This window comes from Coffea eugenioides, chromosome 6, assembly GCF_003713205.1.
Source record: "Coffea eugenioides isolate CCC68of chromosome 6, Ceug_1.0, whole genome shotgun sequence".
Lineage (NCBI taxonomy): Eukaryota > Viridiplantae > Streptophyta > Magnoliopsida > Gentianales > Rubiaceae > Coffea > Coffea eugenioides.
Window position 1 is genome coordinate 842,091 of NC_040040.1, and position 64,801 is coordinate 906,891.

Sequence of the window (64,801 nt, forward strand, 5' to 3'; positions counted from 1 at the left end):
AATGATGAGGAGATGCGGCTTAATTTGGACCTGGTCGAGCACCAAAGGGAAGAGGCGGCTATATGGATGGCTAAGTACAAGGGCCAGGTCGCACGCTACTACAATGCTAGGGTAAGGCGCATTTCTTTCAAGCCAGGAGACCTGGTGTTACGCAAAAACTCCGTTAGCCGAGTTGTGGGCACCGGTAAGTTGGATCCGAACTGGGAAGGTCCCTACGTGGTAAAAGAGGCTGACCGAGCGGGTTATTGTAGGCTGGCCCGCCAGGATGGAAGCGAAGTTCCACGTACCTGGCACAACTCAAATCTGAAGCTTTTCCTTTAGGGGCTTGCCCGAGCTGAAGTGCTCAGCTGGACAGGTCGGCTCTATGTTTTATTAGTTCAATTTATTGGTTCACTTTATCTAGTTGGGCCTATCTTGGCACCACTCAGTTTTGAGGTTTTTTCTTGATAGTTTGTCCGAGCTGAGGTAATCAGCTGGACAGGTCTGATCTTCACTTCATTAGTTAGCTCGGCCCGTATTAGAACGGTTTCAATGCCCGAGCTGAGATATTTTTATGTACCCAAAGACTTTGAATAAAGGAAAATTTTTACAAGTGTTGGACGAGAAAGGCCATCAGAGGCTATTTATTTCATTTCAAAAAGAGGAAAAACATCGAGGGGGCCATACAAAAAGTGAGCTGGCCGAGCTCGCCCTAGTCTAATAGACTTATCTAAGTCACTATCTCTAGTTCTCCCCTTGCTGTTCTTGCTCTTGCTCAGGGGAGGTCGCAGGCAGGGCAGGGTTGGCGACCAAGGCAGCCAGGTCGCGCCCATTGGAGTAGCCCGTGACGAGTCTGTCAATCTGGTCAGCAGCCTGGGGATTATAATCAGGCCATTTGCTCAGGTCAAAGCCCGGCAAATTCAAAGACTGAACATCCGCCATGGCCTTGGTGTAGCCCAGCTGCAGGACGGGGCCATTCAAGATGGCCAAATCATCCATAAAGGCCTCGGACTTCTTAAAATCTCGAACGCCTAGCTGGCGCCCTTCCGTCCTGGCCGCCTCCACTAGCTCGACTGATTTTTTCTGCTCACTCTCTAGCTGGGAAGTCAGCTCGGCGGACTTTTCCTTCTCAAGCTCGCAGGCGGCCTGGGAGTCGGCAAGCTGCTTTTTCGTTGCCTCCAGCTCTGCCTCGGTCGCTTCGAGCTGACTGGACAGCTTGTTCTTGGCCGCATCAGCCTGGGAGAGATTCTCTCCCATGTTTTCATATCGCTGAGCCAGCTCGGCACCAGCGACGTTGAGCTGCAGGTCCAACTATGAGAAGACTATGGATTAAGGATATTAATAAAGTACCAAGTGAAGAAGCTACCTGGGCTGCGCTCAGGTAGTAGTGCGACAGCAACTCGGAGTTGGATGCGAGCTGGATAAAGTGATGGTCGCGTGGGAGCACCGAACCTTTGACGAGCTCTCGAGCAGCCTCTGGAAACTGAGCTCGGTCATTCATCGACAACCCCCACTTCGGGCAGAAATGGAGTGGGTGGGGATGTGTGCTCAGCTCGGTTGGGGGCTTGAGAGGAATGATGTTCCTCGTCCGCCACATCGAAGGGGGCGACTCAGATGGTTGGGGCGTAGGTGTAGCCGAGGTGGTCACCTCGGTCCTGGCTTTCTTGGCAGTGGTCTTCCTCCTCTTCTTTTTGGGTTCCTCCAAGGGGGTAGACTGAGCTGCGGGAATAGGCTCTGGTGGGGGAGGAGCCACGTCACCAGGAGCTGAGGAGGGTACCGAGGTAGCCGCGCGCGAGCTGCCTGTCCCTCCTATGTTCAGAAGCTGGGAGAACCTCTTCACTGAGAGCAAAGAAAGGGGTCAGTTCGTGCGACAAAGGAAAAGAAAGGAAAGCAAGGAAAAGAAGATCAAAGGGATTACAAGCTGTAAGCTCCTCGGGTGTGAGAGGTCGGAGGTCAGGCGCAGGGTCGTTCACCTCTGCTCGAATCAGCCCCGCCGACCGGAGCTGGGCATTGCTAAATTCCTTCACCGATAATCGAGCATCCGAGCTGACCAGGAGGTCCAGTTCGGCCGCAGGAAGAGGTGAAGGAATGGGGTCGGACACCTGGGTCTCCTCCCTCCAGGTCAGGGAGGGAAACCCGTGTTCTTCACATAGAAGAACTGAGCTTTCCAGCCCTTAATGGAAGAGGGGGTGTGCGTGAACAGCTCGCGGGTTGGGAGTTCTCCCCCGCTCCTGCGAGCAAAATAGAACCAGCCATGAACTGGCCCGCTCACTTTCATCTGAAAGAATGACCTGAAAAGGTCTAGAGAGTATGGAATTTCGAGGACTCGGCACATAATAAAAAAGCCGAGGATCGATCTGATGGCGTTTGGAACGAGTTGGGTTATACGAATTCCCCAGAAGGTTAGAATTTGGTAAAGGAATTGGGGAATGGGAAGACGGAGACCAGCTATGAGCTGATCCCTGTAGATAGCCACAAACTCAGAAGGAGGTCGGCAAGCGTACTCCCCTGGTCGGGCAGCCCTGGCCTCGAACTGAAGGGGAATATCATACCTCCCCACCAGCTCGTCGACACTTCCCTGGTCTAGGATAGGGGGAATAAGCTCGACTTCCCCGAAGTCGATGTCCGGCCCCCTGGAAGGTCCCGCCCTGGTCCGAGCTGGAGTTACCTCTAGGGGAATCCCTAGGTCGGCAGCTCCAGCGTCAGGCCGGACAGGTTGGGTGGGTTGGTCCATCTCTAAAGCAGGAGAATGAAGGGGGGAAGGTAGATACTCTGACGAGCTGGAAGAAGAAGAGCTAGAGGAGGAAGAGATTATTTCTATAGGTGCAGGTCGGACTACTCTACGCCTAGGTGCCGAGCTGGTGATGTCTGAGTGCGTGGAGGAAGAAGACATAAAAGGGAAAAGAAGACTTACTAGTGGATGAAGAGCTGATATGTGCTTAAGGGAAGGCGCTACTCTGGAACTCTCTAGACAGGGAGCGAGCTGGTAAAATTTGTGAAGGAGGAGAAATGAGAAAGGAAGCATGAAAGTGACGTCTGGTAGGGCCTATTTATAGGCCACCAGGGCGGGAAGATGAAGAGTCCCGAATTGAAATCTCAAAATTTATTGCTGAGAAACCGTCACCTTGGAAAACGTTTGAGCTGACAACTACCGTCATGGGCGGACGTGACCCCTGACGTGACGGTTATGACAGCATGCGTGGCGGTTATCCGTACAAGGTGCACGGTCGTGGGATCGTGGGTCCCATCCCTGGCAGACCTGACGCCTCGAGATTTGGTCTAAATTCACGCGACCCCTCGGTGACTCTAGACTCAAGGGGGGCTAGTGTAGTGGGGCAAATCCGCGCATGACATGTGTCAGGTCGGTAGACCACACGCGGCAGGTCGGCAGTAGGTACCTCGAGGCTGGCATGGGCCAGCTCGGCCTAAGAAAGCCAGCTCGGCATGTCGAAGGTCTCCTATGAGGGGCTTAATGGGCCGCCGTCTCCGAACATTTAGGGGCCGCCGCGGGAAACCCTAGGAAGACTCCGAACCCTAAGGGAACTTTGACTCCCATAAGGAAACTACAACTCGAACGGTCCTATATATACTCCGCTATCAAGACTACGCAAGGTACGCTCACAAGTATTCTCTTCTATTACTATATCCTTCTACGGCCAAACTAACTTGACCGTCGGAGTTATCCCAGGGACATCAGTCCCACCTCCGTTCTTTCTTCTCAGGTCACCTAGCACGATCCCAGCTCGATTGTTCCAATCAGGTCGGCCCCATCAGCTCGGACACGGTTTTTGGCAGTCGCATCAATCCAATTTGTAGAAAATACAAAATGACATGTAACCGTCCCTTCCCCTTTTTTTCTTTTGGTTTCTTTGTGTGTTCTAATTCTCAATTACAAATAATAAGCATGACGCATACACAAGCTGATTTGAGGCAATTCTTGTGATTTTAGCATTATTTAATTTTTGGTAAGTATTAATAATTTCCATCCTTATATATATATATATATATATATATATATATTTACCAAATAAGGGCTTTTTCCATAGGAGACACACCTTTTTTTGTTGGCTTCGAAATAACACATCAAAGAGGAGAAAAAAGATGTACCTATTATGAAATAATTATGTGTGTTTGTCACACTTATGTCAATAAAACTATCGCTCTATCTTCGAGGTAGTAATAAAGTTATCACGATTTTGGAGGTCATAAACTCGACTTTCTAAAAGATTTTATCACCATCTTGATAGGAATTATAGCTAGTTAATGTATTTTGAACTCCTTTGTACTCCCCTGCAAATAGGATCATATTCGTTTGTATACACAACTCAAGATCATTTAAATAAATAAAAGAATTATTATTTTTTTTTGAATTCATCAATTTTCTTGATATTTTTAAGCATAAACGCCCACTATATAAACAACACAAAACCTAAATCATATTAGCATTAATTTTATAATAAAGCATGGATACACGCAAATCTACGTCATAATAATATTAGTTTTATAACACTACGAGCATCATATTAATATTAGTTTTATAACAATATAAACAGAGAATACATGGAAAATAGCCCACTGTCTTTAACAAAAAACAATGGATAGAGACTGGACTCTGAACCATATTTTAGACGTGCAACCAATTCCGCCCAATGCCTTCCACATTAGGCCCATTTCAAGGATTGGCCTTCTGGTCTGTCTGATAATCTGTCGGGTTTAGCAATTGTCTTCTTTCAAACACAAATAACTGATTCAACTGAAGAAGAGAGCAGGAATCTCCTTTGAAATTAGTTTATACTTTGTAGAAGTCATTTTATGTAAAAGACAAATAATAAATCTGTACTTTGACGCAAAAACGGTCCAATTTCAATCAACACTTGAAAGCCCAATGGAAGGTGACGGGGACGGTGAAGCCCATATCCAACATATATATGTGAAGAAGGCCCGCAAGGCCGTTGAACGGAAATGGACAAATCATAATTAAATTAATGGGTGGCATAATACGATTTAATTTATTGATTCCTGTTTCTGAATGAAACCGAGAGGGGTAAAATTAGTTTATAAAATTTGATAGTTGAATTATCCATGTAATTCACCGGGTTCATATTGTATGCATCCACTCCTTCTATTTCTTCGACTCTAGTATATAGTAGTATAATATATATATATATATATATATATATATATATAGTATGGAGTTTTATCAGAAGGGGACAATAAAATGAAGGAAAAAAAATGAACGCCAGCAAGAATTGCCACTTGGAATAAAATGGTAGATGCAAAAACGGTATGGGGGACCTGCTAAATGAACGGTCCATTGTGATCTTACAATCCTGTCTTTTGTCCGGCAATGGAGTTGGGGACATGTGGTGGATTGATTTGTTCATGTTGTTGTGCTGGTGATATAATTTTTACTTCTATTTACCACAATTTTTACCTCCACATGATAAACTGTCAGTCTTGTTTTCCCCTCCCGGTGGTACTGGCATTAGATAACCTCTTTGATTATGGGTAAATTTTTTTTATATATATATTATCAGTGTATAATTTTATTTTTTTATACTAAAATACTCTGTCATAGATCATATGTCATTTAACATGAAATCAAATTTAAAATTTAAATTATACACATGTAATATACGTCCGTAACTGTTAACTTTGATTACTACTGTCAAATTGAGGAACCTAGTTCAAAAATTTTTTTTTTTTTTCAAATGCTAGGATTGAAAGGAGGACAAAAAATATCAATGAAGTAAGGACGACAAAAGCCATTCGGGCGCAGGTCGGCTGGTTGTGGGATGACCTCGTTAGGCTCCAGGCCGTGTGGTTGATTCTGGCTCTCCTACCATCTCAGATCTCTTGGGGGGCAGGGACCCGGGAGCAGTAAAATTAGTCGGGCCGAAGGTTTGGATACCCACTTTCAATTAAAAAAAAAAAAAACGAAGTAAGGACGACAAAACCCGGTAATAGAGTAGCTCATATTTTAGCCCAGCAAGTTCTTTGCCATTCCAATGTTTTGGTCAGCTATTCCTAATTGTATGTCAGCAGTTCTGTCGCATGATTCAATCATGTATGGAAGTATTTGATCGTTTTTTTATTTATTAAAAAAAGTGAGGACGACAAATATTCCGTATATTCCTTTCGCTGGAATATTCTACGAGTCTAAAACAAAATCATCGTCGCCGTCATCGAGGCGGTGTTGTCTTCCGTCGGGCCCATGCTTGGCCGCCCCCCATCAAAAATACTTCGCTACTTGTGATTTGTGAACATGTCAATCACCAAGAGCACGCGTGGGGCAGGAAAGGAAGGAACATGGACGGCCACCACAAATCCTGGTGCACGCATTTTTCTCCAAAGTTTTCATTTTCCACACCACAAATCATCTGTTTGAATTCAAGAGTTTTTTAAAAATTAGTTTTTTAAATACTATTAAAATTTTTAAAAAATATTTTTAAAAAAACTCTAAAAAGTAGTCTAGTTTTTTTAATATTTTAAAAATATCTCAAAATATATTCTAAAAACTATTCTACTCTTAAATATTCCAAAATATTTTCTAAAATATACTATAAAAATTCTGTTACTGTAAAATTTTTCAAAAATACCCACAAAAAAATAGTATTTTTTGTAATATGATGTATGTGAAATAAAAAAATAATTAAGTATATAAAAGTGTAGATTAAGAAATGCGTTTATGATACAAGTAAAATATTATTTGAGATAATTTGTAATCCAAACACACTAAATTTTGCTAAAAATGCAAATTTAAGGTAAAGGGAACGAATTAAACTCCTTCCTTTTGGCTTTAGATGATCAAAACAAGTAATGAAATTCGTCATCAAAAATAGTTTTTATTTGGATAGAGTATTATTTGAAATATTATTAACAATAATTATTGTAATATTTTTTGTAATGTAATATATGCGAGATAAAAATGTGAGTTGAAAAATATGTTTATGATGTAATTTGAAAAAATTTGATATCAAAACAAAGCGTATGTGGTAACGACAGTAAGTAGCTGATCAATAAAGTTTGTAATAGATAACAGGTGAGTTTCTTATTCTGACTCTCGAAATTTTTTTTGATCCTTTCCCTTGTAAAGTTTAGATCCTTAGCTTAAAAAAATATTATTACATGTGATACAATTTAATGCAATTAGCTTTTTTTTTTGGTAATAGTTCATGGATAGTAACTAAACTGTATCCTAACAGGAAAATGTTTTGTCTCTCAGCGGAGAAAGAGATTAGCACATTCAAACTTGCAATTTTCGACCGATAATCGTGATGTGATGATTAAATAAGAGCAATTTGTTGACTACGTTGTCGTCCCACGTGAAATTAGCCACGTCGTTCCAACCCATACCTCCACCTCACCCCAACAGAATCTGATCACACCCGGCTCATCGTACGTGTCTCTCCACTGTTCCGTTGATCCCCAATGACGACATAGTACTGCTACTAGCCTTCCACTAACTACAAAAACCCATAAGTAAAACGAAAGAGTAAAAGTTTAATTACAAAACCCCCACAAAATCTTGGCCGTTCCTTTGCTCATTTAACTCTGGTCTCTCTCACAAGTCACAAGTCATAAGCACCTCAATCCTGCAATTCTCTGTAAACCCCCAGGTGGGGAAAAAAAAAAAAAAATCAAATTGTGCATTAAATTCCCAAATTCCAGATGATGCTTAATATGAAAGCCTCCCCGGAGGCCCGAACGACGTCGTCTTCATCATCATCGCCGTCCCGCTCAATCGTTACAGCGGAGAAGGCTTTCTCGTTCATCTCCAAAGGATGGAGCGAGGTCCGCTCCTCCGCAGGTGCCGACCTCCAATTGATTAAGAACCGGGCGAATTCCTTTAAAAACCGCGCCGACAGGGAGCTGGAGAATTTTCTGAATTCGGCCTCCAGATCGCCCTTCGCTGTCCCTACAATTACGGCCTCTGCTACTACCACGCCTGCGGAGATCGACTTTGTCAAGAAGCTTCGGCCAAAATTGACGGAAATTCGGAGGGCCTATTCCTCGCCGGACTTTAAGTGGAGCCAGTGGAGCCCTAAGCCCAAGATTAGGATTGACTTGTCTGCAATTAAGAATGCAATTGTCTCCGAGGTTGAAGACGAGGAGGAGGATGAGAGGCAGAGGTTTAGGAGGTGGAGGACGGTAAGGTTTAAGGAGACGGCTGCCAGAGACGAATGGCAGTTTGGGGAACTTTGGGAGCCAATAAGGGCGTTGAAGGCTAGGCTTAGAGAGTTTGAGCACAAGAGCTCCAGCTCCAGCTCCTTGCCCTCTGATATTTTCGAGGGGATTAAGAATAGCGAGTTTGTGGAGAAGTTAAAGTCGAGTCTGGTAGTGATTCCTATCTTTTTCTTACCATCTCAGAAATGCTTTCACGGAACTGAATACTTTGCATTAAACTCATTTGATAATGTTCCATTGTACTTATTGTCTCGTTCTTTATGCTACTAGAGGTTCTGGAGATGATAATTCTGATAGCTAGTTCTTTTTGGAAGTGAAATTGGATTGAATGACTGAATTGGTTTAATTTGGATGTCATCATTCAAAAAAGTATTGCTTTTTCAACAGAAAGGCAAATATTGGGTGCAAAAGGAATCATTTTGATAATTATCTTTTTGTACTTTTTTTGCCGGTCAATGGAATTCTGAATTGTCCGTGTTTAATTGTTCATCACTCTGTTAATAGTCTGAAGTTTGAGACATCTCAATGTTTTTCTCGGGTTGTATTATGCCAAAAGCTTCTGTAGAAGCGTTTCTAGAATGTTGATACTTAGCTTAGGGTACCTTGATGCTAATACTGTATTGGTAGTTAAAAACTGGTTACAGATGTCTTTTGTTTGAAATTATTTGGACAAAATGGAAAACAAGATTGAGGAGTGAGGACTGAGGCCGGCAGTAATAAGAACACTGACAAAAAAGTGGAAAACAGTGAAGATAGGGATATGGTAAGAATGCTTTTGGGATTATGAAACTGGAGGACCAGACAGGTTTCTTGATTAGTTGTTAGATTTGACATAAACGAGTGATGTCTCTTGGGGTTCTTGGTTTAGCTTTGGATTATGGTTTGACTACTGTTTTGGTGGCTCTTAGTTATGAGGTTTGGTTAGTGATGTGCAGTCCAAGGGCTTTTTTTTAATTATTTTTTTCCTGTACTTTATGTTGCTGGAGACTGGTTTTTATTCTTTTTATTTTTATTTTTTTGCATCCAGAATAGATCATAGAAAAACAGAGTTAGATTGCTATACATTTTAGTTGTCCAAGTCATGAAATGGCATGTCTGAATGATTCTTTCAAGTATGTGGGATTGCTTTCTGGCCCCTAATGGTGTCAGTATGTTCATGGTTTGTTACTTTACAATATAAAATTGTTTGCTACTATGCCTACATATGACATTTGGGATGTATTAGTGTTGCTCATTGGTTCTGTATTCATCAGTGTTGGTTCTCTTTCCCTCCTAGTTGATTGTTTTGACCCTGAGAATACCTATATTGCTGCAGTTCAGTTCCTTAATGAACTCTGAACATATAACAGCAACTCTAGCACACTTACTTCTAAAATTAGGTCATGCAGTTTTGTACTGTTCACAGTTCTTTGGTTGATTGTCGTCAAACCTTTAAATCTTAAATTTCATTTGAGTCTTGACCTTTCCTTTTTGGGATTTTGCAGAGATCTATAGGCAAGGAGTCAAATGGTGCCAAGGTTGGTTTCCCTTTTGTGAGTGATACTTTCTATTTTACTGTAGGTATATCCTGATTAAAGATGAGTAATTTTGCCATGGGTTCTTTTTACAGTTTACAAATAACTCGCTCAAGAGGAGTGATTATTTATTCCATATTCCTATAGAGGCTTGCTTTAGACATTGTTGATTATTTCTCAACTTCTCACACTTACCAAAAAATGTTCGTTCCTTTTTTTTTTTTGGTTGAAGATGCCCACTAGAGTTTTCCCAATAACATAGAATTCCAGTCTCCTCTTTCTTGCTAGAAATTAATATTCAGAGACTTGTTTTTATGTAATCGTGAGGGCAATTTGTTTGTGACTTTGTATCATTCTGTACTTGAATAGTTGGCCAGCTCGGGAATTCTGCTTTTATTAATTTTGTTAGGGGTCCTCTGTTGGATTGCATTTCTTTTGTTTGATCTTTTTGGAAACTGCACTTTTACTTGGATTTAGGTACTGGTTCTGGAGAGGTTAAAATATTAATGCCATATGACTATAGATATCATTGCTCCAACTTGATTTGCTGCTAATTATTTACTAATTCTTTTTTCCATTTCAGATGCAGGAAGTTCCACCATTTGATGTGCCAGAACTGTTGGCATATTTAGTTAGGCAATCCAGTCCATTCTTGGATCAACTTGGTATTAAACGAGGTATAGATTCCAAGTCCAATCTTTTATCCCTTTCAGTCTTTGGCAGCACTTGAGCAATTTAATACTGCCTTTTCTTGGTTGTCTTGTACTTTGTCTTCTGTTGGTTATTGAGTTGATAATACCTTGAAGTGTAGAAGTTCTTCTTTAGGACTACATGTAATCACTTTACTTAGAGAACCCCCCCCCCCCCCAAAAGCAATTAAAAAGATCTAACCTAGAATATAGAAAATTAGAAAGCCGTAATTCACCTTCAGCTTCCTTTTGGGAAGGTCTGGAGTACTTTCACGGACTATCTGCAATCACTGAAAGAGAGAGAATAGGAAGTTAAATGAAGATTCTATCATACTTATATAGTGTTGGGGATTTTTTTTCCTTTTACATTTCTCTAGTGCTTTTTGGTTGGTGAGTGCGATTGGGCTAAGGGTATGGGCAAAGCAACCCAAGAAACTGAGGAGGCTAAATCCTCGTTATCATATTCCTAATGGAAATGAAGACCATACTAGGATGCTATCTGGTAATATTTTGTTTAATATCACAAAAAAAGAAAAGAATAATCAGCTGTACTGAAACCTAGTATGAAATTTCATCTGTTGTCATCAACTAAACAGTGTTTCAGTTTCTTGTGAGGAATGCTTTGCTGCAGATTGGAAGTTACTACGAGATTTATTTCTGAACCATTTTTCCCTGGTTTTTTGGCAGATATCTCTGATAAAATTGTGGAGAACTTGTGCAGTAAACGCAAAAACCAACTGTTACTACGTTCATTGCCTGCAGGAGAGTCATCCATTATAGAAGCTGATAATGTAACTGATGAGTTGGATATAAGGATAGCTAGTGTTCTTCAAAGTACAGGTCACTGTTATGAAGGTGGATTTTGGAGTGATTCTACGAAGCAGGAGTTTGCAGATGGTAAAAGGCATGTAGCAATTGTCACAACAGCTAGCCTTCCATGGATGACTGGAACTGCTGTAAATCCACTCTTTCGAGCAGCATATTTAGCCAAGTCTGCCAAGCAAAATGTCACATTGTTGGTTCCTTGGCTTTGTAGATCAGACCAAGAACTAGTTTATCCAAACAGCTTGACATTCAACTCCCCAGAAGAGCAGGAGCTATATATGCGTAACTGGCTTGAGGAAAGGGTTGGTTTCAAGGCCGATTTTAATATTTCTTTTTACCCTGGAAAGGTAGGTCTCTGATAATTTTGTATCAGCTTGTATATTTTATGCATGTGTACGTAAGGTGGCAATGTCTGACACATTTAATTTCCTTTATTTAGTTCTCAAAAGCTAGACGAAGTATAATACCAGCTGGGGATACTTCGCAGTTTATTTCTTCAAAGGAAGCTGATATTGCTATTTTGGAAGAACCAGAACATCTCAATTGGTACCACCATGGTAAACGGTGGACAGATAAATTTAACCATGTTGTGGGCATAGTTCACACCAATTACTTGGAGTATATCAAACGGGAAAAGAATGGGGCTCTCCAAGCTTTTCTTGTAAAACATATAAACAATTGGGTAACACGAGCATACTGCCACAAGGTAGCTGTGATTTTTTTGATCTTTGAGAATTATTTTGCAATGTAACTGTCAGGTTGTTTGGTGAATTTATTGGTCATGAAGCATATGCTTGAATTCAAGCTAAAGTCTTTCAACAGTTAGAATATGTTCGTAAATGTTACTTTGATTGTTTTGTCAGGTACTTCGACTTTCTGCCGCTACACAGGATTTACCCAAGTCTGTAATTTGCAATGTACATGGTGTAAACCCAAAGTTTTTGAGAATTGGAGAAAAAGTAGCTGAAGAGAGGGAGCGTGGGCAGCAAGCCTTTTCAAAAGGAGCATATTTCTTGGGCAAGATGGTTTGGGCGAAAGGTTACAAGGAGTTGATAGATTTGTTAGCAAAGTACAAAAATGATCTTGATGGGTTCAAACTGGATGTTTTTGGTAACGGAGAGGACGCTTATGAAGTTAAGAGTATGGCTCAAAGGCTAAACCTAAATGTCAGTTTCATGAAAGGAAGAGATCATGCAGATGATTCTCTCCATGGGTAAGAATCCTATTTGTTTTTAGGATCTTTAAGCACTTTCTGAATATTGATCCACAAAGTTTCTTGGCATTGTGAAACCCTTTGCTAATGGTTTGTCCTCTGTGGCATTCCTAGTGGCGTAGGTTTTCCCGTATAGAATTCAAGCATTGCTTATGTCACTTTTTATGCCAAACAAAATTCCATTGGACTTTCTTTGCTTTCTTTCTAACAATCAGTATGCTGTCTCTTGCAGTTACAAGGTCTTCATAAATCCCAGCATTAGTGATGTTCTCTGCACGGCAACAGCTGAGGCCCTTGCAATGGGCAAATTTGTTATTTGTGCTGACCATCCATCAAATGAATTCTTCAGTGCATTCCCCAACTGTTTAACTTATAAGACACCTGAAGATTTTGTTGCTAAAGTGAAAGAAGCTATGGCCAATGAGCCTCAGCCTCTGACTCCTGAACAGATGTATAGGCTTTCATGGGAGGCAGCTACTCAGAGATTTATGGAATACTCTGACCTCGACAAGGTTTTGACAAGTAATGCACATTCAGGAAGAATTGATGGGAAGGCTCTCAAAAAGTCGATTTCATTGCCCAATTTGATGGATATGGTTGATGGAGGGTTAGCTTTTGGCCACTACTGTCTTACTGGCAATGAGTTCCTTAGATTGTGCAGTGGAGCGATACCTGGCACGCGAGACTATGACAAGGAGCATTGTAGGGATCTTCATCTGTTACCCCCACAGGTGGAGAACCCCATATATGGATGGTAAATAACAACTAACCTGTATATGATTATTTGCACAATGTATGGTAAACGGAGGAGTTGTGGAAAATTTTGCATCTTACTTATTGCATAGATCCAGGTAGTCATTTTTCCCCTTTTCAGTGTGCGCGTAACCTGTAGTGTCTTAGTAACAGTTTATGATGTACGAGATGAGAATTGAGGCATGTACAGTTGCAAACTTGTAAATAAAAAAAAGGAAAAGAGAGTAACAAATGGTTATTCTAGCGATGCAATGGTTATTCTTTTCGATACAATCTGAATTCCCTGGTGGCAGAAATATTAGGTGAATTGGTGAACCGCCTGGAACTGAGGTCTGCTTTAGAGCAACAAATAACAAATTCCTTTCGTGTTTTTTTTTTGGTGTTCTTTTTGGTCATCAGAAGATTTTCGAGTTCAAATTTTCTTCTTCTTTGTTCGTTAGCTAGCATTTTATGTGAAAGTCTTGCTTCCGCTGATTTGCCCATTGCCCCGTCCCTAGACAGATCTACGGCTTTCTCATCTTTTTACGACGGTGATATAGGACCGGTACGACATAACTGCTTTTAGGATCTTCTTTTTGATGCATGCATGTTTCATCATGAACAGTCTATTTCCTGAACCTCGTACATCCTAATGCCCTATGATACAACAGTGTCGGAACTTGGAGAGTGACGCTGCCTAACAATATGCGGACATGTCATGTATATATATATATCTTATGCATGTTCTTTCGTGTCTGATTCTTACTATATTTGGAGCCATATTGTGCCCCTTGTCCACTTCATATGCATGCATGCCGTATAGTCGGAGAACAGATAAATATCGATGAATGTCGGTGGCAGTGCGAGCGGGGGAGAGATATAAAAGGGCTGGCATTTTGCGGGGCGGACGCAGTCGGAGCCACTGCTGCTTTTGACTCTACTTTCCAGTTATGAATATTGAATGGAAAAATAACAGGATGACCGGCGCATGATTACTGGTACTTGGATTCTGCATGCATCGAGAAGCTCCTTTTCCATGGAATCGTGCGGGAAAGTGGTGGTCTTGAATCTCTTAGTCAATGCGCACCTGCCATGTGTCCGTCCATGCAGGAGTACGGAACCTTAAAACCTTTCAAAAGCATTTTTCTCGTATTGTTTCCAAGGTTTCCTTCACAAAAAAAGGGGGAAAAAAAGAAAAAGAAAAAGAAAAAGAAAAAAAAAGAAAAAGAGCTGAGAGGTTTCATACCTTATTAGCCAGAGAATGTCGGTAATAACTTACATTTGACTACGCATTTTCTTTTCCTCCCAAATATAGATCGAACAAAAATATAGCATTGCATTATGTTTAATTTGAATCTGGCTGCTAGTTTTGTGTTTGCCAGCAAGTCTACATCTAATAGATTTTTTTGTGGAACTGGGTCTACAACATAGGTATGATAAATCAACATCCTGCAATGCAGTTCACTCGTTTGTAGAATTTTACGCTTCTGTTCTGACCGTATACAAAATAATGAAAATTTTTTTCTTCGGAGACAGGTTAATTGTTGAGTGGCAACAGCTTATTTAGTATCATCAATACGTGGTAGTATTTCCCATATTACTAATATTCACTCTCCGGTTGTGACTTGCGTGTTACTGTGAGACGTGCCACGTACCACAATGACGATCTGTTGTTCATCGTCGACTTGTTTTTTTCGCCTTTCCTCCATGGCCGCCGTCCTGCTCATCATTCTCGGGCGTCGGACAACACTTGAAATCTACTTGTTTTGAGAGCTCAAGAACCGATTCCCACATTCTCTCGACGCATTTGATGATTTCAACTGATATGGAAGCTATTGCAGCCGCTTGCATAATTTCCGTGAATATTCCGTCCCTTTTCTCCAACGACAAAGCTCCTAACACACTTGTGAACTCTTCCACGGCTGATTTCGAGTTTTGCAGATGAGTTTGTACGGCAGATGATGATGGATGTCTCATTGCTTTGACTGACCCTCCTGATAATTCTTTCAATGCTTTCCAGACTTCTGAGCTCATCCTTGTGCATGGCTTCCTAATTTCGCTTCGGATTTCTTTCCGTGCCTGCACCTGCAGGAGTTCCATGACATTTTCAGTCAGTAGTAGTATACTATTTTTGCAGGAAGAATGTTTGCTCTTCTTCTTCCTTTTTTTTTTATTTTTTATTTTAACCTTGTTTTTAATTTCATCCAGTACTTACCTCAGGCTCAGGCTGGGATATTCTGCAGCCACTAAGAGCTTCAAGTTGATATGCGCATTCTCGAGTGAGTACTGAGTACTCCAATCGTCAAGTACTGTTTCCAAGGATGAGAAAACCTGAAAGTACCATGACCTGGCTCCCACCATGCAAAATTTGCCTGCGTGCGTATGATGGAAGCAAATTATTACTCCCCTAATGAACAAAAGAGCCTCTGAATTAGAGATGTGCTCCTCCATGCGTGAGCCTTGATTAACTAGTACTAACGTACCATTCAAAAGCATCCATCTAAGATTATTAATACTCCTCCGTCCTCCATTTAGTGTAAGGGTATCTTAGAAAGATAGTAAACTAGATTTATTATTTCAATAAAAGTAATTAGTATTTTTTTTTAAAGCTCATAAAAAAATTTAGAACCATCAAAATGGGACGGAAAGAATACGAAACAGTCCTATGCACTATCAAATGACAATGAATGATGTCCTCTCCTCTCTAGAGAGGGAGAGAAAGAAAAAGGAGCAAGCACATATTAACGTTACTATAAGATTTCCGGTGCATTTTTAAATTGCATATATGTTTTTACCCTTACCAAGGATTCTTCTGCAGCTTTTGTGTTCAAAACAGAACACTTCTATAGCTCTGTGGAATTAACTTCTCATCCTGGCATACAAGCGAAGAATTTTCACACCCGAGACCTGTAGCAGTCATTGCTCTTTGTTAGTTTCAAGCTCGTGTCCACCAATTGAAAATTCATCAATTAACCATTAATTTCTATCCTATCAAACATGAAACAGGTAACTGATACGGTTAAGTGTCACAGAAATTACACGTACTAGCGTGTCCAAGATAGTGCATGCCTTGATTAAGAGTAAAATTACGTGCCAGTTATTTTCCCTTTTTTGGGTGGATGACTATAGGGTAGTACTTTTTTTTTTTTTTGTTCTTGTAATTGGACTTGTGAATTATACAGTGGAAGTTTTGAGTTCAAATTCTTCTTGAATCCCTGTTAAAAAGAAGAAAAAAGAAAAAATAAGATGAGCATCGTAAGAAAACAAAAAGGCATAGATGAGAAGCTGAACCCCCCCTCTCCCCGGACCCTCTCTCGGTAAAACTGACATTTTTGTTAATTGGACATCTATGTTGAGCACTATCCGTCTGACTTTTCAAGGCCCACGTATAAATCGCTAATACAAATCACCAATTACGTGATCCAGCATCCAAATTCTTGTTTAGGCCGAATCAACGTAGTCCATTTGTTTATGGGTGTTTTAGAAATTAACTAGTGATAATCTTTCAGGGCTAAGGATACGAACGACCAGAGCCCTCCTTTGACTTTGAGGGGACAAAAAAGAAAAGAAAAGAAAAGCGCAAAGCCCTTAAGCATACGCGTCCAACCCAAGAAAAAACACACTATCCAGTCCGTCTGTTTGCGGGCTTTGGTCCCAAAATATAAACACTGCAATTGCTCCTAATGCCATTCCCATACTTCCAATACCGCGGTCCATTGTATCTTTCCTTATTCCTCTTGACGTTATATGCAATTTGGCTCCCGTTGGATCGAGGAATTTAATAAAAGATTTGAATCCACCTAAAATTGTTTTAGTTAGTTATTTGGATATTTTTAAGCAGGTATTAATTGATGATTTATGAATCTTTTTAAATAATCTAAACGATTAGAGAGATTTAAAAAGATTTCAAGTCCCGTTGATGATGGATGGATCGATGGGTGCAATTAATACTACTACTAATACATCATTGGACAGAGTTAAGACAAGTCGTGCAGGATAGATAACATCATGCCCCCGAGAAACAGTGAGAAAGACATCATAGCCCATGAACGGACCACCTCCATCTAATACTTGATGCTCATTTAGAAACACCACATGGTCTTAATTAAGCATGGGATGGTACTGAAAACAAACATGTAGGACACCACACTTTGAGGCCGAAAATGGGAATGCCATCATCATTAGGAGGACTTAGATGCCCAAAACGATGTTCAAGAAACCGCTTCAGGGTCGGTCCCTGAGCCTTCATTGTTACCAATACTCAAAACCGCTTCATCCATGGGCCAAATGCATGCATTCCAGTTAATAGCTCGCATTCACCCCTATTGCTCTGGTCAGCTTTAATGATGGAAGGGAGGTCTAAACGTGACTAAATCAACACGTGCAACTATTTCGCATTGCAATAATATGTAGTGTTTTTTTTTTTTTTTTTTCTGACTGGGAGGTATTCTGATCTGACCAGAATCATCTGAGCGGGCCAGACTACTCCTCTTAGGCTGTGAGAGCCCGCTCCAAGGATCACAGTACGGTAACTTCTGGGAGTCGAACCTGAGACCTGCTCCTAAAGAGGTGGCTATGGAAATCGTCTGAGCAGCCCGGAGGGCATGTAGTGTTGTTCACTGGGGACTTTTTTTTTCGTTCAAGGGAAATTCCAAGCATTGTTGCATTACGTTACATGAAATGAACTCAAAAGTGAAATATGCCACCTGTTCCCAAGATTTTTTTTTTCTTTTTTTGGGGTGCTAGAAAAGATGAGATTTGATACGCTTAGGATCTGCAAATGTCCTTACTTTCTCGAGCACAAAAGCCTCCAAATTCCAAGCATCCATTCAGGGGAAAAGAAAAGCCACGTACGTACCCACGAATTTGTTGATGATAAATATATATTAGTTTTTTAAGTAGCACGATCCATAAAAAAAGAGAAAGCCAGCCAATATAAAAATAGGACGATCGAGTAGTTTTACACTGCAACTCTGAGCCAAATCCAAACGTACGATGACAGAGTCTCCAATTCTGGATTAAGCGGCAATCTTGTTTGATCATACGAGTTAAGATTCCACTGCAGAATCAGAGGGTTCATTTCATAGTGATGATGTATACTGTGGGGAGCAACTTCACCTCATAAAATAAAAAAAATGGTCACCATTATTGTCTGAAAATCTAGGGTTAGTGCTTCCGCTCTTTTTATTGGATAATAATTTCTCTTGGAAACTTTCATGATCTTTGGATAACACCTTTAAAGTCACGATCCATTGCTTTTAGGAATAGAAAGATAGTGCAATGCTTAATAAATGCCAAATTGCCAAACCATCATCCCTTTTCATCTTCTCTCTTTAAAATCATTATACATGATTGCCTATAGTCTCAAAAGTATAATTAAATAAAAAGACCCCCCCCCCCCCCCTCCTTCACGGGAGAAAAATCCATATATATGCCAAGTAGCAGCATTGACAGAAACTATATACTTATAAAGTATTTCTAGCTCTTTTCTAACATTTTGGGATGGCTTGTAATTGACGGGTGTTTTATTTAATTATGTGAGCTTCTTTGTCTCTCAATTGTGGAAATTTCGAACCCCTTTTTTTTTTTTTTTAAAGAGCAATCAATGGGCACAAAAACTGGGTGAGAGTGAGACTTTTTTTTTTTTCTTTCTCAGAACTCGTCAAACCCTCATTAATTGAGATTGGCATCCATTGGATAAATAAATATTGGGGTCAAGACAAGGAAAGGGTCACGAGCGTCGCCCGCTCGACATAGTACCTTACCTAACTGACCAATTCTTAGAATTCTTTTGGACGTAGAAAGGCCACGTCCCCCCACTCCCCAACTATTTTCAATTACCTTTTGCTTTTGGTTAGCTGCGCAAGCTACTACAACAGGCAACAGCAGTATTTATTTATTTATTTATTTTTAACAACAACGACGACAACAAAATTTCCAGTATACTTTCGTTGATTTGGTGAGGAGGTATGTGTTTGAAGTTACACAGTGCCACGTTGGTTTGCACATAAGTCCACATTATGAAGCTTCTAAAACATAATTTAATTGCGTAATTAGTATATTATTAATATTGTAGCAGTTGGGTAGAATTTTCTTCTCCTCATCCTGATATAGACTGAATGATCATTGAGCATGCAGTTCAGAATTCAGTTCAATCAAGATCATTGGCCTCCTTTAATGCCACAAAGGAAGAAACGAAAAACGGAAAAAGAAAAAAATGAAGAAGAAAAATCAAAAGCGGGTATAAATAAAAGTGGTGATGATGATGGTACATTTGTTCTTCATTCATGACCACCCATGTCATGTCATGTCATGATGATGATGATGATGGAGCTTCAACCTTACCATGGATCCCAATCTTCATTTCCGCTTCTGAATTAGTGTTCTTGAAATATACTCATAAAGCAAAGCATGTTGTGTTCGCTGAATCTGTTGTCATTTTCAATTTATGGGTTAGTTAAATGGACAAGAAGCTTTTTTGACTACTAAGTAAAGTGGTATTTTGTAAGGACTGGAGTTGTATCATTCTGGTTGCAGTTAATGGAGGCGGCATCTTTTACAATAGATGGAACGATTTAAGGCTCTTGTCATGACAAGAAGCATTGCTGCTGAGTAGTCAGTTCTTTATGAATGCAAAACCGGCCTCTGACAGCTCTGCGCATTTGTGATCCAAAAACCTAGTACCATATAAATACTATACTAAGTAGTAGTAACACACTAGATAGCTAGCTAGCTAGCTAGTAGAATTTGTGGTGAAATTCTTCAATGATTTTTCCCCAGGACCAAGAAGATAGATAAATAAATATAATGCATGTACCAACCAAGGATGTAATTTTGGCTGACACCTTGATCAACAACACAAGTTCCCGCGTGAATGGTCCAGCGGTAGCCTCCTTCCACAGGGACCGAAAGGTTCCGAGTTCGAGTCTCAACTCTGCTGGATTCCTCCGCGTACTTAATGTGCTAGGGTCGGATTGGAGCGCCAGGCCCGGGCCCCAGAGAATTAGTTGGACCCCTTAAGAATTGATCCGGACACCCCTGTACCGACAAAAAAAAAAAAAAAACACAACACAATAGTAGGATTTAGTATTTGAATATACAAGTGTGTTGTAGGTGGAGGACTAGTAGTCTAGTACTAGTACTAGTCAACGAGGATAGGCAGCAAGTAGCGGTAGCAAAGTCGCAAAAATCAAAGCAATCCCTGCTCCAACGACTTTGCAGCTGGATTACATTAATTGGAGGGACAATAGACAGACGCCAACTAAATGCTTTTGCTTCCGTGGATCCATTCCATTCATCCCAATTAAACTAGTCCTCTCCACCTGGTCCACTTCTACACTGGTCGAAGCTCGCGTGGATCATGAGCTCCATTCATGGCGGCTTTCTGAATGCTGCCACTCCATCTGCTACTGTACATTTTATTGCCTTTCCTTTATTGAAACCATTCACTTTTGTTGTTGGTGGTTTTAGTAGGGTTTGTTTTCTATGGATTGTGACTTATTTTCACAAGATTTTTTTTACTTGTAGCTACTTGTTTATCCCACGTATATTACATTAAAAAATGTTAGTATAATATATACATTCTTTTTAAACATTTATCCCATATAGTCTGCTGTTCAAACGCAGTTTATGTTCGTTCATTCCGTAAAAGAAGGTAGCTAGATAGATGAGTCACTTAATAATCACTTGAACAACTGTTTTGACTGGGGGGGGGGGGGGGACTCACCGAGGCCTTTGAAGATCCCGAAGGATGTGCCATTCCACGAGTAGAGGACTCTTTTGAGTCATCAGCAGAAGTCTATACCAATACTACTACTACTACCTCTTCTTGTCCTAGTCTCCGGCACCAAACTGACAAAAATATCCACAGCACGTCCAATTAGCCTCAGGCATTAGCTCCAGCAGTTTCCCTTTCGAGGAATTTAATAATCCGTGTCTCTCATCATCAATCATATGAACCGACGGAGTTATTTAAATCAACCAGAAAAAATGATACCAATAATTACAGATGCTCAGCAATTTTATCTGTTCATTAAGGATGATGTACTATGATGTTGATCGTGAAGACTAATACAGATTCCGCTAGTCGGACTACTACTCTTCCTCTGTTGGATGGTTGGAAGTTCAGAATCGGTGAGACGCACTATTTGGAGTATAGTATTTTGTCTCAGGCGAGGAAGGAAAAGATGGAAAATCAATAGGTTCATCAATTCCTTCCAGTATTTAATTAAAGATAAACCTTTTTTTTTTTTTTTTTTCCTTCCATTTCTTTCCACTTTTCGACATAACCCACGTTGAAATGATATGATAGATCATAACAAGATGTGAACTGTCTTTTAAGTTTGGATGGCGAGATTGAACTGAGTGTACGTTTGCCATATATAGATTCAGCCCTCAGCATAAAAAATATCGATCCGAATTAATTATATATGTTTCATTGGTGGCGAAACCCAAAAAATTGACCCTCACTTATTTTTTTAATCACATTGTCCAGAACTTTTGGCAAGGTTCGAATAATCTGCCAGGATTACCAAAACTGGAAGGATGCAACTGAAAAGATGAGAATTCTCACTACTGCATTCATTCGTCCTAGCACAAACTTGCCTCTTAAATCTACAAAATCATTATGGGGCCAAATTGATGGTTGTTATATGTTCTGGATCAGATCAGACCAACCTTGACAGCCTTGCATTTCCTTGAACAACCTGAATACTTGAAAGGTTTCTCTCCATCCATGTTGCCTTCAACAGATGGGAACACAGACGTGAGATTCAGGAGCCTGATAATGAACATTGAGCCTGCATGCCTTGCGTAGGGAGTTCTTCATCTTTTTGTTGCTTTCTGGTGACACACCAAAATTGATTAGACTTAAAATCGTGTTCTTCCTCTTCACATGTTATTGTAGTACATTTTCGACACACACACACGACCTCTCTGCGGCTTTAGTTCAAACCAATTCACGCTCATCAACCAACGCAACTGATCTTCAACAATTCTTCTTGACACAAAAATATAGCACTTCAATTACTGTGATCTACAAATTCTGAATAATATTATTGAAACGTAAAATCCATTTTATGATAATACACAGTTGAATTACTCAACAAAAAAAGGGAAAAAAAATTTATGTGTTTACACAAGACAGTTGAAAGTTTTTAACTTTATTTTTTTTGAGCCTTTAAAAATTTGAATAATTTATTAGCTTTCAGTCATCACCATAGGTTAGGTTGACCTCAGAGAGAGATCACAGGTGCAAGATCCGAATAAATAAATTTTTATAAGGAATTGATCCGTCCAAATCAACTGAGCAGCCTGTGTTGGTTTTAACTTTTGAAATTAATAGCATTTGTGCAATTCCACTTACACAAAAATGGGTAAAAAGAAGAAGGAATAATTATTATTAGAGTAGTACTCCCTCCGTCCCACTTTAATAGTCTTGTTTTCCTTTTTCGTCTGTTCCAAATTGTAGTCCACTTTCCCATTAAGAAATGTAGTAATCTTTCAAATTGTCTAAAATACCCTTATTAAATATCTTGTTATTAATACATTGTTATTAAATACTAACCCACTACATTGAATACATTGAACTTTTCCAATACTAACCCATTAGCTGTAACTGATATTAATTGGCACTCTTCGTGATTAGCATAAGGGTATTTTAGGAAATTATTAATCTAAATTTATGTTTCCAACCAAATTAATTACACTTTCTTAATCTGTGTGAAAAAAAAATCAAGACTAACAAAACGGGACGGAGGGAGTAATAAGTTTGTGGAGGCTGGGGAGGAACAGTTACTAGGGTTCTAGTTTTAAAATGAGAAAATGACGCCGCTGGGTGAGGTGGCAAGGGAGCAAGCACGACAGGAAAAGCGGGGCGGTCCAAGAACGCTGCTCGGACCAGGCGACACGTGTCCTGCCGACAGCGACGTTGCTCGAGGATATATTGGAAAAAAAAGCAGTTGCTAGGGGACACACGGCTTGACGCTGATTGGATAGTCTCTTGACTTTTGTGGTCCGTGCCACGTGGGACCCAACTATTCGTGGAATTTCACACCCACACTACACGGCTCTCTCTCTCAAAACTCAAAAGGAGCAAACAAAAAAGAAAAAAATCCAAAAAGCTTGATTGGACAAGTGGGTCCTACCTAGGCCGGCGAATCTTCTCGCTCGTGGGGTTAGGGGTCTGTAAAGTTGACGCGTGTACAGTTCCCTGGGACCCAACTTTATGTGGGGACCATTTAATTGATGCAAAAGTCCAAACCAAACTTGAAATTTTTGTAGAGAAAAAAGATGCGACCGGAAGTCTTTAACGAAAGCATCAGATGGCACGTGGAACAGACGCGTCTCTGGCGGGGTCGGCCCTGGCGTCTAACCTAACCAATTGTTACTTACGCCGTACTACATGATATGTGGCTTTTTTTTTTTTTTTTTAAATTGTTTTTTTCCCTTAAATTTTCTCAACGCATCTTCCTCTCATCCATCGTCTTCTCTGTCTCCTTTTGCACTCAGTGCTTGCATCCTTTTACCCGTGCCAAATAATAATAATAATAATTTCTTTGCCAGATTTTACGGATCCGCCTTCTGAATACGTTTCTAGGTGCCAAATCATCGATTGCAATTAGTTTCCTATATACATATATATATATATATATTGCGATCATGAACGCTCAAAATCTAACTACTCTATCATATATGAACAAAAAAGATTTGATAAAGGGGACACAAAAAGAAAGAGATGCTAGATAATTTGGAATGCTAGTCATACATTCGTTACAATTATAAAAAAGTTTTTTTTTAACCGGTGTCCAATGAACAGTCATTAACACACCGAACCTATAACGTTAAGGCTTACGTTAATCATTATTGCCTACCATTCGTTGCATTTACATACTTTTTCTAATTAATTTTATTCTTTTAAAAATTTAACATCTAAACTACATTTTAATGAGTTTCCATAAATAACACATTGAGCAATGTTCTTTATTTTAGCTTGTTATTTACCCTTTTTTCTGTTTAGAGCATGTTAATTAGTGTATTTCAAAATTACAACTACCATATGAGAACTTGAGAGCGCATGTGCTTAGATTTTGAGAATAAGTTTGTTCTTCAAAACGTTTATGGGGTGAATGATGCACATTTACTTGAAGGACAAGGTGTAAGGTACTAATTATGTGTCTGCTATAAGGAACTACTTCATTGATCAAGAAAGTTTAGGGACTAAATTGAATGAATACTCAAAAAAAAAAAAAAAAATCAAGCCAACAAAAAGTTGAGTGGCTAAATAGGACTTTCACTAAAAGCTTGAGAACTTCTAACGTGAGTTGCCCTCAATGGTTCAAAACAATTTTAAAGATGCAAGCAGCCAGAGAGACTTAATTATGAGATTCTTAACATTTGCTATATAATGAGAAATGCCGCTTTCCGACGGATTAATTTGAAATCGTCAAGGTAATGTTATAGTGAGTTAGTGACTAAGATGAAATTTGTTTGATAGAGCCAAGATCGAAATTTTGGGGGTTTTCACAAAGAGGGATCTATCTATATCTATATTATTATCTTGTGGAATGCGAAACTGCCAGAAAAGAGAAGGAACAATTTGAGTTGATCGAGTTCCTCTAATCAAGTCGTAGCAGTACTTTGCTGATAGCAGTGCATCGATCATTTCCCGAGTTCTTTTTGAACGAGATGGAAATAAATGTAGTTGGTGGGTTACCTCATTAAGGTTGTCAAGCTACAATTGGATGTTGTTAAGGTTAATTGGTAAAAAAAAGAAAAAAAAAAGAAGAGATAATTTTGGTATGGCGATTTTGGCTTATTTTCTTCAACATTTTGTTCCTTAAGAACACTTCCTTAAGGATTTGTGTATAAACGTACGTAGTCTTACTTGGTTTTTGTCAAAAGTTGCGATTGTGGGTTCTTTTAAGTAAAGTTTAGTTGGACGATCTGGAAAAATCAAGATTCAAAAAAGCATGTGGTACCGTACCGTCTGGACTTCAAATATGCCGTGATCTCACGGTAACATTTCCGCACTTGACATCTAGCATTCATTTGCGAAAAAACGCGTACTACCATATATATAGTAGTATCTACTACTAAAGTTTATTAAATAAAACCTTTACCTAAATAAATTCTAGAACAAAAGTAAATATTAAACAGTTGAAATAATTAATGAGAGTCGAACCTTGCCTTAAGAAGAAAGCAAACAAATTAAACAGTTGAATTCTCACGCTACAATATGTACAAGCAATTATGTTTGTAGTGCCTTTATGTGCTTATATGTCTTCATGAGCCCTAAAATACGATGAAACAACTTATCCTATTATATAATCCTAGTTTGGAGAGGTGTCGTCATGCTATTCCTGTCTCACCCACGTCATTGCCTTCCCTGAAATTTCTTGTTAATTTCAACTCGCAAAATCCAAACTCATGAAGGTTTAAAAAAGGAAAAAAAAAAAAAAAATCTGCTGCTTTTAACTTTTTGGTGGTGTTATTTGTAATCAGGTCATTGAGAACGATGTTGTTTTCAATCCATGCGCTCAAATATGTGCATCGACATAGCTACGAAAGATTTTAGCATATATATATATTTAAAAAAAAAAAAATTCCGTTATTTGTGATATTGGGAGTGGCACCGCGGCCACAGGACGTTCCGGCAGTATGCCATATTGATTGCCGGTGGTCCAAACCACCCACATGTTACGTTATGTTATGGCTGATTTTCTGTCTAAGATCGACTGCTGCATATATCTTTCCCCAGCTCGGAGGCCAAAGACAGCTTCATCAATCGGGACGAGCAAAGTGTCTCAATATTCTTGCTGATTCGTATCGTTTCCATGTGTTACACGATGCATGACTGACCCCCAAATCCATTTGTTAATTTCTTGTGTGTTCTTTTTAGCTCACTTAGAGTCAAGTGAAGTGGACGACGTAGCATAAAGATGTCTTTTTTTACACACAGTTTTTTTTTTTTTTTTAATTAACAAGTACCTCGTGAGACAAATGTGTGGCGAGTGTTGTTTTACTTTTGTACAAGTGTATGTATGTGTCTCAACATAACATTTAATGAGATGTGTGTTTAAAGGTAGAGTGTTTGCTATTCAGGTTAAAGAAAAATCATTCAGAAAAGATAGTGTAGTGTGATTCAAAGTCTCACGAAATCAATGTCGTGACCAAGGGTACGTAATAAAACACTACTACCATCACCAAGGCGCAACAATAATGGTTTCTTTCCTATATATATCTACTGTCATTATGATCACTACTAATATTAAGTTGGGACCTTTAAATGAGACTCGATCTGCACCACTAACTGTGTTATAACGTCAATTCATCCCTCTCCATTACCTCATTCTTTGTTTTCAATGATAAAAAGAACGGTTCATGATTTTGTCCCAACTTTAGCTCCATCTTTCCCACATAAAGAAAGTGTTCCACTTAATCGGATGGCAAAGCTGTCTATTGAGTGCTAACAACGCAGCGATTCTTCCGACGTATCCTGTTTTGCTTAAAAAAGTATGACATGATTTTTCTTTTTCTTTTTTTTTTTAAAAAAAAAAGACTCAAAAGGAATAATACTAGATATATAGTTGCCAACCAGCTATCATTTTAGGTAGACCATTTTTTTGTACAGTTTCAGAAAACCCCATTTTTTACTTACTATATTTTGATAATTTTAGGGCACTGACAAGAAAATAACTCACGAAATGCCATCAACCGAATTAATGAGTCCTTTTGGTAAATCAGTTCTTTAGCCAAACTTGCGGGGGCCGATTAATTGGTTCCTCTCAGAATTAGTTTGAGCGTGCGATGTAATAATCGGTTCACAGCTAAAAGAGGGCCGGGATGTAAGATACCTATAATTACAACGCTCGACACTTTAGGTCCTCTTTGCAGGATAAATTCCACTTTTTAGAGATAAGCTGCAGGATGGAAAACCTACTTGTAGTGTAGGCCTAAGATTAAACTTTGTATGTGTGTGCGCGCGGGCGCGTGCATGCGCGTGTAGCTAACAGAAATCAGAATGGCGGATGGAAATGTTGGAAGCTGGGAGTGGTGGGAGTCCACGAAGGGAAAGATAAGTCTCAAGTAATTTGGTTTCATTAATAGGTTTTGGTTGGGTTTGAGACTTTGGGACGAGTCTTCGAGAAAGGGTTTACCTACCGGCCAAATGGTCTGCATGAGATATTTTCCAGCATCAAAAGGAAAGACGGTTCTTGGTTTCCTCACGAACAATTAATGCTTCAAAATCCCATGTCATTTTGCGCTAGCCAAGTGATCGAGAACACTACAGAGGTTGAATTCGAGCCTATTAATAAGTTCGAAAGTGCGTGAATCTATTTTCCTTGTCTGCGAGATTGGTTCGGAATCAAGAATGCGCAAGCAATAGCGCAATAGAGAGTCTATTGCGTCCAAGGAAGTGCTTGCAACGAAGAAAGGATCACTCAATCTAGGGGAAGAACCAACCAACCCTGGTTGTGGCCAATTAAAGACATGGACCCATCAGTGAAAGCCAAAAAATCTTATCACCGTCCCTGTGTGTGGATGTGGTACAAATAATAACTCAGTCTCACAAATTATTGACACACCCAACTGCGTCTCAAACCCGTCGCGGATCAACTTTTGTCGCCAGTTCAACTTTTGACTTTTGATGGGAGAAAATGAATTTCTTTTTTGGGGGGTTATGATATGAAAGTTTTTGCTGTGAAATGGCGCTTTGATCATAGTAGTATCAGTCTCCTTTTTCTTCCCTTTTTTTTTCGCCTCTCTCTGTTTTAGCAAATGTCGCCTTCTAACTTAACTTGAGTTTTGGTCAAAATCAGCGCAACTTGGAACCTTTTTCTGACTTTGTCTACTTTCTCAACTACTACTACTTGTGCTTGTCTCTGGTCCAAAAATTTTTAACTTTAGTTATCTAAGTTCTGCAATCAAACTGGAGAGATGAGATAAAATTAGTCAAGTAGTAATTAACATCGCTGTTAAAAAGGGAAAAAGCGCAATGTAGCTTTGCACTCTTTAAGATTGGTCAAACGATTCCCAAGATACTTGCGGCTTCTTTATCTCGGGTTTCCTAGTAAACTGACGAACTGGACTACAAATGACTAACGAGGTAAATCTAGGCTGCAGGTATATTCGTTTTTTCGTTATTTGGATGACGGACGTAAAATACTATATTTTGATATTTAATACAGAAAAATTAAGTGAAACGAGGGTAAAGGACACGAAAGATCAAAGTACATTTGAAAAAGCGATGACGTAGAATTTAACCCAAAAAAAAAAAAAGAAAGAACAAAAAAGCTCATAATTCTTACACTATATCTTAGTGTACAGCTTAGGATAGAATGAATTTTGCTTCTGCTGTGTTGTGCTCATAAAGATGACTTAAAATTGTCTAGATTTAATCTTAATTCCAAACAGTCATCACGAAATAAACAGTGCTTTCAGAAAATATTTTATGAGTTGGAAGATCCAATCGTTCTCCATATGGCGTCGATTTCGTAGTCCGACACACTTTTTGCAACTAGATTTTTAATTTCTTGTCCATCATATTCCTACGTTAGAACAATAAATTTTAAAAAAAAAATAGCTTGAATGTTGAGCTAGACATAGTTCTCTATTTTCGTTATTGGATACGTATTCTTTTGCCACACATGATTTTTCATTGGCTAAAACCCCAAAAAAAGAAAAAGAAAAAGAAAATTGAAACATTCATTTTGACATGGTCGTAAAATGCTGGATGATATAACTCAAGACAGACATTCAAAGTAGTTCTCGAGATTCTCCATCCATCGCTCTTTTTTGTGGAGAGAAATAGTGAGGGAAGAAAGCGCGACCAAGCCTTGTACGTGTATGTATGTGTTTTCTTCTAAAAGGAAAAAAAAAAATTGGTTCACCACTTTGAGGACATGATTTGCCAGCAATTGTTGTATGGTATATATGCTGGTTGATGCACATAATGCTCTTTTTTTTTTTTTTTAAGAAGAAGAAGAAGAAGTCAGCTTCGGCATTGAAATCCCCTATTATTTGTTATTGGCATCATGTCAAGTTCTCGAGTCAAACTCTTTTGTTGACGTTTTTACGAGGTGCTTGTGTTGCGTGGAAGTGATTAATGCACCCAAAAAGGGGAATAGCTCAAGTTCATACAACGAAATGGCTCGGTGTGGCTTGGTCACTTTCTATGTATAAAGTTTCTATGCTTGTGCAGATTCGGCCCAGAAGGCACCATCCTGTATATGCAGTTCTCACTGGTTGTTATTTCACGAACGAATGTTTTGACTTTGAATCAGTAAAATTTGATGCTCGAGTCAGCCATCTAGTTCTAGTGCGGTAAAAACAGTAAATTAATTTCTACCCCAATGGACTCCATCCAATTTCCCTCCCCACAAATTTTCTGATTTTTTTTTTTTTTTGGTGTTTTACTCGTATATGTGACGGCGCATACCTAAATCATATATATATGTGTGTGACACTATCTATGACTATCTTAGGTGGGATAGGAAAAATTTAAATATTTTGTTGAGACAAAAAGTGGGCCCCAAAATATTCTTCTGTAGCTGCCTACTATCGTAAGCTGCTGGCGATCAAAACTTGGGAGCAGTTAGCAAGTAGCAGTAGTAGTTACTATGTAGCACGTTTTCAAGATATTCTATGTTGAACAGTTTGCTTCTTGATCTCAAAGAAAGTGATGATCCATATATCAAGAAGCGGATGACGCGAGCGGGGTATAGTTATGGTTTTGAGGATTGGCAGACGTCAGCATTGGCCATTTTTCAAAGAGGAAAAATAAAATAAAAACTTGTATCAGCCTCATGCTCATGCAGTCATATTCCTTGAAGAGGCAGTCATGAATGTGTGAAATTGGAATGTAAGTGCTATCCCTCACGTCGTATTACTCGTAGTCATTTTCCGATGAAAGGGATGGAGGGAATTTCATTCCCAAAAGCTGCCCCAAAAGCTAACGGATGCTATATTGAGAAAACGCTAAAAGGGACCGGTCACTTGTGTTCTTGAAAGACTTGAGATTTACTTTCTTCAGTTTTCTCTCATATCACAAACAACGATTACACCACCACCACCCCACACACACACACACACACACACAAAAACCCAAAACAAAAAATGATCTTTCTATTTATTTCATGCATGCATTCGCTCATTGCAAAACCTCGACTACTTCTCTTCCAAAATCTAATTACAATTTCTCTAACGACTGTTTTATATATAGACATACGTTAACATACATTTTAAGTGTTATATTTTTGAAAATATGAGATTAATTAGAAAAAGTACATAAATGCAAGAAAGGATAATAATTATTAATATATGTATATATATAATAAGTTAGGTGAATACTAGGTGGTGTGCTAACGAGTTTAAAAAAAAAAACCCCATCTAAATATGCAGCCGCCATGCTCACATTCCTTGTCAAATACATGGTAAAATAGTCTTTTTGATGTGACATAATTATTTAAGGACATCAATCACATTCCTGGTCTGCATAACAAGATATTTAGGATTGAAAAGAGGAAAAAGGACTAATTAATTGGCAATAATTTTTTTTTTTTAAAAAATCAAGTAAAGAAGTGAAGCAATTAAAATACTATCAAGTAAAGGATTGAACATCAAATTGTAGTTGAAGGTAGGAGGAATGTGATGTTGATCCGTATTATTCCTCTTGTTATTACTACTATTAATTACCCATTAGTCTATTATTACTTTGTGATACATGTCTGCTACCTAGTCATAGAGAGAACGAGAAAGACTATATAGCATCTGTTTAGTATTGAATGAGACATTGGTGTAGCAGTTTTGTATTGTTTAGATCCATGTGATAAGTACCTCACGCTTTCGGAAACATTATGGAATAGTAATACTGCACTAGAGAGACACATTGGTACGGGCATGTACAAATAGAGTAACTAATTAAAACTAGCAATGTCATGAGTAGTTAATTAATTGAGGGTGTGCTGTGTTTATTCACGGTTTAGTGGGTTACATCTACAACTAATTAATGGATTCACAATCATAACTGTTTGAAAACTTTCTTCTCCAAATATATTATAGCAGTAATTAATTAAGAATCTCAGATCATTTCTCACACGAGAGACATCAAAGTCAAATGGTCGCTTCGTTTTTGCTTGAACAAAATGATACTAATATGTACTTGTATGATAAATTACAAATTCTAGTTCGCTCAACAATTTCATGCGCCATACTAGCAATAAGCTTCAATCAATATAGCCAAAATATCCATCCTAAAAAAAAAAAGATTATTATTTCCTAAACTGACAGTGTATACACTATCAGCGTTGAATGAATGATAACTATACAAATTTTGATTTTGAAATTTAATTTTTACACATGTGTCATAGATCCAACGGTGATAGTGTATTTACTCTCAGTGTATATAAGATCTACTCAAAAAAAAAAAGAAAGAAAAAACCTCCACTGTACTCTCATTCTCTCCTGTGATTCAATCTAATGTTCTAAACACTTCATTGCTGTTTTTCAATGTTCCTTGACTTGACTTCAGATTGAGATTGAAAAAGGTCGATAAAACTTTTTGAAAGGTAAATAAATATTCCATGGTTTATCCTTCTTCTATATTTTTAGCACTGTCAAAAGCCAATACTCATTAGGTCGATAGTAACAATTGATATACCGACAATCAGTTGTATATTGTAAATGTGACGAAAGATGCTCACATCCAACGACATCAGGGCTTCGCAGAATTCTTGTTTTCTTTTCTTTCTTTGGGTGAGGTGAGGGGGTGTTTTTCACTCCACTTTGTTTACCCAGAAGCCTAAAGAACCCTAACTTGTTACTGTGGTCAAGGCAAATCTCCATGCATATAAAACATTATCATAAACACTTTAGGAAAAGCTACAGCTGTTCACAAAAGTATCGATCATATATACCGACCTACCTAATTTTTTTAAAAATATATATATATATATAGTCAGGAGCTGCAAGTACTGACATGTCCAACATGATTAGAAAAAGAGCATCGAAATTTACCTAAAATGGTGCTGATTTTTTTATTAGGAAAAATTAATTAAGCATATCTAATCTAATGCATGATATGAATTGGCGAGAAGCTGTCCAGGGAATGCGACTGCAAGACCTCCTCAAGAAACCTTGGCATGGACACCGTCCCTGTCTGCTTCAGACACAGAGAAGAGAATAGTTCCAGGGCTGATGGATAAATATTCATATGTGCTGCCAAAAGTTTTGTAAAGAATCATGTTAATGCGGGTAATTAAGAAGATCCTAATTTATCTGTAGCTATTGGTACGCGAGTCACCACAGCCATCATCATCACTCATCACTCATCACTCATCGGGGGACAAAAATGAAAAGCATGCATTAACAAATACTATAAAAATACTGTGCAGTCCTTTAGGGGAGAATCTTAGGAAGTTAGGGGTTCTTGGGAAATTAAATACTCTTGGAGACATGACAGTTGATGACAAGAGCTGATGAGCCAAGAGATAGATTACTTGTACCTTCTGGAACGGAATTTTGTTTAGCCTGTTAATTAATGAACAAACAATTTTAGATGGAATACATCTAATTCCCGGAATTTGGCTTGATGTTTTCCACGGTCTTCGTATTGTTCAAGAATATGGTTCTACAACTAGAATATATATATATATATTTTTTTTTCACAACTCAAGGAGATAGAGTAGAATGAAAGAACATGAGTAAATTGGCAACGAATCCCCTCCCTGGCACTAGCTAGTAGTGTTTGTTATTTGCACTTCAATTTGAACTAGAACGCTCGGCCTTCGCAAAGAATAATGGAGCCCTGCTGTTGAGAACCGAAGCACTGTTATCAATCCTAACGTTTTACCACACCACCTCCTTTGTTTGCTAAATTGCATCATCAACACTTTTTTTAACCACCTTTTTATTTCACATACATTATATCAAAAAAATTTACAGCATTTGTTTCCGAAAATTAACCTAAATAATCCACTATCCAAACTCATATATTTCTTGGGGCAAATGCAGTTAAGTAATAAATACGGGATTGTAGGTAAAAAGTTCTCAAGTCTTTGGGAGCTCATGAAAACTCTAAATTTGTAGGGGAGTCGTTTCAAACTGAAGAAAGCGTTCAGCTGTGGGGAGGGGGAAGTAATAAAATAAAACGAGTTGAGTGTCATCCCTGGAAACTTCAACATTGTGTAATTTGTCAGCACTAATATCAAATCCATTATATATATATATATATAAGAAAAATAGTATGAATTTGCTCGGTGGCCAGCATTCAGCAAGGACAATATCAATGGATACTAGAAGAAGATTATATATGCTGGGTAGTTACGATGCTATGCTATCATTTTAATTTTCTTTTTTTGCGGTAGGTAATGACTAATTAAACAATTGAAGGTTGAAATTTTCAAATTTCAAATACAGATGGCCAAGCTGAAATCAAGAGCATATAAACAGAGGCAATATAGTATGATATTAGTAGGAATTAGATTTTCTTGATTGAAGCCCACTTTATTGATTAAAAAAAAAAGTAGATGCAATGTTATTATAACTTTTTTGGGCATTAAGTAGGTGTCATGGTGGTTGGCCATATGTGCTACTTGGCCTTTTAATTGCTTTATCTTCAAACTCTATCATCCAGCCACAAAAAATACCAATTCAAGATATTGGAAAGAAAAAAAAGGAAATGAGAAAGAAGAAAGACAAAAGAGCAATCAATAATGAAAGAGGGGACCCTCTCTCTATCCCTTCCCCCCTAATGCTACTCCATAGTAGATCACCATCATCATCATCATCATCATCATCTTCTTCTCCTCCTCCGAGATTTCTACCCGTTTGTATTTAAAAAATTTATTATTATTAATTTCTGATGATATTATATTAACAATCTGCATAATCTTTAGTGGAGGGGGACATTTCCTCGTTTTTCAGCTGTTTGTATCTTCTGACACACTTTGATGATAGCATTGATTTTACATATATGTAACGAAACAAAGACACACACACACACACACATAGTCGCACACATAAACCCATCTACATCTATATCTTTCTCACTCTGAAAAGTTCTTTGTAGCTCATCAAACAACGCAGGTGCCTGGCCTGCCTGCATCAAATGATTTGCAAAACAAGGTCAAATCACTCCCCTTCTTTGATCAATTCGCAGGTACTTCACCCCTCCAAGTCTCCAACTAGCCAATAGAAAGTAAAAATAAAAAAAAAAGAAACGAAAAATCCCACAACAAGAAAGAAAGAAAGAAAGAAAGAATGAATGAAAGAAAAAGGGAGGATGACATCAAGAAATGGGTAAATCTTTAGCATACATGAGGCAAGAGTTCATAGTAATATCATGTGGGACTGGACTTCCTTTCTTTCCTTGCTTCTTAATTTGAAGGGAGTGGAATTTTCCTCCTCCGTCCTATCGTAACAATACTAAGAAAAAGAAATGGTACCTAGCTACTCAAGTGTGTGGATAAATGAGTGAATAAAGATGAGCATCTTTTTCTCTACCTTTTTAGCCCCATCTCTCTTTGATCTCTCTCTCTCTCTCTCTCTCTCTCCCCCCACCCCCACCTCGCCCTCCAAAACACAGCCCACCTTCACTTCCGTTTTTTCCCTGTCAAGTTGGGAGGGATAGGAAGAGTTATTGATTTGAGTCCGACAGCAGAGAAGTAAAGGGACTACTGAGTGAGTGAGAGATATATACATATACATATACATATATATATCATCCCATCTCAGCTGCTACAACAATCTATAGATAGATATATAAAGATCGCCTAGGTAAGCTTGGTATAGACTATAGACATAAAGGTATGGCCTCTCTATGGTCTTCAACTTGATGCATCTTTTCTCATGTAATTTAGCCATAAAACTGCATGCTCTTTTTAACCCCCTCCCTTTCTCTTTCTCTCTCTCTCTCACTCGCAATCTGATATGGTTTTTTTTCTGTCACTGTATCTCAAAATTCTTCTTACTTTGTTGCAGCAGATGATGTTAATGACGGAACACGTGCCATACGAGAGTTTCGAACCACAGGGTACGTACCAATTAATTTATGATATATTAACTATGTATACATCATTCCAGATATCTGTCTTTTCTGATTTTCTCCTCCTCTCCTCTCCCTATATGTATTGTTTCCGACTTTTCTCTCTTCTTCCCAAATCCCGTGCTCCTTTTCAATATCTAAAGGAACCCTGAGTAGAAATTATTAGAATAGAAACTGAAACTGATGATCCCAAATCCCAAGTTATCATGTTCAAGATTAATCCTGCAGTTTGTTCCACTGATTGATCGACCAGCCTGGCGGCTTAGGTATGGGGACTGTTTATGTTAATCATTGGTTTATCCTCCTCTGCAATTTTCAGGCCTTATCTGATCAGAAGACTAGCTTCAAGCCTTCCGAGTCTCCACGGTCAATTTAAGAGCTTTTTAACCTCTTTCGGAACAGTAGTCCCTGCAGCTGGAGGACCAACCGAATGGGTTGAATACTATGTCGACCAACTAGGTTGTTTAAGAGCTTCATATGACCAACAGGTACATACGCGCGTGTGTGTGTATATATGTGAGTACTGAGTAGCAGCAAGCTAACTCGTAGTAGTATTATATTTCTATATAAGATGTGTGGGATGTGATGATGGAAATTTTTTTTTTTTTGGTTATGGGGGTGGGTGTGTATTCGGGGGTATTTAACTATTTATTGGGATTGGATGTGAAATGAAGTGAAGGCTAACGTAGTCTCTTTCCATTGATGTAGTACTAGTTTGTAGGAACAGGAAAAAGAAGGTAATTCAGCAAAAAAAGATAAAAGAGAGTCCGATCACGATGGCGACGTACTTTCATGGGAATTCGGAAATCCAAGGAGGCGGCGGGGATCATGGCTTGCAAACTCTGATTCTCATGAACCATGCTGGCTACGTCGGTGGATACTCTGACACACATCAACCGCCGCCTCACGTCCAAGTCCAAGTCCAACCACCCAGCAACTTCGTTTTCCTCAACTCCTCCAACACTCCTGGACCTTCAGCAGCACCTGGAGCCAACTCTCTGAACGTTCCCCACGCGCCACCTCCTCCTTCCCCCACGCAACAGTTTGTCGGCATCCCTCTCACCGCCACCGCAGCTACCTCATCCCATGACCACCAACCTCACGCTGCGTCTGTGCAAGACATCTCAGCCCTTCACGCCTTCCTCCCTCGCCTCCAGTACAACCTGTACAGCCCAGCCATGGACCTTGGGGCGGCGCGTGAAGTGTCACGCGCCCAGCAAGGACTCTCCTTGAGCCTCTCTTCTCAACAGCCTGCGTACGGGTCCTTTAGGCCTGAACGTGAAATCCCATCACAGCCTCTGGTTACGGCCATATCTCCAACTGGCGGGGATGACGTGAGGGTTTCTGGGGGATCATCCTCCTCGGCCTCGGGGATTTCCAACGGAGTGAACGGCATGCAAAGTGTGCTATTGAGTTCTAAGTACTTGAAGGCAGCTCAAGAGCTCCTTGATGAAGTTGTCAATGTTGGCAAGGGAGTAAAAAGTGGTGCGGCAACTGCTAAAGGTGCTAATGGGCAGGCCAAGGAGATAGGAGAGTCATCCGAGATGACGGCCACTGCCGGAGAAGGTCAGAATGGAAGAGAGAACAGTGCCAAGCGCAGTGCCGAGCTTACCACCGCCGAGAGACAGGAAATACAGATGAAGAAAGCAAAGCTGGTTAACATGCTTGATGAGGTAAGGCTATTTTTCGGTCTGTTGATGTTGTGCTCTATGGTGTAGAGAAGCCAAGATTTGATTTTGAAAGCATGCAAGCATAGTACTATAAACGATAAACTGAAAGTGATTTTCAACTTTGAAGCAACTACGTTAAGGCTTCAACTGTGGTTTATTTTCTTTTGTTGTGAAAACGGCCCCAAGGGTACGGAAGGCTGAGTCAGGTCTCCATCACTTTGAGTGGGATATCAGATCTTTGCAGGAGTAGCTATCAAATAATCATGATCTCATGAAAATTTCCCTTCAATAATTCCTTTCTCGAAAATCTAACTGGAGTTCTCTACCTTACTTTTAAAAATTTTTTTTTTTTTAACACTACTATTACTCCGTACTACTGGTTGAATTTTCCGTATAAAAAATGATTTCCGCATTCAATTTGTGCAATTCTCTTGAGATCCTGAACTTGTCGTCCCCTTGTGTTCTCATAATTCAATTTGAAGAAGTAGGTTAGCGTTCATTTACGGGGCTATCATGAGAATTGTCAGTTCTTCTGTTGCCTTAATGAATGCGGATGCTCTGTATATACATTTATAACTTAGTGTTTTCTTTCTTCCAATGCGTGGGTATGAAAGGTGGAGCAGAGGTACAGACAGTATCACAATCAAATGCAGATTGTCATTTCTTGGTTCGAACAAGCAGCAGGAATTGGTTCTGCGAAGACATACACAGCCCTGGCTTTGCAAACGATTTCGAAGCAATTTCGATGCCTTAAAGACGCAATATTAGGCCAAATACGAGCTGCAAGCAAGAGCTTAGGCGAAGAAGACAGTTTCGGTGGGAAAATAGAGGGATCAAGGCTTAAATTCGTTGATAATCAACTTCGACAACAAAGAGCTCTCCAACAATTGGGAATGATCCAGCACAATGCTTGGAGACCCCAAAGAGGGCTGCCCGAGCGATCTGTTTCTGTTCTTCGTGCTTGGCTCTTCGAACACTTCCTCCACCCGTATGTGTTGTCATATCTAACCTACTACTCTGTCGAAATTCAATTTAGACTGTTGAATTGGAAGAAAGATTTTGATTAAACTGACGCGATTCAATTCGTGATTGATGAATGCAGTTATCCCAAGGACTCAGACAAGCTCATGCTTGCCAAACAGACGGGGCTTACTAGGAGTCAGGTAATTGATAATATTCACGTTCCCAGACATTGCTTACCTATCGCCAACGGGGCCTAAACTCTACCGATATACAGGTGTCAAATTGGTTCATTAATGCCCGAGTTCGACTTTGGAAGCCAATGGTTGAGGAAATGTACACGGAGGAGATGAAGGAACATGAAAAGAATGGCTCCGAGGAGAAAACGAGCAAAAGTGAGCAAAACGAAGATTCAGGATCCAAATCCAATGCTCTGCAGGAGAAAAGCTCGAGCTTGGAGATTCAAAACAAAGGTTTTATCTCAAAACAGGACCATCTTGCAAACCAGAACGTCACTAGTCCAATTTCAATGTCTCCTACAGCATCTCCACCTGGAATACACATCCAGAATCAGTCCGGTTTCAACCTAATCGGTTCACCAGAAATGGACAGCATAACCCAAGGAAGCCCTAAGAAACTGCGAAGCGCAGACATGTTACACTCTCCAAGCAGCGTTCCATCAGTGAGTATCGATGCAAAGCCCAATGAGTCAAACAATGAGCAACTGTCGATGAAGTTCGTCAATGAGAGGCAGAACAGAGAAGGATTTTCGTTACTTGGGGCACCAACAAATTTCATTGGAGGATTTGGTTCATACCCAATTGCTGAAATTGGCAGGTTTAGCAGCGATCAATTTCCAGGGCCATATTCAGGTAATGGAGTCTCCCTCACTCTGGGGCTCCCGCATTGCGAAAATCTCTCCATTTCAGGACACCATCAAAACTTTCTGCCGAACCAAAATATACAATTGGGTAGAGGAGTAGAAATTGGCGAAGCAAATGATTATGGCGGTTTAGGTACCCCGACATCTAGTCACTCGACTAGTGTATATGAGAACATCAACATTCAGAACCGCAAGAGGTTCGCTGCACAGTTGTTGCCAGACTTTGTAGCTTGAAGATTCAGTAGAGCAAGGGTAAGGGCAGGCATAGGTGAATGCTGATCAGGGATCACCGCTGTTTTCTACTATTTTCTTCAACTCCCTTTATTTACTAGGAAAAAGGGGATGCCATAGTAGTGTAAAGAACATCAATATTTCCTCATAGTACAGGTCTATACTTGCAGGTTCGACTTTTTGATATATTTAGATAGTTTAGGCTTTATTTAGTAGATATGGCTGAGGATTGTATATTAATTTTGTTGCTTCAGATAAAATAGAACGACTGTAATAGTGTAATGGAGACTAGTTATTTTTGGGTGGTATAGAAAATAAACACTACACATTATAAATGCTGTCTCCTTTTCATACTTGTCTCAATTACGAATTTGTTTGGTGACATTGACTGGGTATACAATTAACCGCTTAACAGGTTTTGCGGAAGAATTTATTAGACATTCTGGCACCATTCTATCTACTTGTCGAATTGATGAAAGAATACAATTCACACATTGTCGGACACAAGAAAGAAGAATTCTAACTCCTGACTTTCTAACTACATGAAACAGCCCTGCATGATTCTTTGATCGTTTCAAGTCACGAAGGCCTATACAGGAGTAGCGAAAATGTAGACAATTAGAGAGTGGGTTCTGCAGGAAAATTGACTTGCATATCTTTGAGACCATGAAAACTGCTCCGACTGAAGTGTGAACTGATCGGCGGCCTCTCCCTCACAGCACATATAAATCAGCCATCACATTTTCTAATGTTTTTTTCTATTTCGAGACAAAATAACATAAAGGATCCAGGATAATCCAATATCAGCTGCGCAAATCTTTTCCAAAGATGACAAACTTTAGCGGATAATGTGTCTGCATAGGAATAATCTGTTTCTAAAAGAAAAGGAAAACTCGGTAGGTCGCAAAAAAGAAGCACGAGGACAATAGTCAAATGGGAGGAGAACCTGATTTCTTGTTGCACGATCATCCATCAATTGAAAAGGTAATGTGCCAAAAGTGGCAATTACCTCTGCTTATGAACTACATCCGATAATAATTTGCAGCTGAAATTGATGTTTGTTTAGAACATTGCTTGCCTGAGTAGAAGACTGCACTAGCTTTTAAAGTTTGATGTCAAAAAAGTTTTTGATGGCATAGGACCACTTTACATTTAGACCTTATCCCGGACAAGCCATTCACTGCTTTGGAAGCTACGGGTCGATGTGACCCTACCGACGGTGATAGTGTCTCCTTTGGCATTTACCCTCTGGTCTGGTGCAAAGCATTGAAAGACCCCTTCTTCGCACGCCTCTCCTCCTAAAGTTATCCTCTTAAAGCAGATCTACGATTTGAAGGAAAAACATCTGAAAAAGAAAAAATGAATGTGCAAACTTCCATCAAGAAAAAAAAAAATAAAATTGGGATGTTCATTTGTTCCTGAAATGGACCTGACATTAGGTACCTAATGAGGCAATATCTACGTATTCACAGGCTACATAGTCCTTTTTTGTTTTTTTTTTTTTTTTGATAAAATGGGGAAAACCAATAATCTTGTAATCCTAGGCTACAAAATGACATTGAGGTTCCTGAAGGGAGGTGGGGGAAAGAAGGGGAAGGGTGGGGGGCTGGTGGTGTTGGGGGTTTGAAAGCAGAAAGATTGTTAATCTTGATATGCTGAAAGCTGAAATTCTGTGTCTATTACTGAATGTCACAGAAAAAAATGAAAAATCCCATGTCGAGCCTTGTAAGAAGGTGAAATACATAACTGCTGCTAAGCATGCTTTCTTTGCTCGTGACTATGCACAGGAAGTTTGGAGGAACTCAGGAGTTCATCAAATTTATGATAGATCACTGCTTCAAACTTCAAAGACTGGTTTGATTGCTAAATGCAGGCAGAAGGCAAACTTGCGGCAGAACTTATAGCAACAACTATGTGGATGACTTGGAAGTGCAGGAATCAGAGGATTTTTGAAGGTAAAGACAGAGATGCATCGCAACTAAGTGAATATGCTATGGCCTTTTTACAACAGTACAGGAACTTGCACCCCAAAAATGAAAAGAGTAGAATTGTAGAAAGGAGTATATGGAGAACACCTGAGGAGCACCTTTTAAAAATAAATGTTGATGGGGCTTTTTCTGAAGACAAAGCTGCTGTAGGACTGACTGTAAGAAACCACTTGGGTCAGGTTGAAGCCACAATGGCTGAAAGAATCATAGGAGGCTTTAGTGCTGAACAAGTGGAATGTATAGCTTTTCTCAGAGCTTTGCAGATCACCATGAAGTATAGAATCACTCACTTTGAATTGGAAGGGGATGCTTTATCTATTGTTCAGAAGATAAACAACAATGAGCCTGATTTGCCCTTGATTGGCAACCTTATTCATGGCATCAGAATCATGTTGAATGAGTTTGATATTGTTAAAGAGTCGATCATGCTAAAAGAGTTAACAATAATGTTCAAGCACATATTCTGTCAAAACTGTCATTGTCCTTTGCGACAAGTAGAGTTTGGTTTGTTAACTTCCCCATTCAATGCTGTATTCTGCAGATTTAGTTTGAATGAATGACGCATTTTTCAAGTCCAAAAAAAACAAAAGGATATGGCGAACAGAGTAAATAGCTGACAATCTGAAATTTGCTGCTATAAATTTTTACCATTAACTACATTCCAAAGCGAAAAAATACATCATCTTTCTTTAAAGAAAACGAAAAGAATACATCAGTGATCAAAGTAAGCAGTAAGTTCAAAAGAGACAAACCACCTGAAAACAAGCGTTTTAAGGCATAATTCTTGGCAAAGCACATACCACATCAGGAACTAAAGCCAGATACATCAGAAGATATATCAGAACAGATAATTCTTTCACAATAATCGTAACTCAGATGACAGGAACAGAATAGCTGGAATGCATCTGACTAGGTCATGTTATAGCAATGCCTGGGAGAGATAAATTACCAAGTTGTAATTAGTTGTTTGGCGCAAGAGATGAATTAGACAGGATTTTCAAAAAATTGAACCATCGACCATTCTTTACTCCAATCTGAATATGTTTTAGCTTTCAAGTCGCACTCTGGTTCAGGCATTAAAGAAATTCTCTTGTTTTCTATTTGAATGGCCTACTAAAACTATCACAAAATAAAACCAAAATTTAAGTAAGATATGTTATTATTCTATGTTAGTCAAACCATTTTTTCCACCAAGCAATGCCAGCCTTCGCTTGGCAACCTTGGACCTGTAACACCACACTTCAAATGCCTCAGTCAGGTCAGGATACTGAATATGTTTACAAGCCAACCATTCCGTCAAAATCTCTGCCTGATCACTAGATGGCAATGTAAGAATTAGTGAAACAAAAGCTGATTCCAACGACTGCCAGAGCTCACCATCAATTTTTATTGCCAGATCATTCTCATCATCCCCACTGATAGTATCCATCAATGATTTCACAACCCTAGCAAATGGAAGCCAAACCTTCACCATGTGAAAGCGTTTTGTAGCAGGCAAGACAACAGTGCCATACCCTATGGCTTCTATAACTTTTGCTGTTACTTCAAGAACCTTTAACTTTGTCTCCATCAATGGAATTGCTAAATTAAGAACATTGATGATACTTTCTGACAGTTCCATCCAGCAGCAAACAAAATCCTTGACACATTCCAGCTTGGCCAATATTTGGTAAGCCCATGACAAGTCTATCAAACATGAATGGAAAAACTGAATTTCACCTGTCTTGGACACTGAATCTTGGCGACCACAATACAAAGACTCTACAAGATACCTAAATTTCTTGAACATTCTCTTGACACATTGTAGTACCTCAAACTTTATCCCCTCATCAGCTGGTAATAAAGGAGCATCATCATCCTCAGTTAGCATGTACTCGAGCTGTTCCTGAGCCGAGGTTTTCAGATCATTCATTTGTGAAGGGGGTGATGAGGTGGCAATTTGAAGAGTAGAGAGAAAAATCTTGACTATAGAAGTGTGATTGACTGGCTGGAGTCGGGCAAGAATTGGTTCCACTTGTGATCCCATGCCAGGTATGATTTTCAAAATCTCCTCCTCCTCTGATTCTTCCCATGGGACAGCTTCCAAATATTCAACACATGCCGTAATGATTTGTGGGCACCCCAGGTTCACGGCCACTTGCAGTATGCCTATAGCATTTCTTACGCCATTCCACATGTCGCTTAATGAACCATCTCTCCTGACATAGAAGAGTCGGAGGGCATTGACATGGTAGTCAAAGTCAGATTCTTCACAATATACCTCAACGCAGTTGCGTGAGTCAAGAATCTGGCATGTTGGCCAATTGTCAGATAATCGGTCAGCAAAATACTTGCTCTTGTCAACTAAGATCTCTGAATGACAATATACCCAATCGTCCCGACCTTCTTCTGTCCTAAGCCTTACGACAACATCACTCGTTAAGCGATCACCAATCTCATGTGGGGAATTTGATTTATTGTGCTGAGACAACAAGAGCAAAGAAAGAACATTAAAGTAGTAGAATTTCGAACTTCAACTTGGCATCCCAACGAAGACGAACTAAATAAGAAATGATGATTTGAACCAAAAAATGAATTTTTAGAATGTCAGATTTACAGAAATTCAATAACAGCTTATCCATTGTAAATAGTTCCCAAGAAAAAATGAGGGAAAAAAACCTTTTGTTTGCCCAAATGCTTAAAATGATAATGTAACCTATATGACCCAAAAATCTTTAGGCAACAAAGTAACTTACCGGTGACTCCATTAGGTACTCATGAATGCTGGTCAAGATTGAACATATGATAGCACCTGTTTTTAGAAGATGAATTATGCAATATGATATAAGCTTGATAGCATCATTAGAGATAAATATTAAAATAAATTCAAGAGTATAATAACCGCAGATTGTGAAGTCAAAATCTTTAGAATACACAGTTGTACCAGCAAATGTGGAGAAGCTACTTCGGGTTTGTTCAACTACTAAACCCCCATGGGCACCCTTATTGCTGCACCAAGATTAACCATCAGCACATGCAATCACTCATTCAATAAATCTCCTCTTCTACACCCTAACGAGACCGGAGGTGAAAATGCCGTACCAATGTTTTACCTGATGATTAACAACATGACACAAAATCCTCAGTTTAAGAATATGATACATGCTCTATTGATTCATGACAAACAATTTAAAGAAAAAATGACTAAAAAGAATACAGCATAAAAGATCCTATGGCACACCTCCTCAATTGGCCACCAAGAAAGAATACCAAAAGACCATAAGCTTGTTCACACATGCTAAAATCCCACAAAACCAGACAAAATGAATTGATTAATAATGAGAAGGAAGAATTAGTTTGTCATTATACTATACTGAAAAAGTCAATTATGATGTCCAAGATAAGAATAAGTAAAGTGATTTCTTTATACCAACTTAGGATCGCACAAACCAATATAACAAAATGTAGCAAATTTATCCACACTAATTAATATGCTTTACCATAAATCAAATGCCACTGAGAAGATTTTCTACCGAAGAAAAAAGGAACATGAAACTAGATGTCCATTTGAAGGTTTTTAAGGTGGTAAATTCTGCAATGCTGAAAATTATGACCAGAAAGAAATGTAACTACAATTTTTGGAACTCAAGGCTAAATTGAATGAAAACTAGTATGCCGAAAGGTAAGCTGTTTCTGAATTACAGAACGGCCACATTAAACCAAAAAAAATGTTCATATAATTATCAGGCAATAGTCCCACAAAACGAAGTTGAAAACATATAACTAGGAACTACGAACAAAATTCCAGGTAGATTCTGTACATAAGGACTACTCCCCAAGTATGACTGCTGAAATTTAAGCCAAAAAGAGGAGAAAGTAAAAGGGGGAAAAGGGAATAAAGAAAAAAAGACCAAGCATTTCCCTTTTTTTTTTTTGTTTGGTCAGGTTTTCTTTAACGAATCATACGAGGTAGTATCTAACGAAGATTGAGTTTTCCTATTACATAAAACCCGCAAAAGTAAAAAATAGAACACATAATGGGGGATGAAACACTAGTGAAAGAAGTCCACTAAATAAAATCAAGACAAATTGAACAAGAGGGCAAACGGGAACTGAAGCAACATTTGAACACCCCCCCCCCCAATAAAAAAACAAAAAAAAAAAAAAACAGCCCCAGGGCTAAGTTCGTCGTTGTAAAGAATGAAAGGGGCCAGCATATCTTGAATTACTTCAAAATTACAAAATAACTGCATAGAAAGTATAATACTACAAGCAGTTTAGAAGAAGAAGTTTGGATGAGGATTAACATGAAGACACGGACAGCATACCTTCCCATCCTCTGCAGCTGCACGACAGAACGAGTTTCTCTCTCCTTTACCTGTCTTCCATTGTCTAGCTCTTCTTACCCTTAGCTCATGTCTCCAAACTGAGCAAGCAGTGGGCCTTAGGCCCATTTTTAAGAAGATTGTTTGTGAGCAAGTAGTGGACCTTAGGCCCAATTTTTAGAAGATTTTGAGTTGGTCTAAAAGAAGATTGTTGCCTATTCGAAAACTAATTGGGCCAACGGATTGTATTGAAATCGAATCTAGTTTGCCTCTTCTACACGTGACATGTTCCGTGTCTTTCCGTGGTGAAATTGTAATATATATATATATATATATATATATATATATATGTAATAAAAATAATGTGATAGCGGACGTAACTCTAAAAATAACATGTCACTTCTAGTCGCTAATTTTCTAAAATCCATCGTAATTCGATCTCCTCATCTCTAAATTTTAGCTATTTCCAACCTAATATGTGAGAACTTTCTCGACAATTTAAAATCGCAAATGATAGAAGTAGAGTCATATACATGTTTGTGACTTTTAAAGTTATAGCTTACCACTAGAAATCGTGTGAAAATATAAAAATATTTTATATTAAACTAATTAAACAGACCCTAATATATAAATTCCTCGCAGAAGTAAGTTTCCAATTGACGAACGCAGTTGACTATTAATTCCCGTACAAAATATTTTCAGACCCTGCACCCCTAGGGGTAGACGTAGAACCTAAGTGTGATCATGCTCTCATTTTCCATACGAAATACACTACTATTGGGTATGACCAAAGTATGAAAACAGGAAAGTTAAAAAGTAAGTACAATCATTTTTCAAGCTTTGCAAAGTGACGTTGCTAGAAGCAATTCGTTCGATCATTCATTCGTGAGAATATATTCTATGTCAAATCATGTAAGGATAATTTTTTTATACACTATTACTCAATATATAATTCCTTTTTATATTAACAAATATGCATCATACTATATAATATGAATTCAAATATGAAATTCTCATGCACATACGACATACATCTAAAAGTGTTAATATTAAAAAAATTATTAAATTATCAATATATAAAAAATTAATCCATGGCAGAATTGAATGGTTGAGTCCAATTACGATTGCAGTTGGTCATACTTCTTCCCTTACGCGTTTTCGTCGTTACCCTACGAGTATAGGACAAACAGTCAAACCGACTGCGAGATTAAGCCATTCGTCTCGCGGGATACTTTTGCAGAACAAGAGTATAAAATGTCCTTGAGCAGCTACATAAATCGAAATGGATGGATGAACACTTCATTCTCCCCCAACCCACAAATCCTCGAGGCACGTATGATGCACACCTCGCTGCTCCAAAAGTTGAAAATTTTTTCTTTTATTTTTTTTCTTCACAAGAGAGGAGGGTGGGTTTTTTTTTTTTTTATTTTATCTGAGGGGTGGGATTTTAGAAATGAAGAGAAAGAATGAAAATTAGAGTCAGAATCTCTAAATTTTGAAATTTCAATCTTACCCACCATATCAAAGATTGAAAACTTGTTGTTAGACCCCTATGAAATATCATGCGATTGTAAATATGTAATTAAGAAAAACACGCAAAGCTTCTCAAGATCATCTCTTCATTAATGTCGTTTTACATCTAATGGATTCGTTGTTTGTGTATCCCTAGAGTTTTGGTATTACATTTTTTCTGTTATACTGTGCATTTTGATGACTGGTGTCCTGCATGATCCTCTCCAGCCACTGGAATGGAGTTCGTTTTAGTTTTTTGACGCAACAAAAGGGAGTATCATTTATGTTGTTTCTTGTTCTTTTTTATAAGAACAAAAAAGTTAGCATATACAGAAAACTTCATCTCGTTTCTCAATCATGCAATACCTCCATTTTACTTTTGTACGTAGCCAGGAAAAAAAAAACATATTTCATTCATTAAATGGAAATACTACTCGGCCCGTTTGAAGGCAGTTTGGATCCTCTCAATATGTTGGAACAACTAAATCAAGTTATTTAGAAATTTAGTAGTAGTTTTATAATTGAATTTATTATTCGATAGCTAAATTAGAATTCATATGAAAGTTAGTTTAGAAAAATAAAGTTGGACTGTATTCAGGTATGAAATTTGAAATAGATTTTATAATTTTATTGGCATATTTAAGGATTTGAAGTCCGGGAATATTTCCCCAATTAAAACACAATCCAAACAAACCTAATTAGGTTTGTTTGGATTGTGTTTTATTTGGAATTGTAATATTGTTGGGGAGAGCATCCGCAAGTTTGCAGTTTGGACTATGTGATTGATTAAAGGCTTGATTGCCTCCCGTACCAGCCCACTCGTGTTTCTTGGTTGCCTTTGTTGTTATTCTTGAGTTTGGCCTACCAATCTAGTCACAACTATCAAAAAAAAAAAAATAATTATATTTTTCGTGCTAACGCAATATCTTGTGATTGGTCTACAAAATTAATTATTTTGCACTGCATAATTGTTCGTGCTAACACGGTATCTGAGTTTTCAGATACAAGATTATATTTCAATATATATATATATATATATATATATATACACACACACATACGATGTGTTTAAAAAAAATTAGAAGCAAATTTCACAACTTAAAATAAACGCAGGTGACCCCGACCCAATTAAAATTTCAGCTATGAGATATCAATCTTAATATCAACAGATTGTTCCGTTCACATCTCACTTGCTGAAAAAAATATTTTCACTGGAATCGTTCCTGCCCTGAAATTGGAAAAATTAGACTTTTCAAGAACTGAAAAATTTTCAGCTATGAGAGATTGTTATTCGTAGCTTGATACCGCCGCGACCTTTCAAGAACTGTGAAAATTTGAAAAATGATACCACTGTGAACGTCAAGCAATTCACTTGGACCGTTGACTTGGATATTTGACTGGCTTAAGGACGGACAAAATTAAATCATTAATGTGGCCTAAGATTTTCTACTGATTGGACTATGATACACGCCATGGCCATGCAAAATCATTTCCTTCTTAACTGGTTCTGCTTTTGCATTTTCATACGAATCCCTTTTTTTTTTTGTCCAAAACTTGGACTATCACTTGCTACGAATCCCCCTCGCCCAAACTTAGATTTTTAAATATCAAATCATATGGGCGCTAATACAGATAGAAATTTACTCGTTTTCAAATTCCAAATATCCTTCTGGTTTTATATATGGATTTAGATTATGTATAGAATCCCATTTTTGGAGTTCGAAGGGGTACCTTTGGCTTTCTGGAGAAAATAATTAACGGTGTTTTAGAAGCCCAAACAGGACATAATATTTCGTCCAGATGAGCAATATCGATCTCAACTACTTTCATTAGCAGTAAAAGTAATAATTTTCCTGTACAATTATCCTTATTTTTAAACAGAAGAGGAATGAGATTTAAGAAGCAGGGAAGCTGGGCGATACAGCTATTAGTCTTTCTCATTAATTGCTTCATTACGCATTGGTGAAAGGGGTGAGGATAGAGAACAGTAGAGAGGGAAAAAAAAAAAAAAAACGGTTAGAAGTCAAGAAACTCGATCGGCTGCTGGAGGACAGAAGACCCACACATGAATATTTTTTCTCTCTGTTTTTAACCTCCCTCTTCTATTTCCCCCCCCCCCCCCCCTGTACTGGGCTAAATAAAATTAAACGATCAGAAAGGCCGAAGTAATTCTCTGTTTTTTTTTTTTCTAATACTTTGTGATGTAGAATACCCAGACCAAAGCTGAGATTAGAGTGCTTTATTAAGACAATGAGAGGGCTTTCCTCGGTTGTATAGTAAATAGCGAACTCATGTGACCAAGTTACGAGAACAGATGGATGCAGAATTGAACGAGTCTAGAATTCAAAGAAATCGACAGAAAGATTGGGAAGATCACTTAAACTCCCAAAGGCCGCCATTCAAATATAGGAGGGTGTCCAGGGACAGTTAATCTTTACGTGACTGAATTCTCAAGGAAGAGATGGGATCTTTTTCTTTGTCTACAAACTTCAATGATGACACAAGAAAAACAAGAAAAGCCCACCACTAATCAATATACATCAGTTCATTTTTTTTTGTGGTGAATTAAGAAAAGGTTCCCTTGCTCTACTTACTTGCTACTACGTACTCTCTAAAACACAATTTAATGATCTTACTCTAGTCATTGGAAAGATGATCAGAACTGGATCAGAAAGACACAGAAGATTCAACGATTATATCCTTGGAACGTTGGAGCCTAACTGTATGTGTAACTAGTCAGGCCTAGTTCGCTGCCTGTTTGGCAAAGGAGTTTAAGTCTTTTCAATACATAACAAAGCACCAATTATTAGGGTCCCAAATGCATAAAGGTTAATGCGTGTACTATGTACACATTAATATTATTGGCAGAAGAATAACATACAACAGTAGTTATCTTACGAATTGAAGAGATAGATGTATGGTATGGAGTGTGTTGTTGACTGTTGAACATCAGCCAATAGCAGTTTAGGATGGAAAGTCCTAGTCCTTCATTACTCCATTTGGCTAAAAATTCGAGAATAGAGGACTTTGACCGGAGGATGCCCCCCGTGAGAATAGACGACCTACCAGATTTTTTGTTAAGATAAAAGAGCGTGGTAGGGACTGGGGAGTACTAGTGTGCTCCAGAGACGACCTGCCTCCTTTAGTAGTATTAGTCCACTCTTCGACCGCATCCAGAAATTCTCATTGCTCTCTTGAATAATACTTGCACTCACTCTCAGTCTCACCTCATCTTACACGCAAATAAATATATGTTAATAAATTAGCCGCATTCTCTTACCACCGAAATTTTAAGGGGAAAAGAAAACCTTATTTTATCCATCCACATTCGTTCCACACCCCTACCATTTTTGAGACTATTTCTTAGTCTTCCTCCTCTTTCTCTGTATTCTTCTTCTGCATCAGTACGTAGCCTAGTATTACATGCCACATGAACGTCTGCACCGCTAAATTTGTCTTGATCAGATTATTTCCTACTACGACTACTATTATATGTAGACACACACACATATATATATAGTCTAGTTTCTTGACCACTAGAGAACTGGAAAACACTTGATCACTCGTGTATTTGGTGTAAGGAATCATTGATGGATGACGTTGAAATCCCAGAGTACTTCATCTGTCCAATTTCACTTCACATAATGAAAGATCCGGTGACAGCCGTAACCGGGATCACCTATGATCGGGAAAGCATTGAGCAATGGTTGTTGAAGAGGCACAACGCCACATGCCCGGTCAGCAAGCAGCCTTTGCCCAGAGACTCCGAATTAACCCCAAACAACACCCTCCGCCGCTTGATTCGGGCCTGGTGCACTGCCAACTCCGCCCCTGATATGGATCAGGTCCCCACCCCGAAGCCTCCTATGAGCAAGTTTCATTTCGCCAACCTCATCAGAGGCCTTTGGCTTCCAAACTCACAACTGGAGGCGCTGCAGAAACTTGAAGCACTGGCAAGGGAGAACGAAAGCAATAGAAAGCAAATGGTGGAAGCTGGGGTAACTAAACCCGTCACATCTTTTGTCGTGGCATGCCACCGAAAAGAAGTAACAACAGGTTTAGCTGAAGCTCTTAGTATTTTCTTCCTTATACGCTCTTCACTGAATCAAGCAAAGTTAGTCCTGATCGAAAATGATGAAATCATCGATGCACTTACGTGGGTCTTAGTTTGTGATCTTGATCATTTGGATCACTCTTTGACCATCAAAACGCATGCAATATCTGCGCTCAAAATGTTGGTTCAAACGGCAAATTCATCTACTTTGGGGAGGCTAAAGCCGGATTTTTTCAATAGAATTATACGCTACATAAAGGAAAGCAACTCTCAACAAGGAATTAATGCTGCTCTGCAAGTCATGTTGGACTCTTGTCCGTCGGGAAGAAACCGCATAATGATGGTGGAAGCCGGAGCAGTGTCTGAATTAATCGAGCTCGAGTTTAGTTCAGCAGAAAAGAAAACCACTGAGCTTATTTTTGGAATATTATATCACCTGTGTTCGTGCGCGGATGGGAGAGCACAGTTTCTCAGCCACGCTGCGGGTGTGGCCATAGTGACAAAGAGGATTCTCAAGGTTTCGCCGGCAGCGGACAGCCGAGCCATGCTCATTCTCTCGTTGATTTCAAAATTCTCGGGTACCGTTGGGGTAGTTCAGGAGATGTTGAGAGTTGGAGCTGTAGCAAAGCTGTGCATGGTGATTCAAGCCGATTGTGAATCGCACCTCAAGGATAAGGCAAGAGAGATCCTAAGAACCCACTCTAATGTGTGGAAGGACTCTCCTTGCATAGATGTTCCTAACCTCACCAGTGACAAGATAAGTCGATTAACTTTGTAATTCACATTAGTTACATCTTTAAGTTGTTAAGTATACCAGACAAGAATATATTAAGTTAATGAGTATATTGAATCAAGCACGCAACATATGTATACATCATATTACCCCAAAAAAAAATAAAATTGTAGAGTACTACACTACATGGCTTGTTTGACTGAAACAGTGAACTGTACAAGTTGTAGTTAGAGCAAGCCTTGAAAAGTATCAATTCTTTGCTTGATAGTATTTTGTTTCCTCCAAGTTTTTATCCTCCACAATATAGCCGAAAAATTCAGCACGAGCAATAATATACACTACTGAATTTTTTTTTGGGTTGGGGTTGGGGTTTTATGGGTGGTGAAAGGGGAGGGGGGTGGCGGAGGGGCATCGAAATGGGTAACTGAAAGCTTGAACAGTCAAGCGTTAACGGTGGAACATCTCCGAAGCAATTGGTTTTGGGGTCTCATGATCATGGATCTTTAGTTATAGCTAGCTGGCAGGTGATTCTCCCGTAGTGGATATGCTACTCACAGTCTTGTTAGATCCGGATGGATCGACGGGTCTAATCATGAACCGATTTTCTTTTCGAATTAGTTTGTAGTATAAAATCGTTTTGGTCAAAAATCAGTCAAAATCATTAAAAACCAGCTAAATTAGTGACCGAATTCGATTGATTGATTCGATTCTCAAATTTTTCTTTTTTTTTTCCCAAACATAATTTGGCTTACCTAAATTTTAACACTTTCATTTATTAATCGAAATAAGAAAATGTCACCTATTTAGTGTAAATATCAAAATCACTTGTTTTTCTAAATGATCTCTAAATCAAGATGTTTTCATTCCTATAATCTCATTAATTTAGTATCAGTGATTCTAATTTGCATTAATTTGTTTTAATTTAAGCTCTGTTTGGATTGACCTATTTTTCAAAAACAAGTTTTTCAAATACAATGTTACAGTAATATACAAACAAAAATAATTTAAAAAATATCTTACCCATATAATATATCAAAAATAACTCACAAGTATACACAAAAAAAAAATTTTAAAATAAATTCTATAACATTTTCTACCTAGCTATCACCACCATCCACCACCATCGCTACCATCCCCACCCATTACCGCCACTACCCCTCCCCATCCCTACCCACAATTGCCACTTACCCCTCCCTTATCCCCACCAACCAATGCCACCACCCCCTCCATCCTTCTTTCTCCCCCCTTCCTCCCTTTCTTCCCCTTCCCTCTTCCTCCTCTCCTTTCCTTGCCCTCCAACCCTAGAAGGTCGCAATCTTTTGGTCGCAATTTGGCTATGACCAGATCAAGGGGGAGAGGGAGGGCCGATGGGTAGCAGGGAGGAGAAAGAGGGAATGAGAGGAGGAGGAGGAGGAGGGAGGGGTGGTGGCGATGGTGGGTGGGGGTGGGGGTAGTGTTGGTGGTGGTTATGGGTAGGGGTGGCAAACGGGTCGGGTTCGGGTTGGCGGGTCGGGTTGAGGCCTAAGTATAACAAAGAACCTGTTGACCCGAACCCGACCCGCCAACCCGAAACGGGTCAGGGTACCTGACACGAACCCGAAAATTTCGGGTTGGCGGGTCGACCCGAAATGACCCGAAACTTAATTTTAATTTATTAATTTATCACTGTAATTTCTAATAAAATCAATTTTTCACAAAATTAATTACATCATCAAGTAATAAAAATTTAAATAAATAATTTCAAACCAAATCTAAAATAAATTAAACACCATAAAAGTGTTTTATCCCAAACCAAATATAAAATAAATTAAAACAACATAAAAGTAAAAAATAACATAATATATTATTTGTCCAAATATAATAATTTTAACTTCACACAAGTTAAATAAATTCATTTAGGATCAAGTAATTAATGCCTTTGGAAAAAAAGAATGATTTAGTTTAGTTAGATAAAATAATTTTTATGTTTATTAAATTAGTTTTAATTCATAAACGGGTCACATCGGGTCATATCAGGTCACCACGGGTTGACCCGAAATTGACCTGTTTTTTTTTTCGGGTTCATCGGGTTCGACCCGATTCTGACCCGAACTCCCAAAACCTCAACCCAAACCCATTAATTTCGTGTTAGGTTCGTGTCGTGTTTTCGGGTCGTGTCAGGAATTGCCACCCCTAGTTATGGGTGGTAGTTTAATTTTTAAAAAGTATCTTAAAATTATTTTAATTTTAAAAAGTACCTCAAAATATATTTCAAAAATCCCTCCAAAAAATCACCAAAAAAATCTATAATAAAAGTTTTTCACAAACACTACTACAGTAAAATATTTCAAAAATATCTCAAAAAACAACTAATCCAAACGGAGCCTCTTTTCAAGTAATTTTGGAGAATTGACATATTTTAACCTTGAACTTACATTTTTATATATAATCATTAGATGTATATTTGATTGCAAGTCTAATATTTTTAAAACATTTTTCATGATTGGCCAAATATAACCAATAATTTAATTTTAATATTTTTGAAAGTTATAAAATATAAAATAATTATAACATCATGCTGACGTTAGTGAATTTTTGAGAACTATCCGATCGATCCGATCAGTTGATCGCTGATCCAATAGTTTAACCGAATCATTATCCCGTCCAAATTTAATAGCATTGGCTCCTCAGAGTTACTTACAGCTGGGAATAACTCTACTTCAACCGGAAGTTTAAATGAGCTCATGCACTAGAGCTGCATCTTTTTGCAGGTTCGCGAGAAGCTACCCATATTAGAGATGTTGTTAATCGGCAATCTTTTGTTTTTACTCCAATTAAGCAAAGAATGAAATCTTACTTATACCCTTTTAAATCTCTTTGCTCTCAATCAACTGTTAGTCATGCTAATTTATCTCACTTCCACCTTTGGCAAGTTCTCGTAGAACTTTACTGAGGACACTAAATCGATTGGTAATGACGACAAACTTGAGCTGAAATTCGATTCCTTGAGTCCTTGCTGGTTAGCTAACAACCAATTGCTTTTAAATGGAGAGATCGAGGACACATTTATATCAAATCAACCTTTATTTTTGGCTTTTTTTGTCCAAAAAAAAAAACCCTTGCTCAATTCATTAGGGTTTTTTTCCGCTCTTTTGAAAACTGTTACTTGTAAGAATAAAACTTTTCAAAATGAAAAAAAAAGTAATTATTCAAAAATTTTCTCAAAATCTAAGATAGAGGTAAAATAATCAAACAAGAACAGCAACTTAATAGTAATGCTTTTGAGCCAATAGTGCAGCTGAATGTATATCCCTCTCTAGCTTACGCTATGGTTAGTAATGGTTAAATTCAGTTGGAATCTTTTGAGTTACTATTTGGTATCGAACTTAATATCAATCCCAATTATCACGTTACGGTAAAAAAAAAACTTAAATAAACAACACATAGCAAATTAAATAAACGAGACACTTAACATAAATATAAAAGTAACGCTGAGTTGTCACAGGAAAAGTGGCATTGAACATCCCAAGTGATCAAATTAGCCTGTTGCTACTTTCCAGGAAACCATACTCCAACTTTGCAATTTGCATGGTTGTATAGCCAGTTTAATTCTCTAAAATCAAGGCGGTTAAAAATAGAGTAGGTTAAACATCAATTTGCTTTATAGGAGCTCCAATTATGCTACACCTTACCACGAGGGTCGACATATTAGGTTGAAGCGGCTGGTGATAGAATGGCTAGGCGTGCTTACACTCGCGAATATTGGAAATGGAGTCAGCATCTGCAAATTGGCACTTTAAAATTCGATACTTGTAACAAGGAGGTTTCATTTTTTATTAATAATGGATTCAGAACCTTGACACATAAAATCTTGTCTTCCCCAGTTTTTACTTTTTAGTCACTTTCACAATTTTGGGACCCTAGAATCGTGTCCTCATTTGATATATTTATTGTCCTTGCCATTTGTAAATAAACTTGGACATGCCTTCAGAATTCCAATTCCCAAAAGTAAATTTTTTAAAATTCAATTGTAGACCAGTTCTTTATAAAGAAGGCGTAGACCAGTTGAATGGTGAGTCCGGTCCAATTGAGACACCAAGTCCAATATTGCAATATTATTTCTCAGTAAGCCCAATCTTGTAAGTCAACCGCCATGAAGCCAGACCTACTGCACCATCGTACATTACTTTTTTCCTTTTCGTTTTTCACAAGAAGAAGAAGAAGAAGAAAAGGAAATGTCAATATTAATGTCAAAAGTGTCAATTGTTTACATTAACAAAATATATAAAAACAATCTACTCTGGCATATATTTTAATTTTTATTAAAATTTTAAGTTACAACCCCAGTATTATTATTATTTTTTAATAAAAAAGTCAGAATGATTTGTTTATTAAAATATTTAATCAAACAAATAAGTTACTTAAGTTCAATTTGATACAAACTTCAATAGATTAAACTTCAATATTTAGTCAATAGATTAAACTTCAATATTTAGTCAAAATTGAACACAAAATTCAAATAGAATAAAAAATTAACCAAATTTCAAGAGAATGGGATTTGACTTTGATTAAATTATTTATACTTGCAAGTAGGGAAAGGAAGACTGGAATAGACGCTAAACCACAGTTATAGATGTCATATAATTGATGAATTACTTGAAATATATTCTAACAAGTGCATATTAGGTAGTCGGTAGACAAACCCTTCCTTTTAATACCCTTCATCACCTGAAATATTCGTAAATTCTACTGCAAGTGTCTAAAAATTAGCAATGAAAACACCTCGAGAGTATAAAATATTGACCAACTTTATGTTTTGAAGATTTTGGTGATTGAGAATTATTAATTCATTTAATTCTTTCATATTTTCGGACGACAACAGCTATCAGCCCAAAAAAACCAAGTCTGCCAGAATCTGAAAAGCTCAAATTATCCGTCTCATGTAGGGGTGGCAATTCGGGTCTTGACCCAACCCGCCAAAAAATGTGTTGACCCGAACCCGACCCGTCAACCCGTGACGGGTCAGTATATCTGACACGAACCCGAAAATTTTGGGTTGGCGGGTCGACCCGAAATGACCCGAAAATTAATTTTAATTTATTAATTTATCACTGTAAATTCTAATAAAATCAATTTCTCACAAAATTAATTACATCATCAAGTAATAAAAATTTAAATAAATAATTTCAAATCAAATCCAAAATAAATTAAACACCGTAAAAGTGTTTTATCCCAAATCAAATATAAAATAAATTAAAACGAATTATATTATTTGTCCAAATATAATAATTCTAACTTCATACAAGGTAAATAAATTCATTTAGGATTAAGTAATTAATGCCTTTGAAAAAAAAGAATGATTTAGTTTAGTTAGATAAAATAATTTTTATATTTATTAAATCATTTTTAATTTATAAACGGGTCATATCAGGTCACCACGGGTTGACCCGAAATCGACCTGTTTTCTTTTCGGGTTCATCGGGTTCGACCCGATTCTGACCTGAACCCCCAAAACTTCAACCCAAACCCATTAATTTCGTGTTAGGTTCGTGTCGTGTTTTCGGGTCGTGTCAGAAATTGCCACCCCTAGTCTCATGGAGGACTGGGGAAAGGAGATGATTTTGGGGGGAACAATGTTAAGGGAAGATTTGGGGCTTTTCATAAATTCAACAAAAATGAGGGCTCATTTTCAGATATCGTGAGTACTTCTCTTTGGGAAACCATACCCAATTACTAAAATAACTAGTGGGAATACCCGTGCTATGCACGGTGCTGACATTATTGGAAAAAAAATAAAATGGTGAACAAATAAAGGCGAAAAAATTTTACCAATAAAATTAAAATATAATATCTGTTTAACAATAGTTTGAAATATAATAGAATGTATATATCATTCAAGAACCGTCTTTTTTCGGTTGTATGAGAATTTTTTTTATCATTGTATGAGAATTGTTAACAAAAAAATACAATAGTTAATATAGAATAGCATCAATAGAATTTAATACAATTGTGTTGTAATCAAATGAAAAATACGCACCAATTGAATTGTTATTAGCACCCATAGTTAATGAAGTAATCCCTATATAAAAATATTTTGGTACATGTAGTAATTGGTAATCTATAAAATAAAATAAATTGCTAATCTATAAAATTGCTAAGTTGTCTATAAATAGCATCAATAGAATGTAATACAATTGTATTGTAATCGAACAATTGCAATACAATTGTATTGTATTGTATCTATAGTTGATTTAGCAAGATAGTGCAGCCAAAAAATGTGTATGTAAGATGAGTATGACGATATAAGAAACTGTATATTTACCATGATCACGCAAAATCATTGGTGATGTGGATGCCTGGCGATCTTGAGGACAGTTAGATTTTTCATTTCTTTGATCTAGAAATAAAATATATATTAAATTAAAAATCAATAGTTTATGTATTTATTTTATGTGTAAATAGTGATACATTGTATGAGAACTGTTAACCAAAAAAATACAATAATTAATATAGAAATAGCATCAATAGAATTTAATAGAATTGCATTGTAATCAAATGAAAACAATTACAGAGAAGTGGTTACCTGAACTAAGGAATGCAGTTTTAAATGCTCAAAAGTGCCTTGACGATTGCACATATGTCAGGGGCTTGGTGAGTTTTTTGCTCCTCTTGAATCATTTTCTTTTTTCTAATTGTAATATATTACTTGCAGGTGTTAAGTAGGACTTGGCTCTAACCTTTCGTTTAAGTACTTTAAGCAATGAACTATTTATTCCATGAGTTGAATTGTGCTGTTGCTAGATAGATGAATCACGTAGTTGTAATTGTCATTGTTGATAAAGAAAAGAAAGGCTAGAATGCAATTTTGCCAAAAGGATTTCTGACGAAATTAAAAATTAATCCAATTTTAATAATGGGCGTATAGTGCCTTAGTTATTAGTAGTATCTGAATTGTTTTTCTCCAATTATAAACCATTTTTAATTATTTTTTTTAATTATCAAAAAATCTTTTTTTTATTTCATGCACGATCATTTTTGGAATAAAATTATGAAAATAACTATCGTAACACCTATTTTATGTGATAAATGTGCAATAAAAAATAATTAAAAAAATTTCAGTAATACAAACAAATAAATTTTTATAATATACAATTTATGTTAGAAATAGTAGAACCCTCAATCATGAACCTATACCATCCGCAATTATATAAGCAAGCAATACCTTTTTATCTTTGCTTTACAGTGTAACAATAAGCAAACAACCGTTCATAAGATTTTGTAAAAAATTTTCAGAAATAATGGATGATCAGAAAATCAATGCAATATCATTCATGACAAAAAACAAAGCAAAAGCAAAACATACTTAAAAGGCAGAGGGGACTGACCTGGAAAATTAAGCCGGCCGCAAGAAGGTTGATTTCTGCTGGAGTCTCTGCACATAATATCTTCCACTACTGCTCACAAAAGAAACAAAATCAATACATTTACAAAATCAATAGAGAACCCAAAACAAATAAGAAACTGAGAGAGATGGTGAGGGAATTAACTCGATAAGTTAATTAAGTCGATCAGTAAAAGAAGAATTTGTAAGAGTAATTGTAGGAGTAATTGTAGGATGAGTTAAGATAGTGGGATAGTGGGAGTGAGATAGTGGGAATATTGATTGGTGATAAGGTGATAGTGGGATAGTGGGAATATTGATTGGTGATAAGGTGGGTTATAACCCACTACTTTTTTATGTATTAAAATAAATACAAAAATATGAGTTAAGATAGTGGGAGTGAGATAGTGGAAACATTGATTGGTGATAAGGTGATAGTGGGATAGTGGGAATATTGATTGGTGATAAAGTAGGTTATAACCCACTACTTTTTTATGTATTAAAATAAATACAAAAATCTAGAAAAAAGTATGACAAGTTTAGAAGGCATTGAGAGGGTTTCTGCTAAAAATCCCTTCCTGAATACATATAGATATAGATATAGATAGTGTGCTTGCATTTTGATTCTACGCTGCAACTGACAATTTCATGTTCAATATATCGTTAATAATTTGATAATCGAGAAATTGTCACTAATGACGGGCGCCGAAACGTGCCGTCGGTTAGCGGGGTTGACTTCTGGAGGAGAAATCGAACTCATACTCAAATCAGTCCCCATACATATAATAGTTTTAGAATCCTAACGTTATTATTTATTTAACTTTTCACACAAAGTTTGGTTTATGTTTAGGGTCGTCTTAAAAAAAGCGTCACTATTACGCACCTTAGCCCTATTGTACTTATCAGTTGTTGCTAAATTCGTACTCGATCATCATCCTTAAACATACCAAGTTACATACATGATAAAATATTACATCTTTTAATGTGATATTGACGCGAGTATCTTTTTAATTTTGTTTATTAAACTAAAATTGAGTTGTATTTTATAAACCTACTTGATTATTTTAGGTCGAAAGGCCAACAAGAAAAAGAAAAGGATAAAGTGTATAATATAAAAGAAGAGAAGATAAAACTAAAAGAGGAAAAGATTTGATATTATTTGGGAGTTTAGAAAAGAAATGAATATTGTTAATTAAACCAGAAAAGTAAAAAAAAAAAAAAACAACTGAAATCGGTTTTGTAAATTCAGTAACCTAGAGAAAAATATTGTTAATTATGGTAAAGTCGAAGACATATCACTGTAGCTAGGGATATTCATCGGCCAAAAATCGGAAATTCAGTAAAAAAAAAATTGGTTTTTTTCCGTCCAAAGTCAATATTCGAAAGGTCCAAACTTCTAATTGGAAGTCTGGATTTTGGTAACTGGATTTCGGCCAGATGACTATTAATTCTGTAAAATTTTCAATTAAACACATCATGTACGTGAGAATCCTTTTGGAATTCGGCCAATAATAGGAAATTCGAGAATTCAATTTTAGAATTCATTCCAAAACTGTTTCACCAAATATAAAAGCTTGGATATAAATTGATCTTACTGAAGTCCAAATCATCGAATTTTGAAATTCAACTTAGATTGGTTCGGCCGATTTTTTGGCTTTTTCCGACATATGAACACCCCTGAGTCTGACTGTAACATACGTCAGTTTGCGTTTAAGGGCATGAATCGTGAAACAACTTTCCATTCTTTTCCTGCAAATTTGTGTTGGAGAATAAGAAAAAGTAATTGGCACGTGGTGTTTACCATCATGGAATTGTGCACGTGCCATAATTTGCAGTGGTAGTACTAGTTTACTGGTGAATGGACGGCGTGTCGACAATGCAGATTGAGCTAGCAGCAGTGGGTCAGCGGCCAGCGTGTATCTGAGTTGAGCAATTACGTAGTCAATTTTGAAGAGGATATGCATCTGTCCAGCGCCATTACTCATTAGCTAGGGCCTAGCCGTCTTTCCAAGACTTCAAAACAAATGCATGTGGCCGCAATAGCCAATACCGGTGGCGGAACCAACCATCCTAACTTCAAAACAAACGTGTGTGGCCATAATAATGTAGCCAATACCAGTGGCGGAACCAACATCTTTAAGGTCAATTTCCGACGGTATATATACTGAAATAAATTGAATGAAAGTCTATATAAAACATGTTTTTTTTAATTATATAAAAACATGTTTTCGAGTTTAAATTATACTCAAATTTAGCAATAAAAATCACTCTACCAACTTGTGTTTCGAAACATCAATAGAGCTCATACTTGAATTAATATCCACATTTTTAAACACTCGTATCAAATTTCAGTGGATTGAGGATACGTTAAAATGGTGAACCAAACCAAACCACTTTTAAAACTTGCACATTTTTTTTTTGAACCAATCCACTTTCAATGTTGAGCTTCATAAGGAAAATCCTTGTTACTGGAAACACTCTGCATGATTCTAGTTCAGTTCTTTGATATACGTTAGAATTCTTTTTTTTAAAAAAAAAAAAAAATAACTCCACACTATTGAACTTTAAATATAGTTGTAATTAATATACTCCCTCCGTCCCACTTTGATAGTCCTGTTTTCCTTTTTCATCCGTCCCAAATTGTAGTCCACTTTTCAATTGAAAAATGTAATTGTATTTTAATTTTCCTAAAATACCCTTATTCAATGTAAGTTGTTATTACTATAAACCTACCCCATTTAATGAGAGTTGATTCTTTTTTACTATCAATTCAAGTTCCCATAAAGTTGTACTCTAATTAATGTGAGGGTATTTTAGGAAAATAGCTACCTAAATTGATTGTTCCAATAAAGTTAACTATTTTTTCTTAAACTGTGTGAAAAGAACCAGAACTATCAAAGTGGGACGGAGGGAGTATATGGTACTATCAAACTTCATCACCTATACCAGACCTCTACCATTTTTAAAACGTAGCACAATCCAATGTCAACTTGCAATAGCTTTGACTGCGGTTACCAATTCTTATTTTTCAGCCATTTTCGCAGGTCAACAATTAAAACTTCCACCTGCCATTTTTTTTTTGCAATGTTCAACGACACAATGAGTCAGCAGCTCCTGCTTCTCTCAGTTCGTGACCGACCCAGAAATTAATGGGGAAAAAAAAGGGTGCTAATCTTTTGAAATTAAAGGCCATTTTTGTGGAATCTTGAAGGAGGATGAGTGCCGAAAGTAGTTCGGATTAAGAAAAGAAGAAGATGATGATTAGCATTCGTGTTTTGCGATTGTCAATCTTTGAATCCGAATTGCAGCTTTAGTCCGGTGAGCAAATAAAGAAGGGCTCTTAATTAAGCTCTCAATATTCTCCGTAGAACAGCATTGAATCATGATTTTTGAGTGTAAAGCGGTTGAACGTTAATTAAATTACTGTAAACCCTATGCAGGATTTGTCTTAATTTGGAATCGCCTGCCTACCTACCTGGGCAGTTAACAAGAAAAAGGGAAAAAAAAAGACACTATGAAAAACTCTACCCTATGCTAATTTTTTTAGGAACACCTGTGTCGATCAATGCGAGGAAATCTAATACTATGTGTAGAACTGTTGATGATAAAGAGTTTATAATTTAGATTTTACGCATGATCTCGGATTGATAAGCAAAAAAACGTTAACTTTGTGGGCAAATCCACAAATAAGAGATCAAAAACTGGAATCGATCTCAAGTTCAACAGTACAACAATCTGCATGATACCCTGAATTTAAACGAAAACGAACCCGCTAAGTATAACACGAAATCGTCAACTTCAAACTGTAAAGAAAAGAAAAAGGAATTATAATTTAAACAATGGCGTATTAATTAATTCATGGAGTTGTGCGTATGAGTACCAATTGTAAATGTACTTGTCGGATGATGCTACGTACTTCTCAACCAATTTCCATCTCTAACATTATTATAAATTTGTTCATGCATCTTCATTTTATCAATGGAATCGAATGCATGCATAAAATGAATTTTATTATTCGGTTTTATAGCATTGGAAAGACTCTCTAAAACAAAAAGACCTTGTAGCGACCGGTAACGTTAATTTGATTGCTGCTGCACCTATAATTGTCAAGCATTAAAGGAAATGCAAGTTAATTTCTTGACCTTGGTTTCTCTTTAATTTGTCAATAATTAAGAGCTTTTTTTTTTTTTATAAAAAGAATTATATTATAATGATGTGATAGTATATATATATATATGAGGTAAAAAAATAATAGAAAAAATATGCTATTTTCCAAAAAAGAAGCTTTGAAAAACTCACAATTCAAATGGGACCTAAGTCTTGAGTACCTGTGGGACGTACGTAGTACTTGCAGCTTTTACCAATTCGAAGTCATTTTTCTACCAAAAAACAACTGTTCCCATTGGCAAAATTCAACTCTTCGACCAAGTTGCTCCTCAGCCTTAATTGTTCTTGTCTCCCCCGTCACGTCACCCCTCCCTCTTTCTGTGTTTTTTTTTCCTTCCCGCTGTAAGTAACTGGATCTCGTAGCTAGCACGGTTGACGCAGAAGGCAAGAAAACGGGCAGAAGGGAATAGATTGGTGTGTTTCTTATATATACATAATTAATAAAACGAAGGCTCACACATTTGAACTTTGAGGAAACAAAATACATATCAACTTTCGTCTACGTAGAGTTTACTTTATGACTTAAACCTGCGACCGCATTTTTTTTTTTTTACTTTAAGTAATGTGAAGCATTAATTTACTTTTTTTTTACCCTTTCATCCAGCTTATTTTAATTAACATGAAAAAAAGTCGAGATAGGGGATGAGCATTGCATTCAATATGTTTTAAGTGAAAATGATAAATTCCAGTAATTAGGTTTCAGAACATAATTTCAAAAATGTTCTTAATACTTAAATAGTAGTAACATAAGAAAGAAAATTAAAAGGTTCGAGGTGAATAAAAGAGAAAAAAGCTGATTATGACTAAATCTTAAAAGTACATCCCAAAAAAAAAAAAAAAAGAAGAGTGGAACTTTTGGGGAATGCTTCTTAATCGACCCTTCAGACATATCGACGGTTCCTTGGTCAAAGGAACTAGAAAACAGAAGAAGAGGCCTACTCTAGTAGTAAAAGAATAGAAACTGAAGTTATATGGCCCATGGTCCACCAGTACTTGTCGGCACCCTTCGCATTTTTTTATTTACTATTTATTTTTGTTTTGGCAGTGTTTTGTGGGTTTTTGTGCGGTGGGGTTGTGTTGTGGGGCCGGCGCGGGCGCGGGCGCGGGCGCGGGGGTGGTTAGGACTAGTCGCCCTTTGCTGATGCATGCATGTATGGAATAATGGAAGCGTCAAGGGATAATTTCTCAAAACATCTCGTAAGGTTTTTGATAATACCACTTAGCGCCCTAAACTTGAAAAATTATTATAGATCTCCGTTAACATTTTTCTTTTTGTAACTTTGTGAGCCCATCTCAAAATATAAGATTAAAAAGCTCATTTTGGGACAATGAAGATAATTTAACATTCCAAAATTGTCGTTTTGTTTTGGTTTGTTGGTAGTTCATGACAGAGCAATTTAGTCTATTAACATTTAAAACCTTGATAAATGTGGTTTTGTAATAGAAACTTACAGGTTTTTAAGAAGGTTGAAAGATCCTTTAATAGTTTTTTTCTTATCATAATTTGGATATAAAACACTAAAAATTTTAACTAATTTACAAAACAGATAAAAATCATTTGAAGAGATTTACAGATTAGAACTTAATATCTTGCACAAACATTTCAAATAAGTCCCTTTATCCTTTTTTTTTTTTTTGTCTTTTTCTAGTCTGTTGATTCGGACAAAGAAAATCTAAACAATTTTATAAAACTCCTTAAATTCATAAAAAAAAACTTTACACTAACTAAATGTTGTTTTTCATTCAGTGCCTTGAGGG

At 37.7% G+C, this 64,801-nt stretch overlaps 4 protein-coding genes across 10 annotated transcripts; 3 read left to right on the forward strand and 1 right to left on the reverse strand.

The window, feature by feature from the left end:
• The first annotated feature begins 7,556 nt into the window (after positions 1-7,556).
• Positions 7,557-13,403, forward strand: LOC113773107 (digalactosyldiacylglycerol synthase 1, chloroplastic). Its single transcript, XM_027317647.1, has 7 exons — positions 7,557-8,316; positions 9,651-9,683; positions 10,264-10,357; positions 11,057-11,541; positions 11,634-11,900; positions 12,058-12,407; positions 12,640-13,403. The coding sequence occupies exons 1-7, from the start codon at positions 7,651-7,653 to the stop codon at positions 13,163-13,165; spliced, it is 2,421 nt and encodes an 806-aa protein (XP_027173448.1). The 5' UTR covers positions 7,557-7,650; the 3' UTR covers positions 13,166-13,403.
• Positions 13,404-34,188: 20,785 nt separating this feature from the next.
• Positions 34,189-39,278, forward strand: LOC113775508 (BEL1-like homeodomain protein 1). Of its 5 annotated transcripts, none has more exons than XM_027320419.1 (7): positions 34,189-34,296; positions 35,118-35,169; positions 35,501-35,669; positions 35,890-36,854; positions 37,466-37,839; positions 37,954-38,014; positions 38,089-39,278. In XM_027320419.1, exons 4-7 carry the CDS (start codon positions 35,958-35,960, stop codon positions 38,926-38,928), a joined length of 2,172 nt encoding a protein of 723 aa, XP_027176220.1. In that variant the 5' UTR covers positions 34,189-34,296; positions 35,118-35,169; positions 35,501-35,669; positions 35,890-35,957; the 3' UTR covers positions 38,929-39,278. The 5 variants fall into 5 exon arrangements, with proteins under 5 accessions (XP_027176220.1, XP_027176219.1, XP_027176217.1 ...); XM_027320418.1 differs by having other exon boundaries at positions 35,121-35,169; XM_027320416.1 differs by lacking the exon at positions 34,189-34,296 and adding an exon at positions 34,548-34,943.
• A 2,629-nt stretch (positions 39,279-41,907) lies between these two features.
• LOC113776165 (BTB/POZ domain-containing protein At3g05675) lies at positions 41,908-45,293 on the reverse strand. Of its 3 annotated transcripts, none has more exons than XM_027321271.1 (4): positions 45,221-45,293; positions 43,882-44,005; positions 43,649-43,704; positions 41,908-43,374 (listed from the first exon to the last, which is right to left on the reverse strand). In XM_027321271.1, exons 3-4 carry the CDS (start codon positions 43,658-43,660, stop codon positions 42,073-42,075), a joined length of 1,314 nt encoding a protein of 437 aa, XP_027177072.1. In that variant the 5' UTR covers positions 43,661-43,704; positions 43,882-44,005; positions 45,221-45,293; the 3' UTR covers positions 41,908-42,072. The 3 variants fall into 3 exon arrangements, with proteins under 3 accessions (XP_027177072.1, XP_027177070.1, XP_027177071.1); XM_027321269.1 differs by having other exon boundaries at positions 43,837-44,005; XM_027321270.1 differs by lacking the exon at positions 45,221-45,293 and adding an exon at positions 44,134-44,218 and having other exon boundaries at positions 43,837-44,005.
• A 4,965-nt stretch (positions 45,294-50,258) lies between these two features.
• Positions 50,259-51,671, forward strand: LOC113776197 (E3 ubiquitin-protein ligase PUB24-like). Its single transcript, XM_027321305.1, has one exon. The coding sequence runs from the start codon at positions 50,320-50,322 to the stop codon at positions 51,559-51,561; it is 1,242 nt and encodes a 413-aa protein (XP_027177106.1). The 5' UTR covers positions 50,259-50,319; the 3' UTR covers positions 51,562-51,671.
• The last annotated feature ends 13,130 nt before the right edge of the window (positions 51,672-64,801 follow it).

What these genes read in the sequence shown, in the direction of transcription:
- LOC113775508 (XM_027320419.1), top strand. Translation starts at nt 35,958, where the DNA reads ATGGCGACGTACTTTCATGGGAATTCGGAAATCCAAGGAGGCGGCGGG. An exon ending in TTCGAACACTTCCTCCACCC is followed by an intron (nt 37,840 to 37,953) that starts GTATGTGTTGTC and finishes TGATGAATGCAG; the next exon opens with TTATCCCAAGGACTCAGACA. An exon ending in CGGGGCTTACTAGGAGTCAG is followed by an intron (nt 38,015 to 38,088) that starts GTAATTGATAAT and finishes ACCGATATACAG; the next exon opens with GTGTCAAATTGGTTCATTAA.
- LOC113776197 (XM_027321305.1), top strand. Translation starts at nt 50,320, where the DNA reads ATGGATGACGTTGAAATCCCAGAGTACTTCATCTGTCCAATTTCACTT.
- LOC113773107 (XM_027317647.1), top strand. Translation starts at nt 7,651, where the DNA reads ATGATGCTTAATATGAAAGCCTCCCCGGAGGCCCGAACGACGTCGTCT. An exon ending in AGGAGTCAAATGGTGCCAAG is followed by an intron (nt 9,684 to 10,263) that starts GTTGGTTTCCCT and finishes TTTCCATTTCAG; the next exon opens with ATGCAGGAAGTTCCACCATT. An exon ending in TTTCTTTTTACCCTGGAAAG is followed by an intron (nt 11,542 to 11,633) that starts GTAGGTCTCTGA and finishes TCCTTTATTTAG; the next exon opens with TTCTCAAAAGCTAGACGAAG.